Raw genomic sequence first — 65,879 nt, 5'->3', positions numbered from 1 at the left:
CCTTCCAACAGCTAGAACGTGTTTATCTTTCAGTTCATAGAGTTGTATCAGGGCATGTTTTTTTAGCAGGTCGAGCTGTAGTTTTAATCAATACTATTTTGGGGTACCATTCACAACAGATGATGTCACAGCTCACCTCCTCCTCCTGTACAATGACTGATAACACCTCTATATACAGTAGATAACACAGGATCCACCATTCACAATAGGTGATGTCACAGCTCACCTCCTCCACCTGTACAATGACTGATAACACCTCTATATACAGTAGATAACACAGGATCCACCATTCACAACAGATGATGTCACAGCTCACCTCCTCCTCCTGTACAATGACTGATAACACCACTATATACAGTAGATAACACAGGATCCACCATTCACAATAGATGATGTCACAGCTCACCTCCTCCCCCTCCTCCTGTACAATGACTGATAACACCTCTATATTCAGTAGATAACACTGGATCCACCATTCAAAATAGATGATGTCATAGATCACCTCCTCCTCCTCCTTTTTAATATAAACTCTTTAATTATAATTAAAATACCAAGAAGGAAAAGTGGTGGAAGATGGAAATCCCAGGATGGAGACGTTACTGATCTACAAATTATAAGAAAATGGGAACAAGATTTTCAAAACCCCTGGATTTCTTCAGTCTGGAGTATGAGCCATGTGCAGAAATCCCGGCACTTCCAGCCTCGGCTTCTATCACTGAGGTTATTAATGGTCGTCTGTGGAAGGTTCTGCTGCTGAATACACTTGGGCAAATCATCAAGATCCTCTGCTGGCTGCTCCTGTTGTTAGGGCGAACATTTTGGTATGTTCACTAGTTGCCTGCTCCTGGCCTAATGGATATGATCAAGTGCATGCAAGAAAGAATAACATCAGACACACAGTCGAATGTAAGCTCTCCTTGATCAGCTATGGCACAGCTCCAAGTGTCCTTATTCAACTCCAACATAGATTTATATAAACTCTGTATATGGGCTCGGTTAGCCCCAGAATGTGAGTAACCAGATGTATTGATTGGTTAATCCATGGGCAGATCCATGAGGTCATCAGGGTGGGTTGGTCCATGAGGTCATCAGGGGGCGTGATCCATGAGGTCATCAGGGGGCGTGATTCATGAGGTCATCAGGGGGCGTGATCCATGAGGTCATCAGGGGGCGTGATCCATGAGGTCATCAGGGTGGGTTGGTCCATGAGGTCATCAGGGTGGGTGTCTCCAAGCGATGTGTCGCTCTGTGGTTGGTTAGTCCTTCTATAGAATTCAGTTTCCTCTTGGAACTTTCTTGTACGACAGGATGTAGTCATAAATAAAGTCTCCACCTTTGCCACATGTACAACAGGATGTAGTCATAGGTCCACTTGCCATCTTGCATAACAGAGCATGGTGTGATGAAACAGGAAATGGCAGCCATCTTTTGATCTAAACAAGCTTATGTAAGGTGAAATAATACTCTTTATGGGTCTTTTCTCTCAATCTCCTATGTCTTGAAGTTAATTATTTGATCCTATGGCTCTCCTCAACAGTCCCCCCTAAATACTTTATTAACCTTTTGTCCCTACTGTGGTTCCCTCACCCATCAGTGCGTGATCACCCCTCTTGCTTGGGTGATTGAGACCTGTTCTGCTCCTACAAATGAGTATAGAATGGCACAACACACAAAATAGAGGATATGTAACATTTTGTAGAAGGTTCTGATGGAGGCACGAACTTCTTGCAGTGGGAGGCGTGTATCCACGTCGGCCTTCCTTCAAGTTTGACTGAAGTAGGAATGCTCAGGAGCTCTTGGTAGGGACCCTCAAATCTCAACTCCAGGGATGTCTTTCTGGTGAACTTCTTTACCAGCACGTAGTCACCAGGTTGGAAAGTGTGAGTACCTTCATTAAAATTTGGATCTGGAATGGATGACAAAACTTGTGCATGTGTTACTGATAATTCTTAAGTAAGGGCGATGACATAATTTACAAGAGTATCACTTCCTAAGGCTAGCTATTGTGGAAAATATTGACCCAACCTTGGAGGCCCCCCAAAAAGAATCTCATATGGTGTAAGTTTAGTGTGACCCCTTGGAGTTTTCTGACTGAATATAAGGCAATAGGCAAAATGTCTGTCCAAGGAAGTTTGACCTCCTGACTGGCTTTCAGTATTTTGTTTTTCAAGGTGCCATTTAGCCTTTCTACTTTACCACTGCTCTGGGGGTGATACGAACTATGTAAACCCAAATCGGCCCCTACCAATGTCCATAGTTCCTTAGTCAGTGCTGCAATGAATGCGGGTCCTTGGTCACTCTCAATTACCTCTGGGATTCCATATCTGCACACTACCTCAGTCATCAGTCTCTTAACAGTCACTCTTTCAGTCATGTTGGTTACTTCAGGCCATCCCAAGAACATGTCAGTCACTACCAGTACATACTCGTACTTCCCTACTTTTGGCATTTGAATATGATCGATTTTAATTCTTTGAAAGGGATAGAGGGGTTTAGCCAAATGTTTCTGAGTAACTTTCTGAGGCGGTGCTGGATTGCATGTTGCGCACACAAAGCAGGACTTGCAATATTTTTGGGTGACAGTAGAAATTTCAGGTGCCATATAAGTCTTCCAAATCAAGTCATTCATCTGATTCTTGCCTCTATTGGTGATACCGTGTGCCCATTCTGTCACCGAGGGGTACAGATTACGAGGTAGACAGATCTTTTTGTTCTTCCTCTAGACTCCATCTTCATCCTTTTCAGCTCCTGCTTCTTGCCACAACTTCTTTTCATCATCCGGTGTCTTGTCTTGATGTAAATGGATAAATTTCATAAGAGGGCTTTGAGGCCCTCATTCAGTGTCTTGAGACACGTACACCACTACTTTCTCTTTCCTAAATGAATCCACAAGATAAGTTTTTGCTGTTTTGTCAGCAAAGTTCCCTTTTGCTTCTAGAGAATCCAATCTCCCATGAGCTTTGATTTTGATCACCGCAACCTCCAAAGGTAGATCTAGAGCGCCCACAAGTTCTTGTATGGCAGCAGCATGCTTTACAGAAGTTCCACTGGATGTGAGGTATCCTCTGGCTGCCCAGATAACGCCGAAGTCATGAGCCACTCCGAAAGCATATCTTGAATCCGTGTAGATGTTGACCACCTTCTCAGCCGCTTCCTGACAGGTCAGTGTCAAAGCCTTAAGTTCCGCTTCTTGTGTAGACATGTGTGGTGATAGAGATCCAGCTGAGACGACCTGGTCATGTGTAACCACGGCATATCCCGTGTGGAATCTTCCTGTTTCATCTGCAAATCTGGAACCATCGGTGAAGAACGTCAGGTCAGCATGCGGGAGTGGATCTTCTGACACATTTCTCTTGGAGGCAGCTTCTTCCTGCATCTGTTCGAGACAATCATGATCCTCTGAGTGTGTAAAGGCATCTTCACCTAGAGCATCAGTATCATCATCCACATCCCCCCTGGAAAGAGGAAGTAGCGTGGACGGGTTGAGGATGGTGCGGCGGACAAGAGTGACATTATCCGGAATCAAGAGGGAACATTTGAGTCTCATATGATGCTGCAGCGACAGATGTTTAGGTTGAGTTTGGTCAAGAATAGCTTTTATGTCGTGTGGAGCCATTAAGAGAACCGGATGTCCTAAAATGATATCAGAAGTTTTGTCCAGAAGCACATGTGCAGCATGAAGGGCTCTGAGGCAAGTCGGGGAAGCTTGAGACACCGAGTCCAGGCGGGCAGAGTAATAGCCGATGGGTCTTGTTCTTCCCCCATGTTTCTGTGCTAGGACTCTGGAAGTATGTCCTGCTACTTCACTGACAAACAAGTAAAAAGGTAGTTGATAATTTGGGATTCCAAGAGCTGGTGCAGACTGTATGGCCTGTTTAAGAGTGAAGAAGGCTTCCACGGATTTGGGACGTAGTGGAAAAGCTGACGTCTTGAGGTCATCGTACAACGGCTGCATCAGCTTTGAGGCATCTGGAATCCATTGGCGACGATATGTGATAAGTCCTAAGAAAGCTTGTAATTGCTTAAGTCCTTTTGGTAGAGGAACGGTCTCAATAGCAACTTTCCTTTCATTCGTTAGATGTTTCAGGTTTGGAGAGAGACAGTGGCCTAAAAACACAACTTTGGACTGACACCACTTGATTTTGTTGAGGGACACCTTGCAGTTTTGTTGTGCAAGATGAAAGAGAAGACTGAGACTCGACTCTTCAGCTGTCGCCTGATCCGGACAACATAGTAGGAGATCATCCACTTACAGAAGAAGGACAACTTGATGGTTAGTCTCTTTCCACAGCTGTAAACAAGAGGCAAGAGCCTGAGAGAAATGACTTGGTGAGTTCTGTACGCCTTGTGGTAAGACCGTCCAGGTGTATTGTGATCCTCTGTAAGTGAAGGCAAACAGGTACCAATCTTCTGGATGTAGTGGTACGCTGAAAAAACATTGGCCAGATCGATGACAGTGAAACGTTTTGCATCTGAGTGTATTTCTGACAACAATGTATGTGGATTGGGCACAATGGGACTTTCTAGTACGGTTGCCGCGTTAACAGCTCGGAGCTTAAGTTGTTGGCAGAACTGAACACCAGAGTCCCATGTGGTGTCACTGACAAGTGAGGTATCTGTAAGGACCGGAGGTCCGAGAGAGATCCAGTGAGTCACAAACTGAGACAGAGACAGAAATACACAACACTTTCTTTACTAAAACAGGGATTAGACTAAAATTCAGTATTGAATGAATCAGTCTCAGGTTCTGCCTGGGACACAGTCTCTACTAAATACACACAATCAGCAAAAGCTGAAATCAATGTGCCAATCTCAAGGTTTCCAGCTTGTGTGAATTATTCTAGAGATCTGGAACAATTTTACCTAAACACAGCAACAGTCTAGTGAGGGCGGTATATGGGGACCCCCTGAGATGGCACACTGAGTACAATACACTATGAACAATAATAATGCATGAAGCTATATCAATTGCTCTTACTATCAGGATATCCGGATATCTTAAAGTTACGGTACCGTTAACCTTAGAAGCAGTCTATCACAGGCCTGTGAATCACAGTGGCTGCAGCTAGTCCCGGAAAACTTTGGCGCCAAAACAAAAACAAAGTTCACAAAACAGCAAAAATTCCTTGTCTTGTCGGCCGATGCCGAGCCCACACGCCGGGGACTTTAGTCCTGTAGCCTCAGATTAAGGTCTTGGAAGATCTCTTCACAAAGTCTTGTCAATATCCTCTCAGTGGAAATGGCACCAGAAATCTTCTTTCCTCCCGAAGTCTCTCACTGTTATCCAGTACACCAACCGCATGCTCAGTCACAGAAATGGGTTCCTCAGTCTCTTCATCACTCGACATGTGACTCCTTCAGCACAAAGTCTATAATCCACTCAGCATGGACTTCCACAAAACTCCACAGAGCCACACAGCTTCCCCAGCTCAGCACTTGTCCTTAAACAGAGATAGGGGTGAACAAACTCCACACAGAAGAGTGTAAAGACATCGTCTTATTACAGCTCCTTCTCTCAGACTTCCTGTCTCGACTCACACATCAGACGCTCCAAGAATACACACCGTTTCTAGCACTGCCCCTCCTCTGAGCCCAGCCAGGCAAAAGTCACAGAGTCCTAGTGCTCTCCTGCTGTTATCACATTTCACACTCTCACATGCAACCCCACTAGAGGTTGGCGTCCTCGACACACCTCCCCACTCAAAGTCGTCTTGTGCATAGCGTTGTGGAGGTATACCCACCGTAGCTCGAGTAGTTCTCCTGAGACCCACCCCAACAGCATCGGCTCCCGAGGGAGCAGAAGTCTCTTCAACGGGAGCCAATGAGGCTGCTCCCTCCTAAGGTGTGGCGGCCTGTGCCACATCATACGGATCAGGTAACTGACCTGATTCCCCGTTCTCTGAAGGACATTCCACATTCTCAATACTCTCTTCACACGGGGACAGATTGGTCGCAGGGGGCAAGTAAGCAGTGGCTGAGACAGACCCACCATCAAATTCGAGAGTATTAGGGATGCCCACCCCTCGGGACACGGCCTGTGGTTCCGGGGAAACAGGGACGGCATCTTTAAACCAGCACCGTTGTAGCATGTTACGACGAAGATTACGGGATGGTCCCCCTGTCCCCACCGGTTCAACCTCGTAGACTGGAATATCAGGGCTCAGTTGTTTTTTTACCAGGTACGGAGTCGCCTCCCACCGTTCACTCAGCTTTCCGAACTGTCGTTTGATTCTCACCAACACTGTATCCCCCGGGGAGAAAGGCTCGGTTTGCACGGGGCGCATGTCCCTATGGGTCACCTGACTGAGTCGATCACCCACCACCTGATACACCACCCTCAATCGCCGCCGGTGTTCCCGAACCCATTCTGATGCGGTCCGAGGGTCATTGGAGGAGGGATCTGGCATGTTCAAATCCTCAATGTCCTGCCCTGGCCTCCCGAACATCAACATGTGTGGTGAGTAGCCAGTAGTGCTGTGCACTCTATTATTGTAGGCCCACATCAATTCGGGAAGATACTCAGGCCAGCGTACCTGTTGTTTACCCTCCAACGTCCTCAACATCTGCAACAGAGTCCGATTAAAGAGCTCACAAGCTCCGTTACCTTGGGGATGGTAAGGTGTGATTCTCGACTGTGCGACACCATACAGCTGGTACAGCTCCTTCATCAATGCCCCCTGAAAACATGCCCCTTGATCTGAGTGTATTCTTTGTGGACACCCAAACATCTGAATGAAATATCGACACACGGCTTCAGTCGCCGACTCCGCCGTCTGATCTCTTGTTGGCACTGCTACAGCATACTTGGTGAAGTGGTCTGTCATTACCAAGCAATAGGAATACCCAGACGTTGAGTATCCTATCAGGACATAGTCAATCATGAGCAGCTCTAAAGGAGCGGAAGTCTTAATAGATTGCGTGGGCGCCCGCTGCTCAGGGCTCTTACTGAGACCACAGACCCGACACTGCCGACACGCCTCTGTCACCATCTCCTCCAATTCAGGGCAATAGAGGACTCGCTGCAGCCACTGGAGTGTCTTTTCACTCCCAAAGTGGGCCCCCTTCTCATGCGCCTCGCGAGCGACTACCGGACCCATCCCCGTAGGAATTACTAGCTGGTACCGGTGCTGCAGCTCAGATGGCAGGTACACCTTACGGTACAAGAGGCCCTGTTCCACGCACAACTTATCCCACTGTCGCAGTAGTTTCACTCCTTCCACGGACAGCTGGGCCTTTTCCTCTGAACGCGGCCAGACCCCTTTTTGTACCCAACTGCGCACTAATGCAATGTCAGAGCAATCGTTCTGATCCTTCGCCCAATCCGAGAGTGTTTTCCCCAGAACACACAGCATCCCTGACGCCACCCCACTTGAATGTACCACACTTCGGAAGATAGGTACCTGCCCCAAGTCAGGGGTTTCAGTGTCCTCCAGCTGGTCATCAACATTTTCCCCCGAGGACCCAAGGGGCACCCTTGAGAGTGCATCCGCATTTCCGTTTTCCCGCCCAGATCGAAACTTAATTCGATAGTTAAACTTAGCAAGGCGAGCGACCCACCGCTGCTCCAATGCTCCCAGCTTTGCGTTTCCTAGGTGAGCCAGAGGGTTATTATCAGTGTATGAGGAGCAGGAGGAGGTAACAGTCCTGGAATGAGGATCTCTATTTGGGCAGCTCCTATATCATGGGGTGGAGTCCAGGTGATGTAGGCAGTCTTGAAAGCTTTAACAGTCCTGTCCTCATTACTAATTAACCTGATTTTGGAGAGGCTGCAAATGCTTGGGGGGGCTACACTTGTTCATTATAATTCCAACAATCTCCCTTGCACACGCATGAACAGGGAACCCGAAGATGCCAACACCAATGGCAGGAATTGTCAAGGTCTCAATCTGCTCACTAATATTCGCATACTCTAAGATAAGAGTTATTGCCGCGCATAGTTGTCGAGCACTGACATCTGGATGAATAGGGTCAAAAGTATGGATTACAGCGTGTATGATCATTCTACAAGGAAGACTGCCAGATTTAGTCACCGCTATTTCCCCAACAGCTATCTGTCCACGCAACTCAACAATGATTCGACTGTCAGTTTGAATAGTCGCCCCTCCTGCCTCCACTATAGCTCCAGCCACACCTCCGTTGTGCTCTAACCGAGGGTTGGCAGCATTAACAATAGCGTCCGTTTCCATTGTCGTTATGTCACCCTTACCCACCACTAACAAGGGTCCCTCAGGAAGTTCTTTTTCAAAAATGAGTTGACAACATTCCTTCCCCTTTGTGCTTCCTGTGATGTTGGTGTCCCCCCCCCCAGATTGAGCCCCTCCTTGATTCAGTGGCCACCGTTCTATACAGGTGTGCTCTCGGCTGCGAGAGAGACTGTGAGGTACTGGGAATAGAGTTAAGTAGACTGCGTGAGAGTGCTGTTGTAGCGGAAGTGTTGGGAGGAGAGGTCGCTGCTTGATGTAGCTCATGTGGACGTGCGGCTGAGTTGCCAGTGGAAGTGAGAGTGGAAAGGGTCGGTGCTGGGGATGATCCAGGTGGGAGAATAGCTGGGCTCACAATGGGAGTGTTAGGTGAAAGGGTCGATGGCCCACTGGACACTGTTGTGACAGGGAACATGGGTAAAGCCTGTTCACTTCCCGAAGGAGTATAGTACTGGCCATTAGTGGTTATTACTGGGTAAAAAGGATCTGGTCCTGTGGTGTGTAGCATTGGCCTAGTATGTTCACCACCGAAAGTCGTGTGTAATATTCCTGGATTGTGTCTGACTCGATTTAGCCAGATCTATGTCAGTTACATGATGATATGGCTCAGTTTGTATGATCTGGGGCAATGTTCCAAGATGGCCGCCACCGGAGGCAGCACATCTGCCATTCACAAAATGGCTGCCGCCAGAAAGAGCACATTTGCCATCCACAAAATGGCTGCCGCCAGAAGGAGCACATTTGCCATCCACAAAATGGCTGCCGCCAGAAGGAGCACATTTGCCATCCACAAAATGGCTGCCGCCAGAAGGAGCTAATTTGCCATCCACAAAATGGCTGCCGCCAGAAGGAGCACATTTGCCATCCACAAAATGGCTGCCGCCAGAAGGAGCTAATTTGCCATCCACAAAATGGCTGCCGCCAGAAGGAACACATTTGCCATCCACAAAATGGCTGCCGCCAGAAGTAGCACATTTGCCATCCACAAAATGGCTGCCGCCAGAAGGAGCACATTTGCCATCCACAAAATGGTTGCCGCCAGAAGGAGCACATTTGCCATCCACAAAATGGCTGCCGCCAGAAGGCGCACATTTGCCATCCACAAAATAGCTGCCGCCAGAAAGAGCACATTTGCCATCCACAAAATAGGTGCCGCCAGAAAGAGCACATATGCCATCCACAAAATGACTGCCGCCAGAAGGAGCACATTTGCCATCCACAAAATGGCTGCCACCAGAAGGAGCACATGTGCCATCCACAAAATGGCTGCCGCCAGAAGGAGCACATTTGCCATCCACTAAATGGCCACCACCAGAAACAGCATATGGCAATGTGCCACCATCACCACCATTATATGGCGGTGGCCACTCACAGGATACATTTTTGTAATACACATAACTCAAAACTCTGTCCTTCTTCCTTTCCTCTTCTACCCAATTTTCTCTATACAAACTTTCAGAGACTCTTTCCCATGCCCTAGCAGTAGACAACAATCCATTATCTTCTAGAGTACCTTTTCTCTCTTTTAAGACCGTCTTCCGCTCCAGGGGCTGTAACCTCCCCCCTTCTGGCATTCCACACAACTTCATAAGCTTTTTACATTGTTTAACATGACTTTTCCCTTAATGAGTCGCGACTAATGCACACGGGTCCAATTTGTTATCTGAATTTGGCTTCGTGCCAATACAACAAAAGTGCATTAATTTCTCCATCTTTCTCTATATAGACCAAGATAAACACAAAACAAACAATAAGACAGGGGAGAATGACTCAAACCTGAGATTCTAAAGGAAAACTGAGTCTGCAGCATACTTTCTATCCGTCTCCGTCCTGCCACATGGTCCCTGTCTGATTTCCGCATAAAAAAATAAAAATAAATAAATAAAACACCTCTTATTAATCCAGTTACCAGGCCCGGTACCGAGTCACTCACTCTAGGTTACGTGCCGAAACTCAATTTACTATTCCAACTACCAGGCCCCGTACCGAGTCACTCACTCTAGGCTACGTGCCGAAACTCAATTTACTAGGCTCTGGGCCGAGTCACTCACTCCAGGCTCCGTGCCAGTACCAGGCCGAGTCACTCACTCCAGGCCACGCCGAGTCACTCACTCTAGGCTAAGTACCCTTACTTTCTCCACCAGAACTGAAAATCGTATCACAGGCGACAAACGTGAACTGTGCCACAGACAATATCCTTTACTTCTCCAGACACCGCTCAAAACCCCACTTGCTCTCTTTTAATACCAGTCAATCTCCCCTCAACACGACACATAACAGGCAGCAGGCAACTGAGCATGTGACGGTCCGCAATTAAATGGCCAGCAGTGGAGAGACCCTTCTGCAGTCTTACAGATATTTCGAAAACCGAACACAGTCAGGCAATCTGCACAGGATACCCCGAGGAACACAGGAAAAGACTACAGATTATAAAAATCAGCAGACTTACCGTGTTGGGTTAAGGAGGTGATCAGTCTCCTGGCTCGGGGTATTCAGTGCGTCCTGCCGTTCCATTCGCTGGTCCTACGGGTGTAGGGCTCTCCCTCTGCTGGCCCCACGTTGGGCAGCCAAAAATGTTAGGGCGAACATTTTGGTATGTTCACTAGTTGCCTGCTCCTGGCCTAATGGATATGATCAAGTGCATGCAAGAAAGAATAACATCAGACACACACAGTCAGATGTAAGCTCTCCTTGATAAGCTATGGCACAGCTCCAAGTGTCCTTTATTAAACTCCAACATAGATTTATATAAACTCTGTATATGGGCTCGGTTAGCCCCAGAATGTGAGTAACCAGATGTATTGATTGGTTAGTCCATGGGCAGATCCATGAGGTCATCAGGGTGGGTTGGTCCATGAGGTCATCAGGGGGTGTGATCCATGAGGTCATCAGGGGGCATGATCCATGAGGTCATCAGGGGGGGGCGTGATCCATGAGGTCATCAGGGGGCGTGATCCATGAGGTCATCAGGGTGGGTTGGTCCATGAGGTCATCAGGTGGGTGTCTCCAAGCGATGTGTCGCTCTGTGGTTGGTTAATCCTTCTATAGAATTCAGCTTCCTCTTGGAACTTCCTTGTATGACAGGATGTAGTCATAAATAAAGTCTCCACCTTTGCCACATGTACAACAGGATGTAGTCATAGGTCCAGTTGCCATCTTGCATAACAGAGCATGGTGTGATGAAACAGGAAATGGCAGCCATCTTTGATCTAAATAAGCATAAGGTGAAATAATACACTTTATGGGTCTTTTCTCTCAATCTCCTATGTCTTGAGGTTAATTAAATATTTGATCCTATGGCTCTCCTCAACACTGTGTAATCACCAACTAATGACATGCCTGTATTTCAACCCGGCCTTAACTTACAAAAGTACAGTGTGTATAATTCTTACGCTCACGCCCGGACTGACTGGCGTGAGCGTGGTTAGTGATCCCACTGGAGCATGAACCGAGGAGTGCCTGGAGGGGCGTGACTAAGTATCAACTCGGTCCGACCAAGGTCGCACGGCGGCTCAGTCAACTCCGTGAACCAGGGAGGAACCGAGCAGAGGGACCAGGTGCTACTCCAGGTCAGACCCCGGTCACAGCTGTTGACCCACACCGGGGAATGCAGGAACAGGCAGGTTAGGCAGGCACACTGACAGGTGGGTACTGGCAGGCACGGCTGGTATGCAGACAGGTGGGTACTGACAGGCACGGCTGGTATGCAGACAGGTGGATCCTGGCAGTCACGGCTGGTATGCAGACAGGTGGATACTGGCAGGTAAGAACGCAGGCAGGATAGGGACCAGTACAGACAGGAACAGAGCCGCAAATGCGGCAGACAAGCAGAGCAGAGCAAAACCCGCAGGTGCGGTAGGCAAGCAGAGTAGAGCAAAACCCGCAGGTGCGGTTGACAAGCAGAGCAGAGCAAAACCCGCAGGAGCGGTAGACAAGCAGAGTAGAGCAAAACCTGCAGGTGCGGTTGAGAAGCAGAGCAGAGCAAAACCCGCAGGTGCGGTAGACAAGCAGAGCAGAGCAAAACCTGCTGGTGCGGTAGACAAGCAGAGCAGAGCAAAATCCGCAGGTGCGGTAGATAAGCAGAGCAGAGCAAAACCCGCAGGTGCGGTAGACAAGCAGAGCAGAGCAAAACCCGCAGGTGCGGTAGACAAGCAGAGCAGAGCAAAACCCGCAGGTGCGGTAGACAAGCAGAGCAGAGCAAAACCCGCAGGTGCGGTAGACAAGCAGAGCAGAGCAAAACTCGCAGGTGCAGTAGATATGCAAAGCAGAGCAAAGCCCGCAAGTGGGGTAGACAAGCAGAGCAGAGCAAAGCCCGCAAGTGCGGTAGACAAGCAGAGCAGAGCAAAACCTGCAGGTGCGGTAGACAAGCAGAGCAGAGAAAACCGCAGGTGCGGTAGACAAGCAGAGCAGAGCAAATTCTGCAGGTGTGGTAGACAAGCAGAGCAGAGCAAAACCCGCAGGTGCAGTAGACAAGCAGAGCAGAGCAAAACCCGCAGGTGCGGTAGACAAGCAGAGCAGAGCAAAACCCGCAGGTGCGGTAGACAAGCAGAGCAGAGCAAAACCCACAGTTACGGTAGACAAGCAGAGCAGAGAAAAACTCGCAGGTGCGGTAGACAAGCAGAGCAGAGCAAAACCCGCAAGAGCGGTAGACAAGCAGAGCAAAGCAAAACCCGCAGGTGCGGTAGACAAGCAGAGCAGAGCAAAACCCCCAAGTGCGGTAGACAAGCAGAGCAGAGCAAAACCCGCAGGTGCGGTAGAGGAGCAGAGCAAAACCCGCAGGTGCGGTAGACAAGCAGAGCAGAGCAAAACCCGCAGGTGCGGTAGACTAGCAGAGCAGAGCAAAACCCGCAGGTGCGGTAGACTAGCAGAGTAGAGCAAAACCCGCAGGTGCGGTAGACTAGCAGAGCAGAGCAAAACCCGCAGGTGCGGTAGACAAGCAGAGCAGAGCAAAACCCGCAGGTGCGGTAGACAAGCAGATACACACAAGGTACTTACAATGAAGTAGCGAGTGGACACCAAACTCACAAACAGAAGTACAGAGACAACGAGTTGGAGTTAGGTGCAGGTTCAGACACTGCAGGAAAAGGAAAGATACAAACATAGAGACAAACAAGTAACGGGCTAGGACACTGTTCAGACAGGAACTGAACCAGGAACAAGATACAGGAACGAGCCTGGGACCTCAGCCCCCAGGGTGGCGGAAACAGACTAGAAGTCACAGATACAGGCAACAGGCCTGGGTATTCAGCCCCCACGGTGGCGGAACAGACTAGAAGTCACAGATACAGGTAACAGGCCTGGGTACTCAGCCCCCAGGGTGGCAGAAACAGACAAGATACAGAACAGGACCTGGCAACTCAGTTGCACAGAACACACTGAAAGAAAGTGTTGATCAGGCACCTCCTACTGCGTGGAGGGGGTTTAAGTATCCAGTAACTCACAACAATAGGCTGGGGACGCATTAGGAGTGCGCACACAGTAACTATAAGAAAAAACAAAGACAAGAAAAGTACCCAAATAACTGGAAGTAAATGGATAGATCGCACAGTGCAAACATAATAATAAATAATAAAGGGTATTTAGTTAGCATAATTTTGATCAAAATAATGTAAAAGCTATCCCGCCACGTCACGGCAACCCTTATGGGACAGTCCTAACTCTAATATTAAAAACCTTACCATTTGTCAAGTGACATACATATGGACAAGGGCAGAGAGACTGAATCCCTAGTATAAGCATAGACCCGGGGCAGAATGAGCGTCTCAGCTCAGACAAAGGGCGGCCACACCCTTTTATATGCACTAAAGCACACTGAACTACAAAGAAAAACCTGGAGGTCTGAACTGAAACGTAAATTGATGTGCATGCAAAATGTAAATGCATGTTCACACAGGGCGATTAGACAGAGAAAAACCAAAGACAAGAAAAATACCCAAATAACTGGAAGTAAATGGATAGATCGCACAGTGCCAAAATAATAATAAATAATAAAGGGTATTTAGTTAACATAATTTTGATCAAAATAATGTAAAAGCTATCCCGCCACGTCACGGCAACCCTTATGGGACAGTCCTAACTCTAATATTAAAAAACTATAAGAATCAGGCAGTCCTAAGCAATCAGACAAGAGACATGCACACAGCAGGTACTGGAGCAAAGTGTGCAGCCTGGACTGATAGGTAAGATGGCGGTTTTGCATGGTGGGAGGTGGTAAACCATGCCAGCACGCCGCCAGGGATGTTACAGTACCCCCCCCCTTTACGCCCCCTCTTCTTCAAGCCTGCAAGGATTTTCTGCAGAGAATCTGGATGCTGATCCTTCTCTTCAAGAAGATTACCTCTTCTGTCCACTAGAGGGAACGAAACTGGTCTCATCATCTTGGTGACTAGGAAGCTTCCTCCCATCGAGCCATCCTCAGCAACAGATGAAGTGGGTGAAGTACCAGGAACAGGATGTAGGAAAGTCTCTCTCCATTTGTTATCAAGTAGCACCCCGGAGGATTCAGGAGACAACTGGAGGTCCTCTGCCTGGTTGGAGGGGTGCAGAGACTTGGAGGTAGCCACCGCCTTGATGGACTTATTGCCAGATTTATTAGAGATGGAGGATCCTTGCTTTGGGACCAACTTCAGTCTGGTTTCTGAGATGACACGTCTGCGAGGCGGGACGGTACCTGAAGCCAGATCATTGGTACAATCGTCGAGACTGTGTGGGGACATTGTCTCCGCTTCCCTTCCTTCGGAGACTTCAGCGCACAGCGAGTCAGCGACTAGCATATCTGGTGAAGAAGAAGAAGACATTGCTGACTGTCCTGAAGATATGGGGACAGGATACCCCTCGTACCTCAGCAGTCCCCCAGGAAACACCATGCAGGATCTCCAGACTTGAGTGGGCACTAGATCTCTCGGCTCTGGACGACCTGTGGGTAAACCAGACAGCACCTGGAATGTGAACTTCTTCATGTGTAATGCTCCAATCTGGAGCTTAATTTGTACAGACATATTTTGACTGTTTCTGAGTAGGGCTCGTCCTTCCGCTGACAATGCCCAAACCGGATTCTGGAGTTGTCGGATGGGAATCAGACACTGACTCTTCAAGGATTTAAGCCCGAAACTTCCGGTTAATCCGAGGCCTTCACTTGCCACGGAGACAGTCATGGTCATCTGTGGAGAGGAAACACTAACGCCAAGGGCAGCCTCTCCTACAGGCCTAATGTCTTGGGATTCTCCAACCTTCGCTAGACAAAGACCATCAGGGTGTCCCAAACAACAACAGAGGGGCCGCAATCCGATTTTGTGACTAAGTTCTGGCCTCTGCTTTGCTTGACGAATGTGGTCATCCTTCATGGATTCTGTGTGGATAGCTGCCTCTACAGGCTGGGGAACAGGAGGTCTTTGGGAGGACAAAACCTGGCGTGACGATTTACCTCTATGCCTTGCACATCTGGACTGCCTCTTGAGGTTGGGAAGAGAAGTTGTCTGTGGAGCATTGTCATTCTGTGTGGATTCTGTTTGGGCAGCAGCCTCTTCAGGCTGGGGAACTGGTGGGCTACCTACACGCATCAGCCATCGGGACTGCTCCAGGATATTGGGAAGGGAAGCTTTAGCAGAAGCTTCAGGATTAGGGTCATCGAAGACCATTAGAAAGGCCACCAGGAAGGCCTGCAGGTCAGAGACGATAGGATCCCATGCTTCCCATAGGGGGGTGATCCAATTCAAGGCATCACCCGCTAGGTAGGACGTCAGAAATGCTACTTTAACCGGATCAGTGGGAAAATAGTGAGCATAGAATTTGAAATGCAGCATGCATTGCTCCACAAATGTACGGCTTTGTTTTGGATCCCCATAGTACCGTGGTGGATCCGCAGGAACGAGTGCTGATAGTTCCATTTGGGCTGGTGCGTAAATCGCCTGGACCTCAGCTTGAGAAAATTTTTTTCCTTGGTGCACGTATTCGCCAGACAAGGATTCAAATGTCTCCGAGAGCGAAGGGCAGTGGGGCTCAACGGGGACCATGGCATGAGCAAACTGTTACGCTCACGCCCAGACTGACTAGCGTGAGCGTGGTTAGTGATCCCACTGGACCATGAACCGAGGAGTGCCTGGAGGGGCGTGACTAAGTATCAACTCGGTCCGACCAAGGTCGCACGGCGGCTCAGTCGACTCTGTGAACCAGGGAGGATCCGAGCAGAGGGACCAGGTGCTACTCCAGGTCAGACCCCGGTCACAGCTGTTGACCCACACCGGGGAATGCAGGAATAGGCAGGTTAGGCTGGCATACTGACAGGTGGGTACTGGCAGGCACGGCTGGTATGCAGACAGGTGGGTACTGACAGGCACGGCTGGTATGCAGACAGGTGGATACTGACAGGCACGGCTGGTATGCAGACAGGTGGGTACTGGCAGGTAAGAATGTAGGCAGGATAGGGACCAGTACAGACGGGAACAGAGCCGCAAATGCGGCAGACAAGCAAAGCAGAGCAAAACCCGCAGGTGCGGTAGACAAGCAGAACAGAGCAAAACCCGCAGGTGCGGTAGACAAGCAGAGCAGAGCAAAATCCGCAGGTGCAGTAGACAAGCAAAGCAGAGCAAAACCCGCAAGTGCGGTAGACAAGCAGAGCAGAGCAAAATCCGCAGGTGCGGTAGACAAGCAGAGCAGAGCAAAACCCGCAGGTGCGGTAGACAAGCAGAGCAGAGCAAAACCCGCAAGTGCGGTAGACAAGCAGAGCAGAGCAAAACCCACAGGTGCGGTAGACAAGCAGAGCAGAGAAAAACCCGCAGGTGCGGTAGACAAGCAGAGCAGAGCAAAACCCGCAGGTGCGGTAGACAAGCAGAGCAGAGCAAAACCTGCAGGTTTGGTAGACAAGCAGAGCAGAGCAAAACCCGCAAGTGCGGTAGACAAGCAGAGCAGAGCAAAACCCGCAAGTGCGGTAGACAAGCAGAGCAGAGCAAAACCCGCAAGTGTGGTAGACAAGCAGAGCAGAGCAAAACCCGCAAGTGCGGTAGACAAGCAGAGCAGAGCAAAACCCGCAAGTGCGGTAGACAAGCAAAGCAGAGCAAAACCCACAGGTGCGGTAGACAAGCAGAGCAGGGCAAAACCGCAGGTACGGTAGACAAGCAGAGCAGAACAAAACCCGCAGGTGTGGTAGACAAGCAGAGCAGAGCAAAACCTGCAGGTGCGGTAGACAAGCAGAGCAGAGCAAAACCTGCAGGTGCGGTAGACAAGCAGAGCAGAGCAAAACCCGCAGGTGCGGTAGACAACCAGAGCAGAGCAAAACCCGCAGGTGCGGTAGACAAGCAGAGCAAAACCCGCAAGTGCGGTAGACAAGCAGAGCAGAGCAAAACCCACAGGTGCAGTAGACAAGCAGAGCAGAGCAAAACTCGCAAGTGCGGTAGACAAGCAAAGCTGAGCAAAACCCGCAGGTGCGGTAGACAAGCAGAGCAGAGCAAAACCCGCAGGTGCGGTAGACAAGCAAAGCATAGCAAAACGCGCAGGTGTGGTAGACAAGCAGAGCAGAGCAAAACCCGCAGGTGCGGTAGACAAGCAGAGCAGAGCAAAACCTGCTGGTGCGGTAGACAAGCAGAGCAGATACACACAAGGTACTTACAATGAAGTAGCGAGTGGACACCAAACTCACAAACAGAAGTACAGAGATAACGAGTTGGAGTTAGTTGCAGGTTCAGACACTGCAGGAAAAGGAAAGATATGAACATAGAGACAAACAAGTAATGGGCTAGGACACTGTTCAGACAGGAACAAGATACAGGAACGAGCCTGGGAACTCAGCTCCCAGGGTGGCGGAAACAGACTAGAAGTCACAGATACAGGCAACTGGCCTGGGTACTCACTGGACTGATAGGTAAGATGGTGGTCTTGCATGGTGGGAGGTGGTAAACCATGCCAGCACGCCGCCAGGGATGTTACAATTATAACAGCAATAAGATGTTCAAGTTCCCTAATAAAAGACAAAAAAAAAGTTAAACTGTGGAAAAAAAAAAAGAAATCCATCCATTGTGGCTAATGCATGTGTTGTTTCCTGAAACCATAGGAAGTCAACGAATAAAAAAATCTCCTATGTGAAAGTTGTAGGATTTCCATTTATTATATTTTTAATACAGATTGTGATGTGGAAAAAAATATTGAAAAACAAAACATTTAATACAAAAAAACTAATTTAAACAGCAGGTTAGTTTCTGCTGACACCTTCCCTTTAAAAAGAAAAGTCACATACACCCCGAAGTGGTATCAGGAAGGACTGCAGTTCACCCTATAAGACGCCTACAGCCGTCGCCAGGAAAATAACAATAACGTCGGCCTCGGAATGAACCAAAAACAATAAAAAATACATTAAAATATTTTTATTGCGCAAAAGCAGTAAAAGGAAAAATACAACTATATAAATTTGGCATTGCCCGAATCGTACTGACCCGCAGATCACAAGGGGACACCTTAAAACTGAAACCCAAAGAGACAACTGCAGAATTGGTTGTTTGAAATTGACTGCTATACTGGAGAAAAAGTGTGATTTTTACCTCACAGTATCTATATAATTAATGCTATGATGACGTAAGAACTAAATATATTCAGTAACTATTTATTTGTGCAGTGTAAGGAGGAAACCGCCGCCATTATGTTGGTTGGCCTTCCACAAAAGCGTCATATTTGCGACACAATCCGTCAATGAGCAAGCGCTTAGCAGAAAGGCGTTTGATTGGTGAATCTTGCCTATACCACGAGACCCCAAGTAACCAATAGGATGACGCGTTCCCTACTGGCCAATGAGCTTCAATAATCCTCTGGTGGCTGTCATCGGTGGCCATGTGATTATGAGTAGCCAATGAACGGCCGAGGCTGAGCTGCTGTACGCAGGGGTAGTTTGGACTGCCCGAAGCTCCGTAGTTAGAGGTAAAGGAAGGGAAGTAGAAGCGGCGAGCGGGGCCGCCTGGGAGCATGGAGCTGCTGCCTGTGTGCGCCTAACCGGAGCGGTATGTGTCTCCACACTCCCCTACTTGCCGTGTACACACCTAGAGACGCACCGTGTGTACGTGTATCCATAGTGACTGCTGCCTCGTATGTGCTGATACACAGTGACAGCACCAGGTGCTATTACACTGCTGACTGCCTAGAAACCTTTACCTTATATATGGTAATACACAGGCCTCATAGTCCAGGAGCCCTGCCTTCTATATTGTAATACTCCGGCCCCTGTTCCTGATGACAGTGCTGTGTCCTAGTACTGGGGTCTCCACCTCCTCCCCAGCTTATATAACACTGACAGCAATGGCAGGGGGGATCAGAGTGACTGACAGGGCCACATTGTGACAGCTACACCAGTGGGTCATAGTATAATGACGGCTCCTGTGGGGTGTTTCCTGTGTACAGCGAGTTCTATGGAAGTTTCGCGATGTATGGCGGCTCCCGTGGGGAGTTTCCCGATGTATGGTGGCTCCCGTGGGGAGTTTCCCGATGTATAGTGGGAGAGACCTGGACCATGGAGCAATTGTGATGGGTCGATGTCTTGCTGGGAAACCTTGGGTCCTTGAATTATGTGGATGTGACACGTAACGCCTATCTAACATGGCACTGACTAAGTACCTCTGTTGATGGCAACTGGATCCTCAGGTGGTAGTGGCCTCTTTCAGCAGGTTAGTGCCCCCTGCCACATTGCAAAAACTGATCAGGAACATATCGAGGACATCAAGGTGATGACTTCACTAGTCTGATCGGTCATCTGTGGGATGTTCTGCTAAAACAAATCTGATCTGGTGCCAGATCCCACAGGACACCCCCTGAGGTCTGGTGGAGTCCATGCTTCCATGGGTCAGAGACATTTTTGTGGCATTAGGGGGAACCTCCAGAATATTAGGCAGGTGATCAGCCTATATACTGATACACGGTACAGTGCTATGTCCAGTACCCCCAACCTTATACATCCTCATACACCTTCCTCTGCACCCGGTGCCAGCGACGTCCTTCTAGAACCTCCTCATGTGCTCGATGACTCCAACATTTGCAGAATGACGGCTTCTGACTTTATCACTGAAGTAATCCCATCTGTGCTGATACCGGGCGACGCCATCTGCTCTGTGATTGCATCTTCATTTATAGCAGCAGCAATGCCAGCAGGAAAGTGGCAGCTACTATGTGCATCTTATTAGAAAGCCTCCCTTAATTCGCAGGGAAATGCAGCCTATGTTCCCCTTGGCATTTTACAAGTAAGCGCTCATTCACAAGACTACATGTTCTCTCAGTCTTTCACCACGTATTGATATTGTTGGGGTTAACAAATATGTAACCCACCCCCTAGATATGGTCACGTCAAAAGGCGCTCCTAAGATTAGAAACTCTTGTCCCCCTTCCCCATAACAATGTATTTACTAGCGGCAGGTACAATGCATATACTGATCCTTTCTGCATAAGCATCTCCAGCATCGTCACAGTATGCTGGGAGTTGTAGTTCTGCACAGTTTGGGGTTCCCTATATTAGGTGCTGTCGTCCATTACAACCAATCAGGTTTCTGCTTTGCTTTTTTTTGAAGAGCTTTATATGAGTAGCTGAGTGAGGGTTGGAGTCTTTTAATAAACCTCTCCCGATGGCTCTGACCCCTTATTCCCAGAGGATCCCGGCACCTGTCTCTGTGCGCTGTGACATTACTCAGCATTTAGTGCCTATAAGCAGTAAACCCGTTGACTTCATCATTAGTCATTTATTACATTAGTTTAATTACCGGGACTGAACCGCAGCCAAGAAATGGGGCGCGGAGATCAGAATTTATTTCACATATAGATAATGGACTTGCATCTCTCGCTGATGTTCACTGATTAATGCTCTTTACGTTTCCACCTCTGTCCAGTTAGTAAAAACTCAGCTTTTTAGTTAATGGGGTTGTAAATTATTACTGATCCACAGGAAAGTTGATAAGTTGCTTATTGTGGGGTGAACCAGTAACTAGAGGGGGTGTCTGGAGCCCTCCATATGAATGGAGCCTTACACCATGTCCGTCACTTTGGATGGAGCTGCACAGTCCCTTCGTATCAGGGTCTCAGAACTCCCTTCTCCTGATCGCTGAGGGATAGACGCTGATGTAGGTCAATATCTTGGTTTAACCCCTTTAGAGAGGTTACATATTTCAATGTTAGATTTGTGGGGTCTGACGCATTGCTAAAACAGAGAGGGGGACCCCAGACCCGCTTCTCCCAACTAACACATGACCAGCTGCAACTGGAAAAGAAAAGTCTAATGGCTATTGATATACCTGCAATAGGCGACTGGGGCCCCCTATTTTAGCGATCAGTCAGAACCCCACAGATCTGACATGTGGGTAGGTGACACATGTGAAATGGTGGAATACTCTGCTTTCCTTGAGTCATTAAGAGTTAAATGTCCTAGGTATTGAGTGAGTGCCGTCATGACGCAATGAACAGACACAAATGGGCTACTCAGATTCCCTTTTTTCTATTGTCGATATCGTGCACCTGTAGGGTTAACAGATACCATCACTCTCATCATTCTGTCTTCTAATCTCTCCTGCTTCTGTAGTGTTTACAGATACCATCACTCTCATAATTCTTTCCTCTTCCGCTAATCTCCCTCCTGACTCTGTTCTTATCCCCGGTCCTTACTGTGATGTCTCTCATCAGATTATCCCTTCCATGTGTCTCCTGTCCCATTATTGTAACCTTGTGCCCGCAGCGCCCGTGCCGTCTCCACCATGGCTACGTCATCCGAAGAAGTGTTACTGATCGTCAAGAAGGTGCGACAGAAAAAACAAGATGGGGCCCTCTACCTGATGGCCGAAAGGGTCGCCTGGGCCCCCGAAGGGAAGGACCGGTTCACTGTGAGCCACATGTATGGAGACATTAAGTGTGAGTGAGCTCTGAGGGGAGATTTCTTTCAGGCAGACATTTTTACTGATAAACCTGCGGGTTGGAACACAAGGCTGTAGAAGGCTTAAAGGGCTGGTCCAGGTTGAATGTAGTATTGGACTTCATTTCCATTGAAGTGAGTGAGCTGCAATACCACAAACAACCTGTAGACGGGAGAGGAGCTGTTTTTTGATGAAAGCAGCCACAGTTTTCTAATCTCACTGCCATGTATGACTTGCCCCTATTTGCTGCTTCTAGGTCAGAAAATTAGCCCCGATGGCAAAGCAAAAGTCCAGCTTCAGCTCGTTTTGCACACGGGAGAGACCACAAACTTCCATTTCTCCAATGACAGCACAGCAATAAAGGAGAGAGATGCCGTAAAAGAGCTGCTGCAGCAGCTGCTCCCCAAGTTCAAGCGGAAGACTAACAAGGAATTGGAGGAAAAGAACAGGTGAAGACTCTGAAATATCCCCTGCCTGCGCAGCAGTCGGGGCCTCTCATGAGTCTCATGTTCAGGATCTGCAGCCTTCTAATTTATCTTTGCATTTACTGTATATACTTTGTATTTGTTTTCTATATACCTTGCACTCCGCGGTTTGTTTCCGGCCTCCATTCAGAGGCTGCAGACACATCCTTCTCACGCAGCTGCAGTCTGTTACAATGTACCGGTGTAGGTGTCAGTCTGGACATATGAGAGATTGCTTTGCTGCTGTTTTCAGCTCACATTGTAACAAGACTGTTGGCTGGAACAGGTCTCATGTCTGATCTTTCAGGGATTAGCTTTTCTCTTTCCATTGGATTTCGATAGGTTAAAATAATAAGCTCACTCTCCCCTGGTCCGGCCATGTTTCTTTGCTTCCTCTCCGGTCTTTGTTGACTCACTTCAGTAGTTCCTTCACTACTACAGCGCATGTGATCGCTGCAGACAATCATTGGGTTCAGCTGATGATTATTGGCTGCAGTCATTACATGCTCTGTAATCATGATATCTCCATTGCAGCCTGTCGACAAACATCATGTCAGCGGCGGAAAGGCAGTACTGGACCTGGGAAAACGTGGGTGTCTCCTGTGTTTAATATTTTGACCTAACAGAAGCCGATGGGGAGTAAAAAGTTACTCCAGGAAACCTTCATTGCTGCAAACAAGAACATTTCCTTACACTAAGGCTATGTTCACATGTTGCTTCTTTTAATGCTAATTTTGAGCTGTGTTTTACATTACCAGCAAAGGCTGAGATTTCAGAAATCTCATGCACACACATTAGTTTTTTTTCCTGACTGATTTGGCAAACTGCTGCGTTTTGCAAAATGTATCATGTCATTTCTTTCAGCGTTTTTGCAACGTTTTTCACCCATATAAAGCATTGAGTAAGTGCTAAATTTTTTTATGCACTAAACTTTATCACCATGCACAAGAGAGACAAATGGATCCTGACAAAAACGCAGCAAAAAACTCAGCAAAACCTGCTTTTTTGATGCTGCTTCTTTAATGCCAAGAGAGCAGGTTTTGCCTGTGGGAAAAAACACAGCAAAAACGCAACGTGTGAGCATAGCCTTATGGGAATCTTGAAATGGAGAATGTGGAAAAGGTTCACAAAAACGCTTTCTTCTCTTCTCTACTCATAGGATGCTGAAGGATGACCCGGTCTTGTTCCAGCTCTACAAGGATCTTGTGGCCAGTCAGGTGATCAGCGCCGAGGAGTTTTGGGCTAATCGTCTGAGCCTCAACTCCTTGGAGAACAGCCTGTCCAATAACAAGCAAGACGTGGGGATCTCAGCCGCTTTTCTGGTACGCTTTTAGGATGGATTTTATTGTATATGTATCGAGAGTATTTATTGTATAATCGGAGGGAGTCATCATTGGAGATAGCGTAGATATGAGGAGAACATTATACCATTATATTAGACAATACACAATGGGCTCGTGTCTGCTGCCAAATCCAGGAGAAAATAAGCAGATGAGGAAGTCCCTGTCTACAATCTAAATCTATGGCTGATTCCACTAGTTATTAGATATTCCTAAATTTGCCTAACAGCAGGCAATATAATAAAATAAGCATTACTCACCTATTAATCCCCGCCATCAGTTCAGTTGTCCGCACCGGTCTTGCTTTGGTTATGTCACATACATTGTTTATGTGACTTCGGGTGATACTGACACTTAAGCGTTCATTTGATGGGTGAGTTATTGGTATTTTATTACATTACCAACTTTTAGGTAAATTTCACGAATTCCTGAAAAACTCCTGTTAATTTCACACTTCTGTGTAATTAGTAGATGGTGTTTATATTGCTAATCCATCACAATGTATTTTGGAGCTTTAGTAATTTCAAGTACAGACATTAAGATAGAAAAACACTTCTTTTCCATTTGTGGCTGATGAGACGAGGAAGAGAGCTAATAGTAATTAATAGTGATGAGCGAGTATGTTCTGTACCGAGTATGCTCGAGCCGAGCTCCGAGTATTTACAGCTGCTCGGTGACATGGTTGAATCGCTCCCGTGTGCATGATTTGCAACTGTTTGACAGCTTTATTACATGTGAGGAATGTGTAAGGAATAGACATACCTCTCATGTAATAAAACTGTCAAACAGTCGCAAATCATGCACACGGAAGCGATTCAAACACATCACCGAGCAGCTATAAATACTCAGAGCTCGGCCCGAGCATACTCGCTCAACACTAGTAATTAATCATCACTTCCTATAAAATTGTGACCTCTTACCAGTTTTATTTTTTATCCAACCATAGTCAAAATATTTTTTTTACTGTATAAAATGTATCTGGTGCTTTACATAAATTAAGGTCTATTTATTTTTCTTTTTAAGGCTGATGTTCGTCCCCAAACTGATGGATGCAATGGTCTGAGATACAACCTGACTCCGGACATCATAGAGTCTATATTCCGCACATATCCCGCAGGTGAGATTTCCATGGATATTCTGGATTAATCCACGGAATAGATGATGTATGATTGCTGGGAGTGTTACTGCTGAGGCAGAATGTCTCCTGTGTGAATGGAGTTGTAGAGCGCATGTGCAACCACAGCTGTATTGAAGGGGTTTCTACTACTCTGACAACCCCTTCTCAATCCCTATGTTTCCCCTCAGTAAAATAACTCTTATACAAACTTCTGTTGCCTGTAGTATTCCCGCGGTGTCAGCACTAGCTCTCCTGGGGATCCCTGCAGCCAGTCAGCGCTGGCTTCACTCTCCCCTTATTCAGATAAATCAAGACATCCGGAGGAAGTAAGAGAACAGCCACAGTTCTCATTTCCTCCAGTCCATAGGAGAGGAGAATGAAGCTAGCACTGATTGGCTGCAGAGATCGCGTGACGCAATAATGTCACGCAATCCTTGCGAGAGCCAAGTATCAGCGTTATTATTTTACTGGGAGCAAACAAAGGTATTCAGAAGGGGTTGTCCGAGTAGTGGACAACCCCTTTAACTGTCTATAGAAATGGTGGTCGCACATGAAGTTGGACATTTTTTGGACACTCAGTAAGTATCCTGGACAGTCATGAAATCATTATTCCAAGACTGATAACCTCCATTTTCTTTTCTCTTGCAGTGAAGCTGAAATATGATGAAAATGTTCCCCACAGCTTAACAGAAAAAGAGTTCTGGACCCGCTTTTTTCAATCTCATTATTTCCATAGAGACCGACTCAACACTGGATCCAAAGACTTGTTTGCAGAGTGCGCCAAACTCGACGATAAAGGTCATAGTTTAATTTTTGGTTTCCGTTCTTTATACAGCACCAACCTACTCTGCATCTGACACTGATACAAGCCTGGTCAAGTGGGTCACAAGGGAGTAAAAAACATTTTTAACACACTTAGTAATATCAGCGTGGTCCTGGTGACTTGTCGTAGCACAATATCCCGTGGCCATGTTAGACAGTCACCAGGAGGGCAGGGAGGACCCTGGAGACCGGCATCACCGGCACAGCATCAAATTGAAATGGATGCAACTTTGGCATTGGCCGCTCTGTCTATTGGAATATATATTCACAGTTTTTGTAAAGGATAATGGAAACTGACCTCTCCCTCCTGTTATCTGATCTCTCCGACCGGTAAAGAAAACGATTCCTATGTATTAGGGAAGTAAAACATGAGTATTTTAAGTATCTCTCTGGTTAGATGCTCATTTTTATATCAGACTAGGAAAAGTTTTAATAAGTTTATGCAGCCATTTGGAAGCAGATTTTCAAAGCAAGTACACCAGCATCGTCAGGTCTAAGCAGTCTATGAATGCATGCAGGTTATATTGTGAAATCTCATAACAAATCTGCTTTAAACAAGTTATTGTGAGAGAACGTTGTCATTGTTCCAATTATTACACACTTTTCTCTAATATGAGCCTAGGCACATGCGCCCCCCGCTGTCGAGGCCCCCCGCTGTCGAGGCCCCTGTTCAGCTTCTACTTCCACGTAATGAACATGTCTATTGATCTCTTACTAGGTCTGAAATCCTTAGTTTCCCAAGGGGTCAAAAATCCTATGTTAGATTTGATGTCTCTGGAGGACAAGTGTCTCGATGAGGTAAGGCTGTAGATTGCATTCAGTCGTTTTCCTAACTATTTAGCCTTATGTTGCAGCAGAAATCACATAACTATGGAGCTCTGGTTCTGGCTCGTGACCAGCATAGACGGTGACACGCGAATCTGCAGCATTTATGGATTTTGCTGCAGAAAGTCTTCAGCGGATCTGTCCCGTGTAGACGTAACCTTAGGTTAAGTTCCCACAAATGTATTTTTGGTTTTACACATGCACCATTTGTAGCCTATGTGCAGCACGGAGTAATCTGGTCTCTTTTACGACCTAGACTAGTGCAGATAAATAGCAGGCAGCTCCTGCACCCGTCCGCCATGTGGGCAAGTGCACGGAGCGACGCATGTAGCCAGTCACTTCTGCAACTTGTGTATGTGACTTGCCCGATTTTTCACCTCGCCATCTGAGCCCAGCTTTAAAGACACAGATCAACGCTGCTTGTGAAATCCTGTTTACTAGAAACCAGTAAGTGCTCTATAACTTTTGCATAGCGCAGTATTCTCCAAGTAGACGGCAGAAGCTGCCATGCGTTGTTGTTACGGCCAGTTTAGCAATGGTGACTGTGTTCAACATCACTGTAACTTCATCATATTAGAAACTGGAGACCAACTTTTATCATTTCTTCTTCTATCTTAGCATGTTCTGTTTATTGCACATTAAAGGGTTATCATTTTGATGATCTGTCCATATAAAATCAGTGGGTCTCCGACATATTTTACCGCCACCGATTGTCTATTTTTGCTGCTGGAGTTGCAAACATCTGTTCAATGGGGGAGTCGGACTGATCCTATATGACCTATTCTAGGGACAGGTCCTTAGTATCACACATGCAGACAACCCCTCCATTCGTCTTTACCCTTGGTGATCTTGTGCCTTATCAGGTGATTATGATTGATCTTCTTTTTCAGGGATACGGGATTTCATCTGTGCCATCAACTTCAAATGCAAAATCTGTGAAGGAGAATAGCAACGCTGCCATCATCAAACGATTCAACCACCACAATGCCATGGTGCTGGCAGCGGGACTCCGAAAAGAGTGAGGCTTTTCTGCTAGACGCCATACAATACTCAGATCTGATGCTGCCCATAGACATTTTGTTTTTGACAGGACAAGATGTATGATTTATTTGCTATTTGGCTTTATGTAAATTTCATTCTTTTTTGGGGTTCTGGGGAAGCATCAGTACCGCCATTACATCTTGGGTTTAGTTTTTACAATCTGTTAATTTATAACTTTATTCTCGAAGTCGGTGCAAATTTTTTTTCTTTTGTAGTTTGTCATTTAAAACACTTACAACATGTTCTTTTATGTGTCGTTATATTTCTAGAGCCATGACGTGTTTTTTTTTATTTTTCCATTGGCTAAGCTGTATGAATTTACAGCTTTTATTGGTACTATTTTGGGGTACATATAACTTTTTAAACACTTTTACTCCATTTAGCTTCTTGATTACGCAGAGACAAACCTAAATCCTCACAAAGAAATAAGAATCTTTTGCCGTTGGAGCTTCAACTTGGTCTTCCTATGACAGTACTCTTAATTCTGCGACATACAGTACAGACCAAAAGTTTGGACACACCCTCTCATTTAAAGATTTTTCTGTATTTTCACGACTTTGAAAATTATACATTCACACTGAAGGCATCAAACTATGAATTAACACATGTGGAATTATATACTTAACAAAAAAGTGTGAAACAACTGAAAATATATCTTATATTCTAGGTTCTTCAAAGTAGCCACCTTTTGCCTTGATGACTGCTTTGCACACTCTTGGCATTCTCTTGATGAGCTTCAAGAGGTAGTCACCGGAAATGGTTTTCACTTCACAGGTGTGCCCTGTCAGGTTTAATAAGTGGGATTTCTTGCCTTATAAATGGGGTTGGGACCATCAGTTGTGTTGTGCAGAAGTCTGGTGGATACACAGCTGATAGTCCTACTGAATATACTGTTAGAATTTGTATTATGGCAAGAAAAAAGCAGCTAAGTAAAGAAAAACGAGTGGCCATCATTACTTTAAGAAATGAAGGTCAGTCAGTCCGAAAAATTGTGAAAACTTTGACTGTGTCCCCAAGTGCAGTTGCAAAAACCATCAAGCGCTACAAAGAAACTGGCTCACATGAGGACCGCCCCAGGAAAGGAAGACCAAGAGTCACCTCTGCTTCTGAGGATAAGTTTATCCGAGTCACCAGCCTCAGAAATCGCAGGTTAACAGCAGCTCAGATTAGAGACCAGGTCAATTCCACACAGAGTTCTAGCAGCAGACACATCTCTTCAACAACTGTTAAGAGGAGACTTTGTGCAGCAGGCCTTCATGGTAAAATAGCTGCTAGGAAACCACTGCTAAGGACAGGCAACAAGCAGAAGAGACTTGTTTGGGCTAAAGAACACAAGGAACGGACATTAGACCAGTGGAAATCTGTGCTTTGCTCTGATGAGTCCAAATTTGAGATCTTTGGTTCCAACCACCGTGTCTTTGTGAGACGCAGAAAAGATGAACGGATGGACTCTACATGCCTGGTTCCCATCGTGAAGCATGGAGGAGGAGGTGTGATGGTGTGGGGGTGCTTTGCTGGTGACACTGTTGGGGATTTATTCAAAATTGAAGGCATACTGAACCAGCATGGCTACCACAGCATCTTGCAGCGGCATGCTATTCCATCCGGTTTACGTTTAGTTGGACCATCATTTATTTTTCAACCGGACAATGACCCCAAACACACCTCCAGGCTGTGTAAGGGCTATTTGACCAAGAAGGAGAGTGATGGGGTGCTACGCCAGATGACCTGGCCTCCACAGTCACCAGACCTGAACCCAATCGAGATGGTTTGGGGTGAGCTGGACCGCAGAGTGAAGGCAAAAGGGCCAACAAGTGCTAAGCATCTCTGGGAACTCCTTCAAGATTGTTGGAAGACCATTTTCGGTGACTACCTCTTGAAGCTCATCAAGAGAATGCCAAGAGTGTGCAAAGCAGTCATCAAAGCAAAAGGTGGCTACTTTGAAGAACCTAGAATATAAGACATATTTTCAGTTGTTTTCACACTTTTTTGTTAAGTATATAATTCCACATGTGTTAATTCATAGTTTTGAGGTCTTCAGTGTGAATGTACAATTTTCACAGTCGTGAAAATACAGAAAAATATTTAAATGAGAAGGTGTGTCCAAACTTTTGGTCTGTACTGTACATAGTTTTATAATTTTTTGTCTATTTTTTTTTCACTTAAAGGGTTATTCCCAAAATTGTAAGTTAACTGTTTCATATGATGGGGGATAATTTACTGACCACTGGTGGTCCAACTGCTGGGATCCAAAGTGATCCTGAAAACATGGCTCTGGATCCCAGGAACCAGGATCGGTAGGACCCTGACTTGAATGGAGCGGATGTGCGAATATCTTAATTTTTCTCCATTCATTGTCTTTGGGACTGCCGGAGAAAGCTGAGAACAGAGCATCGCTCTTTCCGGCAGTTCCATAGACGATGAGTAGAGGTTGAATGGAGCGGTTGTGTTCATGCTCAAGACTGGGCTCTGCAGAGATCTAAAGCCCTGTTCTCGGGGTCACTGCAGCAGTTGAAAGCTTATTGATCAGTAAGTTATCCTCTATCATATGGAAAAGGGGATGACATACGATTTTTGCAATAACCCTTTAACTTTGCCAGCAGCCACCACTAGAGGGAGCTCACTGTACATGGTTTATACACTGAACTCAAACAAATTGCAGTATATAGTAAGTTCATTGGCTCCCCCTAGTGGTGACTGTTGCTGGTCAGAATTGTATTGTTTAAACTCCTTAACGACCTTTGACGTATATTTACGTCAAAGGTCTTGTCCCTGCCCTGCCTCGCACACTGAGCCCACATCTTTCCCCGCCCATGACTGTTGACCAGTTAAATCCCGCTATTAATCAATGACAGCGGGATTTATCACGCGCTGGCCCAGAAGCGTGTCGTTCATCCTGTCCACCAGTTCACCTGTCACGTGATCCCGGGGTACCGATGGGTTGTTATGACAGCCGAGGGTCTGCAGAAGACCCCCCCTCCCCCCCAAACCCTGTGCCTGTCATTACAATCCTCCTGTGAATGCTGGCTCGAGGCCGGCGTTCATAGGAGATAGTGAATTCTGTTATGTATAGCACAGGCGATCGGTAAACTGCATAATGAGAGAAAAAAAAACGCAGAATTACGTTTTTAGCCGCCGAAACATTGCAATAAGAGGTGATCAAAACATCGTATCTCCCCCAAAAAAGTATCTGTAAAAACATCAGGTTAGGGCGCAAAAAAAAAAAACAACCCTCACTTTAGCGCTATATCCCTAAAAATGAAAACGCTACAGGTCTCGGAAAATTGTGGTATAAGCGAAATTTTTCCTTTTTTCTTACACATTTCCGAATTTTTTTTTCACCACTTAAATAAAAAATAACAACTATAGTATCTGCATACTCGTACTGACCTGGGGAATCCTATTGCCAGGTCCGTTTTATCATATAATGAACAACCCCAAAAAACTATTGTGGCGTTGCATTTTTTTTATACTTTTTTTGCAATTTCACTTGTAATTTTTTTTCCCCGCTTTCCAGTGCATTATAACATGATAAAATGAATGTCACTCAAAAGTACAACTCGTCCCGCGAAAAACAAGCCCTCATACGGCTATGGGGATGGAAAAGGAGAAAAAGTTATGACTCTTTGAATAAGGGGAGGAAAAAACGAACGGGAAAATTGCAAGATCATGAAAGGGTTAAAGGGAACATGTCAGCAGGATTTAAGTGATTAACTTCTCCTTCAGTGGTATCCAGCACATCCATACATCCGCAGTGAAGGAGCATGCACCAGCTTCATGATGCTAGGCCAACAGCGCCACACCTTGGTAGATTACCGTCACCGCAGGTTTACTACTGTACATAATAATTGAGACTTTTTTTTTTTTTCCCCAGAGAAGCACAAAATGACCAAAACAGTGAGACGAGTAGCACAGATGGCAATTCCCGGGATTCTGACTTCTTCCAGCCTCCTGTAAAGAAGGTAAAAAAATAAGGGCTACTCGTCCGCTACCTGGTGCCGGTGAGGGGAGGCTCCTGCATACGTTGTTGAGAGTCAGACCGGTTTCATTTCCTATAAGTTACTGCAGATCTTCCATATGTATCATCGCCATTGTTGATTGTTGCAGGTGAAGTTGCAAGAAGCCATAGACTACGAAGACTTAGAAGAACGAAACGGTATCAAACCAATAGCATTAAACCTCAAGAAATCAGATAGGTAAGATGTAATTTCACAAGTGACATACAGAAAAAAAGGCTGCTTTCTTCTAAAAACAGCGCCACCCCTGTCCATATGTGGTGTGTGTTCCATTCACTTAAATCAGGGATGTCACACTCAAACACAGAGAGAGCCAAAATGAAAAACTTGGACAAAGTCACGGGCCAACCAGTATACAGTATAATGGGCCCCACATAGTCCCCCATACAGAATAATGGCCCCACGTAGTCCTCCATACAGAATAATGGCCCCACGTAGTCCTCCATACAGAATGATAGGCCCCACGTAGTCCTCCATACAGAATGATAGGCCCCACGTAGTCCTCCATACAGAATAATGGCCCCACGTAGTCCTCCATACAGAATAATGGCCCCACGTAGTCCTACATACATAATAATGGCCCCACGTAGTCCTCCACACAGGAGGATAGGCCCCACGTAGTCCTCCATACAGAATAATGGCCCCACGTAGTCCTCCATACAGAATAATGGCCCCACGTAGTCCTCCATACAGAATAATGGCCCCACGTAGTCCTCCACACAGGAGGATAGGCCCCACGTAGTCCTCCACACAGGAGGATAGGCCCCACGTAGTCCTCCACACAGGAGGATAGGCCCCACGTAGTCCTCCACACAGGAGGATAGGCCCCACGTAGTCCTCCACACAGGAGGATAGGCCCCACGTAGTCCTCCACACAGGAGGATAGGCCCCACGTAGTCCTCCACACAGGAGGATAGGCCCCACGTAGTCCTCCACACAGGAGGATAGGCCCCACGTAGTCCTCCACACAGGAGGATAGGCCCCACGTAGTCCTCCACACAGGAGGATAGGCCCCACATAGGGATGGTGGTTCTGGTGTCGCGGGCTAGAGTTTGGCATGCATGACTTAAATGGACCAAAGCGACAATTTCTGACACGACCTGCAGACAGGAGCAGCCCCGTTTCTCAAGGAAAACAACCGTGTCTTTTTCATTATGCTGGACAACCCCTTTAAACAATTAAAACCCATTTTTCTTTGCTGTTTGTGTCTGCGTTTGTCAGTCGTGTTTATTGGTCTGTTCTTGTATTTCTCCAGGTATTACCATGGTCCTACCCCTGTCCAGTCCCAGCAATATACAACCAGTCAGGATATTATTAACTCCTATAATAGTATTAAACAACAAATGGAAAACTATGTACCCAGACTAACTCAGGTGGGTGCAGTGTGTGGCCGTAGTGACTATTAAATTTAAAGCGACAATCATTTTTTTTCCCAGTTAATTTAACAATTGTCCAGCATTTAATTTTTTTCCCTATGGCATGAGCTGGTGTATAGTAAGAGGCATGCGCTCCTCCTGTCACCCCTGTATGCCCACGTGTGTACCCATGTCGGGGCTGTATGCATCTTGCTTTTCTGGGTTTTGCACAGTATCTCTCCTGCACTTTTGGGATTATTTATATTTAGATTATACTGATCCTTTATTACTTCTCACATCCAAACTTGGTGCAAAAATGAAAAAATAAATGACTTCTTTTTATTCTGATTTAGGTTCTATCAAACAGCGCTGCTAGTAGTACAATATCTGCTTTGTCCCCTGGAGGAGCGTTGATGCAAGGAGGGACCCAGCAAGCCATAAACCGTGAGTTCTGATCTCAGTCCCACAGTGCAGTGACCGCAGCGTCTACCTGGCGGCCAAATGATCTTATTACGTATAACTCCGCTTTTTGGTTTACACTGTTTAGCATTACACAGACGCACAGGGTGTGATCCTGCATGAGCTCAGGCTATGTGCCCACATAGCAGATTTGATGCAGAGCGTTTTTGCCTCTGGCAGAAAAAAACACATGCAGATTTACATGCGTTTTTTCTGCCAGAGAGAAGCGTTTTTTTTTAGCGTTTTACATGCATTTTTGCATGCGTTTTTTTCAAGCAATTTTCCAATGATTTTGAGCATCACTTGGAAAAGTGCTTGACAAGTTGATCACACAATATAAATCCATGCAACCGGCATGGATTTATAATGTGTGAACAACTTAGATGCTTTAAATGCAGCATCTGTAGTAAAAAAAAAAAAAAAAAAAAAAAAAAAGAATTAAAACGTTAAAAATAAAAAAAACCTGTATATTCACCTCTCCGGCGGCCCCCCGGTCTCCTCCGGTCTGCTCCCGGCCGCGTCTTCTCTCTTCAGATTCCCGCAGTGTACTGTCAGGACCTGCGGTGACGTCAGTCAGCTGATGGTCACACGACCATCACCTGACCGCCTACGTCAGCGGTCGCGTGACCATCAGGTGACTAAATGACGTCACCGCAGGTCCTGACAGTACACTGCGGGACGCTGAAGAGAGAAGACGCGGCCAGGAGCAGATCGGGGGCCACCGGAGAGGTGAATATACAGGTTTTGTTTTTTTAACTTTATTTCTTTTTTTCACCGCGTGGTAGCCGGGATGAAGAGGAGTTGTAGTCTCCTCTTCATCCCAGGTACCACACGCACCGCGATTACGCTGCGTTTTGCAAAGCAATGCGAATTTGGCGCGCAAATTAGCGCATCATGTGTACAGCACATCCGAATTCACATTGCTTTGCATGGCAGACTGTTTTACAAGCGTTTTCGTGGCCGTAAATACGCCGCAAAAACGCTACGTGGGCACATAGCCTCACAGTCCAATTCAGTTTAGAGTGTAGTGCTTCCTTTTGTCTTATAGGTCCATATATATCCCATAGATAGGGTATCCATGTGTGATCGCTGATGACCGCCCCCCCTCCCCCTACTGTTTACCGCAATGGACACTGGTTCTAGTCCGATTTATCTGTTTTTATGCCAAGTGCCGAAGCCGAGGGACAGGGGCACTTTAGCAGACGTCTTGGCGGGCAGTGGCACTTTAGCAGACGTCTTGGCGGGCAGTGGCACTTTAGCAGACGTCTCGTCAGCTGTACTAAGGGAACTGACCCTCACCATCACGTTTCAAAGACCACCCTAAGAAGACGTTAGACGGAAAATATTCCAAGATTCCATAAATCTTCATTTAAAGGAGTTGGTCAAATTATAATAAAACCCATAGGAACTTGCCTACTCTCCAGACGATCTAGTGCCAACTTTCCAGCAGTGCTCTGTGTTTACTTGCCTGTGATCATCTGCTGTACTACTGGCCTCATTGCTGAATGATGGGAGTCATGATTTCAGTAATAAGGCCCAGGACATAGGGGACAAAGCTGCTTATTAAGAGCCTATCTGCACCATATTATTTTTATGCACCATTTCTTTAATGAGCCCATAGTGTCAGGAGAACATGCAGCCTCTATAGGCGGTGAATAAAGTCTCGCTGTCCTTTTTAGAGATGGTGCCAAACGACGTTCAGTCTGAGCTGAAGCACTTGTATGTGGCAGTGGGGGAGCTGTTACGCCATTTCTGGTCCTGTTTCCCTGTGAATTCTCCCTTCTTAGAAGAAAAGGTAAGTGTCGCTGTGTAGCCCTCCATGTTTTAAAGGTCCCCACTCTTAATAGATAAGAGGAACACCAGGATTGGGTCTACCCAAGCCAGAACTTTCCTCTCGAGCCTTAGTCACTGGTTATTAACCACTGCATAGATTTTAGTAGCCATGTGTGGTTCTCTGAATTTCTATTATTTGTCAAATTTGCAAAAATTTATTTTGTTATTTTTCAGCTTATTAAGATGAGAAGTAACTTGGAAAGATTCCAAGTGACTAAACTGTGTCCATTCCAGGAGAAGGTGAAGAAACTCTACCTTAGCACAAATGTAAGTCAGGCATGAGGGTTGGTTATTTGTCCAGCACGTGAGAGGCAGCCATGCTGTGCCCTGTACGCCACAAGGACCTGGTAGGATTAGAGTTGGTGCAAATCGATTGGTAGGACCTGGACCATCGGTGCGAGCCCAGAGGACCACCTCTCACCTGACTGCGTCCGCGGGAGCCCAAAGGACTGCCTCTCACCTGAAGGCGTCCGCGGGAGCTCAGAGGACCACCTCTTGCCAGACGGCGTCCACGGCTCTTCTTTTGATTTGCCGATATGGCAAAAGTTGGCTAATCAAGAGAAGAGCCGCGGATGCCGCCTGGTAAGAGGTGGTCCTCCGGACTCCCGTCCAGCGATCAGACTACTGCCGTGACCGATGTACTGGGGTCCTGACAGTCTATGCACACCAATTATAAACCCCTGTGGAGTCCATTATTACTTAGTGTATTTCCAGTTAAGAGTGTGGATGAGTCTCCATCTTTTATGATTCATGGGGGATTCCTCCTTTTGAGATCAATGGCATATGTTAGGTATAATCTGTCATATACTAAGCTTGTACAGTCACTTAATGTAGCTGCACCCTACTTCATTTCAATGAGGGCCAAAGGCTGCAGCCATCCCCGCTGTGCACATTACATACACACCTTTAATGCCTGTATTGGAAACATTCATTAAGTGTACAAAGCATGGTGTACAGAAAACAAGTTCCAGAACGCAAATCACCGGCACAAGCTTGGTGAACACCTTGAGCAAGCAGGAAATGTTGGGAAAATTTAGCTCTGAAGTCAGCAGAACCATGAGTGCTGCTCTGTAGTATTATATGGGATCGGTACTTTATAATTCATGTAATATATGTACACAGTGAGTGCGGCTCTGGAGTATAATACAGGATGTAACTCAGGATCAGTACAGGATAAATAATGTACAGTGGGGAAAATAAGTATTTGATACACTGACTATTTTGCACTTTTTCCCACCTACAAAGAATGGAGTTGTCTGTAATTTTTATAGCAGGTCACTTCACCTATGAGAGGCAGAATCTTTAAGAAAAATTCCAGAAATCACATTTGTATGATTTTTACATAATTCATTTGCATTTAATTGCATGAAATACGTATTTGATACAATAGAAAACCAGAACTTAATATTTGGTCCAGAAACCTTTGTTTGCATTTACAGAGATTGCAATTCCTGTAGCTCTTGACCAGGTTTGCACGCACTACAGCAGGGATTTTGGCCCACTCCTCCATACAGATCTTCTCCGGATCTTTCAGGTTTCAGGGCTGTCGCTGGGCATCATCGAGTTTCAGCTTCCTCCAATGATTTTCTATTGGGTTCTGGTCTGGAGACTGGCTAGGCCACTCCAGGACCATGAAATGCTTCTTACGGAGCCACTCCTTAGTTGCCTGGCTGTGTGTTTCGGGTCGTTGTTATGCTGGAAGACCCAGCCACGACCCATCTTCAATGCTCTTTCTTGAGGAAGGAGGTTATTGTCCAAAATCTCGAGATACATGACCTCGTCGTATTGACCTCTGGTCAATACGGTGCGGTCGTCCTGTCCCTTTTGCAGAAAAGCACCCCCTAAGTATGATGTTTCCCCCACCATGCTTCACGGTTGTGTTGGTGTTCTTGGGGTTGTACTCACCCTTCTTCTTCAAACACGGCAAGTGGGGTTGATACCAAAAAGTTCTATTTTGGTCTCATCTGACCACATGACCTTCATCGAGATGGTCATTGGCGAACTTCAAACGTGCCAAGACATGTGCTGGCGTGAGCAGGGGGGACCTTACGTGCCCTGCAGGATTTTACTCCATTGAGGTGTAGTGTGTTACTACCGGTCATGTTTGAGACTGCAGTCCCAGATCTGTTCAGGTCATTGACCAAGTTCTCCCGTGTAGTTCTGGGCTGATTCCTGAACTTTCTCAGAATCATCCTTACCCCACGAGGCGAGATCTTGCATGGAGCCCCAGACCGAGGAAGATTGACAGTCATCTTGTGTTTCTTCCATTTTCTAATAATTGTGCCAACAGTTGTTGCCTTCTCACCAAGCTGCTTGCCTGTTGTCCTGTAGCCGATCCCAGCCTTGTGCAGGTCTACAATTTTGTCCCTGGTGGCCTTACACAGCTTTTTGGTCTTGACCATGGTGGAAAGGTTGGAGTGTGATTGATTGAGTGTGTGGAGAAGTGTCTTTTATACTAATGAGTGCAGAGCAGGCTTCTTAAAGAAAAACTAACAGGTCTGTGAGCCAGAATTCTTGCTGGTTGGTAGGTGATCAAATAATTATTTCATCTAATAAAATGCAATTTTCTGTTTTTTATTTTTAGATTCTGTCTCTCACAGGTGAAGTGACCTACAATAAAAATTACAGACCTCTCCATTCTTTGTAGGTGGGAAAACTTGCAGTGTATGAAATACTTATTTTCCCCACTGTAATGTATGTACACAGTGACTGCACCAGCAGAATAGTGAGTGCAGCTCTGGAGTATAATACAGGATGTAACTCAGGATCAGTACAGGATCAGTAATGTAATGTATGTACACAGTGACTGCACCAGCAGAATAGTGAGTGCAGCTCTGGAGTATAATACAGGAGGTAACTCAGGATCAGTAATGTAATGTATGTACACAGTGATTGCACCAGCAGAATAGTGAGTGCAGCTCTGACTTATAAGCTGTAGCAGCTCAGATACTGGACAATTTATTCTGCACATTGTTGTTTTTCTGTTCCACACTTGTAGTTTGTTTCTGGTGCTCAGGTCTGTAATATAATATAAGGTGTGTGTTTTTCTTGCAGCTCACAAGTCACTTAGAAGAAATGCTTCAAACAGCCTACAACAAGTTTCAGATGTGGCAATCCCGCCGGATGTTAAAGAAAACGTGATGTTTTCTCTCTAGGACTTTAAAAAGAAATTAAAAACAAAAAAAACATACGTCTCGCAAATTGCGACTGGTAAGCCCATATAGAAAAAAATCGAAATCGTAACACCTGGCAGACGTTGCGCGGCGCGTGGTGTTGTGCTGCTGAGGAGCCTCACACGGTCTGCGGCGCTGATCCGAAGCAGCAGGAGAAACCAAGACAAAATAGAATCTTAAAGGAACCAAAAGTTTTCTATTCAAGCGGCCAAAAACAAAAAGGAGGCGCGGACGTCACATGAACCTGTTCTGTGCGGTCACTCAGGAAGACGCGATCCGAATCCTCTCCATAAGAAGCTGCTCTGGAAAAGTCTCTTATTTTTTTTTCTTATTCCTGAATATTCTACTTACAAATCGACACAATTCTGGTTCTTTGCAGTTCCCAATTACAGCTAAACGGGACAGGGTGCGGGATCCGACTCTCGGTTCTACGTAGGTTTTGCTTCACGTTTGTACCTGTTAATACTTTTAGTAATTTTTCTTTTTCAAAAGTTTAAAAACTTTACAAAAGTTATAAAACTTTCACCCCTTCCTCCCCAAAACAGGAGCATTACTTGCACTGCCGCTTTAGTCCCGTGTTGTAAATTACCCAAATTCTGCAATTCATATATGCAAATTATTATGTACACCATCCTTACTGGTCAGAATGACCGAAGGGAGAGGAAAAATTTAAGAATTTTGATATTATTCACACCATTCCCGGGAGATTGGGGAGGCTCATCCTCTCCTCATGACTGTTGCGGTACAGTCGGCGACTGATAATCATTGGCCACTGGGGAACGTGACCGAAATCGCCAAGCCTGTGCCATAAAACGTCATTTCATTTTTGGAATTTGCTCATCCTCGGACGACGTGTTGTATCATAGGAGAAGTTTATAAATGGGAAGCAGTTTCTATGTCGTATTCTCCTCCCTGGCAACTTTATTATCTATGCAGATGGGACGATCACTTGGGAGGTTGAACTTTTTTTTTTGTTTGTTTGTTTCCCCATTTTGCTTTAGAGCAAGGTGTATTCAGTTCTTGGCATGTGGTTTCTTTCCACCTCTTCCCCAGATATTGAACCTACCATGATGATAACTATAGTTTTTTTTTTTTTTTTTCTTAAACTGTGGGTGCGTATGAAATGAGCATTGTGTCACTGGACTTTTTTGAGCCAGGATCTGTCACTTGAAGTGTTGCAAATGGATTCCTTGTTCTGCAGCCAATGTTAAACAGATCTCCCGACTTTTTTTTTTTTCTTTTTATAAATAAAAAAATAATAAAAATTCCTAATTTCCTGTTGTGTGGTAATCTGTCTGAAAGGGTAACGGAACCCAAAAACTGTATGTTCAAAATTGTGCACTGGTTAATTTCATAATCAGAAAAATTGAGTGCAGCTCTGGAGTATAATACAGGATGTAACTCAGGATCAGTACAGGATCAGTAATGTAATGTATGTACACAGTGACTGCACCAGCAGAATAGTGAGTGCAGCTCTGGAGTATAATACAGGATGTAACTCAGGATCAGTACAGGATCAGTAATGTAATGTATGTACACAGTGACTGCACCAGCAGAATAGGGAGTGCAGCTCCGGAGTATAATACAGGATGTAACTCAGGATCAGTACAGGATCAGTAATGTAATGTATGTACACAGTGACTGCACCAGCAGAATAGGGAGTGCAGCTCCGGAGTATAATACAGGATGTAACTCAGGATCAGTACAGGATCAGTAATGTAATGTATGTACACAGTGACTCCACCAGCAGAATAGGGAGTGCAGCTCCGGAGTATAATACAGGATGTAACTCAGGATCAGTAATGTAATGTATGTACACAGTGACTCCACCAGCAGAATAGGGAGTGCAGCTCCGGAGTATAATACAGGATATAACTCTGGATCAGTAATGTATGTACACAGTGACTGCACCAGCAGAATAGTGAGTGCAGCTCTGGAGTATAATACAGGATGTAACTCAGGATCAGTAATGTAATGTATGCACACAGTGACTGCACCAGCAGCATAGTGAGTGCAGCTCTGGAGTATAATACAGGATATAACTCAGGATCAGTAAAGTAATGTATATACACAGTGACTGCACCAGCAGAATAGTGAGTGCAGCTCTGTAGTATACTACAGGATATAACTCAGGATCAGTACAGGATCAGTAAAGTAATGTATATACACAGTGACTGCACCAGCAGAATAGTGAGTGCAGCTCTGGAGTATAATACAGGATGTAACTCAGGATCAGTAATGTAATGTATATACACAGTGACTGCACCAGCAGAATAGTGAGTGCAGCTCTGGAGTATAATACAGGATGTAACTCAGGATCAGTAATGTATGTACACAGTGACTGCACCAGCAGAATAGTGAGTGCAGCTCTGGAGTATAATACAGGATATAACTCTGGATCAGTAATGTAATGTATGTACACAGTGACTGCACCAGCAGAATAGTGAGTGCAGCTCTGGAGTATAATACAGGAGGTAACTCAGGATCAGTAATGTATGTACACAGTGACTGCACCAGCAGAATAGCGAGTGCAGCTCTACAGTATAATACAGGATGTAACTCAGGATCAGTAATGTATGTACACAGTGACTGCACCAGCAGAATAGTGAGTGCAGCTCTGGAGTATAATACAGGATGTAACTCGGGATCAGTAATGTATGTACACAGTGACTGCACCAGCAGAATAGTGAGTACAGCTCTGGAGTATAGTACAAGTCAATTGTACGTGGCAACAAGGTGGAGATGAGTTTTAAACCAGATTTGACACCAAATTACTATGAAACATTTGGTTGATGCCGCACAGTAAAATGGAGATTGAAGGAACGTCCCCAGAAAACACTAGAAGCTATCATTTTTTTTTCACACTAGAAGCTATCATTTTTTTTTATATTTCTTGCTAAGTAAATACAGTTACAATACTTGAAAAATGTCTAATTTCATTGATTTGTTGATTTTTTTTTTTCTTGATAGGCCTGCTCACACATCTAAGGGTCTATTACACAGTATTAGTTTATGCATGAGCCTGGGGCCCTGAATGGAGAATATATATGTGAGCAGATTTGAGTCTCAGTAGGTTTTAGTATAAATTATTTTTATTGAAATAGAGATGAACAGATATACAATACAATAACAAATGGACATTTTGGTTGTGTTAATCAAAAGATACCATCTCCATAACTTTTCTGATACCTCAGCAGGTTTTACCTCCTGAATGTACAGAGTACCTAATATCTTGTACAATCACAAGATTGAAGCACGGTGGCTCAGTGGTTAGCACTGTACAGAGGGCAGCACGGTGGCTCAGTGGTTAGCACTGTACAGTGGGCAGCACGGTGGCTCAGTGGTTAGCACTGTACTGCATGGCGGCTCAGTGGTTAGCACTGTACTGCACGGCGGCTCAGTGGTTAGCACTGTACTGCACGGCGGCTCAGTGGTTAGCACTGTACTGCACGGCGGCTCAGTGGTTAGCACTGTACTGCACGGCGGCTCAGTGGTTAGCACTGTACTGCACGGCGGCTCAGTGGTTAGCACTCTTGCTTTTTACCATTAGGGCGCTGGGTTGAAATCCCACTGAGGACAACATCTGCAAGGAGTTTGTATGTTCTCCCCATGTTTGCGTGGGTTTCCTCCGGGTTCTCCGGTTTCCACCCACACTCCAAATACATACTGATAGGGAATGTAGATTGTGAGCCCCGATGGGGACAGTGCCGATAATGTCTGTAAAGCGTCTGTAATGTCTGTAAAATGAGAACAAAAATGTTACGGGCTGTTGATGTGAAGCAATCGCAAAGTAGAAAAATCATAATACATCAGCATATTCATATGCTGGGAATGTGAGTTTTTTTTAATGCATGTTTGGAGTAAAAAAAATAAATAAACTAGCAAAATAATAGCAGATCAGGCCAAGTGAATCCTCACTACAATGATGTTCGCTCCTAATAAAAAACACAGTGCAGCCAGTTTGGCCACTAGAGGTCACACCCCATCAGCGCGTTGTGATCATTCTTTTTTTTTTTACATTTTTAATTATAAAAAAAGGCAAAAAAGTAAAATTTGTGTCCCCATGAGCCAGGATGGTAAGAGCGCTGCAAGACTAATTTCAAAGAAGTCAATGTGCATATTTTTGGCTGCAGATAATTTCTAATTTTGGAAAATCTTCTGCTGGACTGCCATTGTTTTCTGCAGATTGTTACCTTATGGTGAAATACACACCATTTCTGACCCCTGCGGATGGTCTTGCACATTATAGTATACTAGAAAGTAAAAAAAAAAAAAAAAAAAAATCCATATACGGTTTTTCCTGCCGCTTAGATGTTTCCCCAGATAATGCAAATATTGGGACACATCCAGCATGGCTTCAATTGCTGCTCCTGCAGGAGCCTTTCTAGGTTCCTAAAACAATAGTGAGTGCGCTACTGAATAAACAGGAGCTTGTGCCCCCTCCCCTATCTGTTAGCCAGAAAGCCCCCATAGCAAATGCTTCTGCTACCCTAAGGCTATGTTCACACATTGTGTTTTTGCTGCTGCCTGCTCTTGGCAGTAAAGAAGCAGCTTCAAAAAAGCAGGTTTTGCTGTGTTTTATCGTCTCTTGTGCATGCTGATAATGTTTAGTGCCCCCCACCGCCCAAAAAAAAGATGATGCAACTGTCTTAGGTTTTTGCTCCGAAAACGCAGCAAAACCTGATACCTGCATTTTTTGCACTACCCATTGCTTTCTATGGGTGAAAAAATGCTGCAAAAAATGCTGAAAGTGACATGCTGCAGTTTACAAAAACACAGCTCTTAAATCAAGTCCGTAAAAAAAAACAATGCGTGTGCATGAGATTTCTGAAATCTCGTAGCTTTTGCTGTTACTGTAAAACGCAGCTTAAAATTTGCATAAAAAAGCAGCCGAAACGCAATGTGTGAACATAGCCTAAAAAGCAATAGGTGCAACAAAAAATGTTGCCATCAATTTTCGCAGCGTTTTAGTGGAAAAGCAGGGACAGTAGGATGTGAAACCCATCTATTTTTGTGATTTTTTTTTTTTTTTTCCTAAGTTTAAAACAAAATGTCTTTGTGTCCTCACATGAGCATGAATGATAGCCTTATACTAAGTGCCCACGATGCAGAAATACTGCTGATTTTTTCCGCATCTCCCTGGCAGGAAAAACGCATGCAGATTTTACATGCGTTTTTCCTGCCAGGTAGAAGCGTTTGTCAAGCGTTTTTGCATGCATTTCCGCATGCAGCCGGCATGGATTTATATAGTGTGGCCTAACACCTTGAATTGTTCATGTTAGTATGGTGGAAGCAAAGCTAAAGTTTGGGATCCTGAAAAACAGCAAAAAAAAAAAACCAGCAAAACCTGCTTTTTGTTTGCAGCTTTTACTGCCAAGTGATCAGATTTTGCCTGCAGAAAAAAAGCAGCATAAAAGCAAAGTGTAAACACAGCAGGAGAGGGATGAGGTAGAAAAAGCAGCACAAGTATACAGATTACTGAAAGAGCAATGGGCCCATCAGTCAATAATCATTATATAAAGCACCAAATGTGATGAAAGGTCAATTATTAATATAAAGGCAAGAATGTGCACAAACCTGGATTCCTCTCCTGCTGGAATGGTCCTGACGCGCGTTGGGCGTTTGTGCCATTCCATCAGGAGGAACTGAACTTTGGGATCCTGAAACAAGCAGCAAAAAGCCATCAAACCATGCTTTTTTACTGCCAATAGATCAGGTTTTGGCTGCAGATAAAAAAAAATAAAAAAATTCTTTGATGTGGATGTTACTTTTTTTCTCTCTAGATCATAAAAACTGCACTTTGTGCACTACAGGCTTAAGAATCAAATGAAGCCAAGTAAAAGCACCCCAGAAGTGAAAACTTTTCCTCAACTTTTTTTTAAGGCAGAAAAATCCCCATAAAAAAACAAACTATATGAATTGTAGGTTCAGAGCATGTTTTCTAATGTGGATTTTAAAGTGGACCCATTCTGAAACCTGCTTCAACAATCATTGTGTCACAGGTGTGTCAGAAGTGACAGACAGTCGCCCTGCAGTTGGTTGCAGGAGATATCTTTATTTGGTATTAGAGACAACGTCTTAGAAGCTGTATATCTCTAGGACCCAGCAGTTACCTTCCTCTGACTAATTAACACCCTGGCCTGGGTGAATAAATACCTGCTATGTGCCAGAGGGAGGTGTAGGTGATATTCATTACTCCTTGTGAAGGCTTGAGCAAGAGCAGTACTTCTACCTCTCTGGTGCTAGAGGACACGTGTGCATTTGTCTGGAGTCAACTAAAGCTAAGCAATTTCCCCTTGTTTGTTCCCCCTTGTTGTCTTTAGTGTTCAGTGGGGATCAACTAGTGCTCTTCCCCTCCCTTCCCGAGCCTTACACCAGGGAAAGACAGGGTCAGGAATGTGTGCGGCGATTGGTGAAGAACCAATATAGGGATGTTAGTGGAGACAGGGTGACACTAGATCAGCCTAGGAAATTTCCACTCCCCCCTTTGCCTCTTCCCTTTGTGTTGCACTTAATCTTTCCCACACCTTGCGTGACATTATGTGAACATATGCGCCGCTTATTTTATTTTTTTTTGCCGCGATCGCAGAAAATCTACAGCTTTATCTACGCCAAATCCAAGTGACACTACTATGTCCTCCTCCTCCTGGACCTATCATCTGCCTTTGACACAGCGGACCATTCCTTATTACTACAGACTCTCTCCTCTCTCGGCATCACAGACTTGTCCCTATCTTGGATCTCCTCCTACCTTACAGACCGGACATTCAGTATCTCCCACTCACACACCACCTCCTCATCTCACCCCCTATCTGTCAGTGTCTCCCAAGGTTCAGTCCTAGGATCCCTGCTCTTCTCCATCTACACCTTCGGCCTGGGACAGCTCATAGTCCCATGGTTTTCAGGATCACCTCTATGCCGACGACACACGGATCTACCTCTCTGGACCCGATATCACCTCCTTACTAACCAGAATCCCACAATGTCTGTCCGCTATTTCATCCTTCTTTGCTAGATTTCTAAAACTTAACATTGATAAAACAATATTCATTATATTTCCAACTTCTCAATCAGCCACCCTATCTGACCTATCTATCAACGTCCATGGCTGTTCACTCTCCTCAGTCCCACAAGCTCGCTGCCTCGGGGTAACCCTGGACTCTGATCTCTCCTCCAGACCACATATCCAAGCCCTTTCCACTTCCTGCCGACTCCAACTCAAAAATATCTCCCGGATCCGCACGTTCCTCAACCACGAATCTGTAAAAACACTAGTGCCCGCCCTCATCATCTCCCGCCTTGACTACTGCAACCTCCTGCTCCGTGGCCTCCTTCCAACACTCTTGCGCCCCTCCAATCTATCCTAACCTCTGCTGCCCGACTAATCCCCCTATTCCCCGGCCTCTCCTCTCTGTCAATCTCTTCACTGGCTCCCCATTGCCCAGAGACTCTAGTTCAAAACCCTAACCATGACATACAAAGCCATTCACAACCTGTCTCCTCCATACATCTGTGACCTAGTCTCCTGTTACATACCCGCACGCAACCTCCGATCCTCACAAGATCTCCTTCTCTACTCCCCTCTTATCTCCTCCTCCCACAATCACAAGATTTCTCCCGTGCTTCCCCCCTACTCTGGAACTCTCTACCCCAACACATCAGACTCTCGCCTACTGTGGAAACCTTCAAAAGGAACCTGAAGACCCACCTCTTCCGACAAGCCTACAACCTGCAGTAACCACCGCTCCACCATACCGCTGCACGACCAGCTCTACCCTCACCTAATGTATCCTCACCCATCCCTCGTAGATTGTGAGCCCTCGCGGGCAGGGTCCTCGCTCCTCCTGTACCAGTTGCCGTCACGTTTTGTTAAAGATTATAGTAATTCTTCTTGTATGTATACCCCTTCTTCACATGTAAAGTGCCATGGAATAAATGGCGCTATAATAATAATAATAAGAGCTTATTGCTACAATTTTCAAAACAAAACCTGTTGTGCCCATCACCCTGGGGTTCATACTGATATTTTTTTGAGGGCGGCTGTAAAATCCACAGCACAAAAAAAAAATAATAATTTGGAGCGGTTTTTAGTACAAACCCCTTCAAGATTTGACATTTCCTTCTTTTTTTTTCCCTGTGGGGAAAAAACGCGCAGGGGGCTGGTTTACTCCTTGAAATTGCGGCTTTAGGCTATGTGCCCACGTAGCATTTTTCAAGCGTATATGCTGCGGAATTTCCGCAGCGTAAACGCTTGAAAAACGCATGTATATCCGCACCCCATGGTCCCTAATGGGATTCCGCAAGTTCTATGCACATGCTGCGGATTTTTCCGCAGCGTTTATGCCGCGTTCAAAAATCCGCAGCATGTCATTTAATTTTGCGTTTCCGCAAGTGGAATTGCCTTAGTCCAATGCATAAAAAACGCAAGGCAATTCCGCATGTGGAAAACGCGTGATAAACGCGCGAAAAATGCGCGATAAACGCGTGCGGAATTCCGCATGCGTTTTTCCGGGAGAGGACTTGCATTTATGCAGCAGAAATTTTCTGCTTCATAAATGCAACGTGGGCACATAGCCTAGTGTTTTGAAGTGTTTTTTTCATGTGGATGTTTGGAGCAGAATCTGTTCCAAAATCCACCTAAAAAAACTGTGTGTGAACAGTTTCTTATACACAAATTATTGTGTCTTTATCTGCTAGAAAGCCCTTTCACTCCAGTTCTGACTTGTGGAGTTGCCATTTCAGCACTTTTCCTTAGTGGCCCAGGACTCCACATTCCGGAGCAGTCACCGCCGCACAGGAGACGCCGCTCACTAATGAGAGGCATGTGACACAGCGGTGAGACCCCGCTCAGTGACTCCACCCTGTTCCAAACACAGCCAATCACAGGCCTCCTTACAGAAGCAGCTGTTACAGGCGGCCAATCACCAAGTCAATCTCATCCCTCTTCAGACTAGCCCCTCCCCTCTGGTCAGTCCGTGGTTCTCACAAGACTTCATCAGTTCCTGGAAGAAGCTGCTCAGTGACCGGCAGCTCCGCGGACACCGGGGAAGGCAGAGAGGACGGTGCCCGCCGGAGACGGTGTGTATATCCGAGTATTACCCTCATTCTCATACATTGTTGCCCTTAGTTGTACATTTTTAGACAACTTTACGTTTTACTTAGTTTTTTTTCTATTTTGCCCAATTATTGGTGGTTAATTTCAGAAAAAAGTGCATAAAGGGGTTAATTTTCGCCTGACCCGACCGTCCTTTCTGAATGGAGCTGGACGCCGTGAGGCTGAGGTGATTATTGGAATTTCCGCAGCGAAAACGCTTAAAAGCCGCTTGGTAATACCTGCCCCATGGTCCCCAATGATAATCCGCCTCTGTTGTGCACATGCTGCGGAAATTTCCACTGCGGATTATCATTGCAGAAAAATACGCAGCATGTCCATTAATTTTGCGGACACGCAGCGTAATTGCCGCCATTGACTTGCATTGAATCTCATAATATCCGCATCACTACATGTGCACATGCGGATATTATGCGATTCTATGTGCGGATGGTGCCCGGGTGTGGAGGACAGAAGACTCTCCTCCAAACCCGGGTATCATAGTACCTGTAAAAAAAAAAAACCTTAAAATAAAAAATAAAGATTATACTTACCTTCTGATGGCCGCCGGTCTGTTGTTTGGGTCGCGGTGGTGTGAGGACCTACAGTGATGTCATTGAGTCATGTGACAGGTCACGCGACCGCTGACGCCGGCGTCACGTGACCTGTCACATGACTTAATGATGTCACCGCAGGTCCTTTCACACCACCGGGGGACATCAGAAGGTAAGTATAATCTTTATAATCTTTATTTTTTACCATTTTTATTATTTTTTTTAACTATTACTTGGTCACACTATATAAATCCATGCCGGTTGCATGGATTTATATAGTGTGACCAAGTTGTCAAGCACTTTGCAAGTGATGCTAAAATTGCTTGGAAAAGCGCTTGTTAACCCGCATGCGGAAATGCATGTGAAGAACGCTTCACATCCGCATGTCCCTGGCAGGAAAAACGCATGTACAATCCACATGTACAATCCACATGTACAATCCGCATGCGTTTTTCCTGCCAGGGAGAAGCGGAAAAAATATGCAGCATTTCTGCATTGTGGGCACTTGGCCTAAAAGGAAACAAAATGTCTTTGTTGCCCATAGCAACCAATCACAGTGCAGCTTTCATTTCAGATAGCGCTCTTCAAAAATGAAAGCTGAGCGCTGATTGGTTACTACTGGGGAAAAAAAAAGACTATTTTGATTAATCTGCCCAATTTGGATGTAAGGCGGTTCACCATAGATGTTAATATTATCTTGTCTGCAGCTGTTTAAAAAGAAAAGTTTATTGTAGGTGAAAAGGAAAGAAAGACGGGCCGGGGGGAGGGCCCGGCCGTGGCTGAAAGACGGGCCGGGGGGAGGGCCCGGCCGTGGCTGAAAGACGGGCCGGGGGGAGGGCCCGGCCGTGGCTGAAAGACGGGCCGGGGGGAGGGCCCGGCCGTGGCTGAAAGACGGGCCGGGGGGAGGGCCCGGCCGTGGCTGAAAGACGGGCCGGGGGGAGGGCCCGGCCGTGGCTGAAAGACGGGCCGGGGGGAGGGCCCGGCCGTGGCTGAAAGACGGGCCGGGGGGAGGGCCCGGCCGTGGCTGAAAGACGGGCCGGGGGGAGGGCCCGGCCGTGGCTGAAAGACGGGCCGGGGGGAGGGCCTGTTGCAACCAGGTGGCCGCTGCTTTTGGGGAAATAGCAAAACACAGCACCATTTTTCGATCACCTGTGAACGCTGCAGCGTCAAATTGTCCCCCTGATGTATGAGCATCTCTCTTCTGCCCAGTGGTTGATTGACATCTCTGCTCTTTGCATTTCCTCCCAACACAATGAAGATATTAGTCTTTTAACCCATTCCTCACTAAGATCTACCCCCATCATCCATCTACAGATCCTGCAATACTTCACTCCTTCTGTGAATTATAATAGGTCACTGAATGCAGCGAGGGCGTTCGTGTCACAGGACCGGACTGATCTCTGCTCATCTTCCCCCATTCAGGGTCCGCAGCTGCCGGATAAAAAGGAATCTCGTGACTTGCATTAACCATTTCATCTCTTGATTGAATAATCGGTCGGGCTGGGGGAGGAGTGGGTATTGTGGAAAACACTGAAGCATTAAGTAACCCACTAGTTCTGATAGTCTGGTATAGGGTGCCAAGATAACATTAAATTTCTCAAAACAATCCAAAAATCCAGATTATCTGATAATTTAGCACCTCTCACGTCCTATTACTTTTGTGCCAGAATTTCACAAATTTTTAAAAATGTAGCAGCTTCAATGTGCAAAAATTGCAGCAAGAAACGGAACATGACAGAAATTTCTGAATATTTTGTAAAGGCACAGATTGGTGGTCTGAGGTCTCCGCTGGATAGCAATGTGTCCTGTAGTCTTCAGTATACCTCGTATCATAGGACCCTTTATCACTAAAGATCGGGATAACTGATGAGATCAGCGGCGCCACGTTCCATCACTTCTATAATGACCTTCAGAGGAGGACGAGGACCTGAAACATGATCAATACTGGGCAGGAAGTGGCCGGGAACACAAGTCTTACTGTAAGATCAACCCAGATTTTATGTCCTTGATGCTTCTTCCAGAGACCTATGATGTGACAGGAGGTGAGAGAAGAGGAGCAAAACCACAGGCACGAAGCAGAGTACTGTAACCAGAGAGAAAAGTCACGTAGATACTGCAGGGAGGAATCCCTCAAGGGCAGCATTATAGCAGTCATATTCTTGTACATAGGGGCAGTATTATAGTAGTTATGTTCTTGTACATAGGAGGCAGTATTATAGTAGTTATATTCTTGTACATAGGGGGCAGTATTATAGTAGTTATATTCTTGTACATAGGGGGCAGTATTATAGTAGCTATATTCTTGTACACAGAGGGCAGTATTATAGTAGTTCTATTCTTGTACATGGGGGCAGTGTTATAGCAGTTATATTCTTGTACATAGGGGGGCTGTATTATAGTAGTTATATTCTTGTACACAGGGGGGCAGTATTATAGTAGTTATATTCTTGTACATAGGGGGGCAGTATTATAGTGGTTGTATTCTTGTACATAGGGGGGCAGTATTGTGGTGGTTGTATGCGTGTACACAGGGGGGGCAGTATTATAGTAGTTCTATTCTTGTATATAGGAGCAGTATTATAGTAGTTATATTCTTGTACATAGGGGGCAATATTATAGTAGTTATATTCTTGTACATAGGGGCAGTATTATAGTAGTTATATTCTTGTACATAGGAGCAGTATTATAGTAGTTATATTCTTGTACATAGGGGGGCAGTATTATAGTAGTTATATTCTTGTACATAGGAGGGCAGTATTATAGTATATTCTTGTACATAGGGGGGCAGTATTATAGTGGTTGTATTCTTGTACATGGGGGGCAGTATTGTGGTGGTTGTATTCTTGTACATGGGGGGCAGTATTGTGGTGGTTGTATTCTTGTACATGGGGGGCAGTATTGTAGTGGTTGTATGCGTGTACACAGGGGGGGCAGTATTGTAGTGGTTGTATGCGTGTACACAGGGGGGGGCAGTATTGTAGTGGTTGTATGCGTGTACACAGGGGGGGGCAGTATTGTAGTGGTTGTATGCGTGTACACAGGGGGGGGCAGTATTGTAGTGGTTGTATGCGTGTACACAGGGGGGGGCAGTATTGTAGTGGTTGTATGCGTGTACACAGGGGGGGGCAGTATTGTAGTGGTTGTATGCGTGTACACAGGGGGGGGCAGTATTGTAGTGGTTGTATGCGTGTACACAGGGGGGGGGCAGTATTGTAGTGGTTGTATGCGTGTACACAGGGGGGGGGCAGTATTGTAGTGGTTGTATGCGTGTACACAGGGGGGGGCAGTATTGTAGTGGTTGTATGCGTGTACACAGGGGGGGGGGGGCAGTATTGTAGTGGTTGTATGCGTGTACACAGGGGGGGGGCAGTATTGTAGTGGTTGTATGCGTGTACACAGTGGGGGGGGCAGTATTGTAGTGGTTGTATGCGTGTACACAGGGGGGGGCAGTATTGTAGTGGTTGTATGCGTGTACACAGGGGGGGGCAGTATTGTAGTGGTTGTATGCGTGTACACAGGGGGGGGCAGTATTGTAGTGGTTGTATGCGTGTATGTGGCACCCCAGGGGTCTGGTTTCCACAGTAATGGCAATGTTATGTCTGAGAGCAGGTGGGAGGTCTCTTGGTCAGGAATCCTATGCATGCCACACCTCCTGCCCAGTCCTGGGAGGGGAAGAACTTCACCTGTATAAACCTGGGGCTGAGGCAGGGTTAGAGAGTTGAGAGGGAGAGTTCAGCCAGGAGGGCTGACAGGAAGCTGTGGCTCCGGCTGGGCCCAGCTCCTGGGCCATGCCAGAAGTAGAGAAGAGAAGCAGCATAGGAAGAAACAACAGGAGCTCTGTGGGAGCAGTGTTACAAAGAGTCAGGGGCTGGCAGCTGCAGAGCTCGCCCTGACTGAGAAGATTTCTTACCGGACCCGGAGTCCGAGGCTGTGGGGACTAACTCCTACCCAGCAGCAGAATCCGTCAGGCAGGGGATTTCAGGTCCTCTGGCCAAGAAACCCGAAGGCACGGTCACACGCATGGGACCAGCACCGCCGTCGTGGAGCGGAAGCTACTAGAAGGCCCCGAGTCACCGGCCATACGGGTGAGCACCACACGGTACACTCAGGGACGTGGGCTACTTATACTCGCTTCTAGCAAGGTAGCCAGAAGAGTATCGTTAGTTTGGGAGGCCTACAACTCCGCCTGGCCAGGGGAGATCCCATCTGCTCAAGGACTGACCAGGCCCCAACCGCTAGCCAGTACTCCGGGAGGGTCTATCTTTGTCACCAGTAAAGACCCTGAACTACACCGCATCGTCTCTGAGTGGTTCCTGCTACCCCCATCATCCACGTCTGCTGCCCTGAGGCCATACCCCTCCCGTTGGGGGTTATACCATCCACGCTGCACCATCCTTCCACCGGCCTCAGTGGTCTGCCCTGCAGCGGCAGCTCCATAGCTGCAAATCAACGGGTGGCGTAGTCGACACTCAAATAACATCTATCAAGACTGCCACACACTGAGTTTGACTCCCTGGGCACGGACCGGGTCCCCGCCACTCGGAGACTACAACCCTCATTTGATCCGGTTCCGGGTAAGCCCCCGTGCGCGAGACGCTGCGCGACACAGCAGGCCCAGGGGCGCGTCATGTACACAGGGGGGGCAGTATTGTAGTGGTTGTATGCGTGTACATAGGAATATAACTATAATTGTATTCAGTCTAGAGATGATTGTTCTTTCAGTGAAACCAGATACATATAAGAAACAGAAACTGGAAACCACCTGGAGGTTAATATTAATCTTTGGAATCTCCCTGATGGATATCACCTTTTCTCCCCATCCCCCGTCTCTTAGAGAAGTCGTGTAACTCTTGTGCCTGTGGAGTATTTCATAATCTGGAGTGGGTAACCATCTGTGCTCTCCTGTTCCTCTTCTGAAGCCGTAAAAGTTGTTTATTATTTCCTAATAACAGGGAAGTCGCCAGACTGATGACTGGATACGTGGGTAACGTTTCGGGGTGACAAACTGATGCAATACAAGTCTTCCTCACAGATGTTGACAATAGGACTTGGCTGCAAATATTCAATACAAATTTGTATAGGGAGCGTTGTGTATAGAATGTGCTGTGTAGTATATAACATTGATGTGCTGTGTAGTCTACAATCTATTGTTTGTGGATTTTACCCCTCTGGTGGTCATAAATGGTTCTACAATTAATATATCTTCATTTGTTTCAAGGAATGTGATGTGCAGTAAAGGACTGTCTTTTCTCCATGAGTGTCCCTGTGCCAGAAGCCCCCAGCCATATTCTGGCAGAATTTGACTCCCTCGACCCTTTGTTGTCAATCCTGCGCTTAGATTCCAGCAGATTAAAGGTATCAAAACATTTCGATTTTTGATTTATTTTTTTTACAAGGTATGTGTATCTAGAAAATTGCATTCATGATAGAAGAGGCTAGACTTGACGTATATCTCATTCATTATATAATCTCTGCTTAATGTCAGTGAATAAAAACATTCTTTGCTGAAAATTTGACTTTATACTGATACATTGTAGCAAACCAGCGGGTTTTAGCTTTGCTGTATTTTAGCTCTGGGTAAGCTGGATGCAATTGTAACAAACCCCTCAGCTGTGGAAGTATTAGACCTGGACAAAAGTGCTTGTTACAATGTATCAGGATTCACACTCTGGGTGTGAACAAGAAAGCGTTCGGTCACTGACAACCAGCAGAGATCTTGAAAATGGCGAGAAAAAAGCAAAAACTGTAAGAAAGTTGCAATATATCTCATACATGGGCAGGAAAACCCTATAAATTGCGTTTTTAATGTTTAGTGCAGCTGCCACCTTCACTATGTTGCTGTATCAGTGCTTTACCTGCATTTCTTGTACTTGTAGTGCACGTGTTTGGCCGTGTCCAGGAGATGGCTGGTTCTTGGCAGTTCAGGGGGAGGTCTGAGCCTCATCCAGAAGGATGGCTGGAAGCAGAGACTTTTCCTTACCCACAAGGTACATGGCGTCTTTATTTTGGGATATCCTCTTTCGTCATACCAAGGCGCCATCAATAACCTCTCCATTGTTGTGGTTTTAGGAGGGCGCCATCTCCAGGGCCGCCTGCTGCCCCCATGATGACGACTTTGTGGCTGTTGCAACCAGGTATTGACTTTGTTATAACTTCTCCCGTAAGAAGGAAAAAAGTTTTATACAAATTGAAAGTTTTTTGCTATTTTCCAATAATACTTTTTGTCTTTCCACTTTTCTGCTTGCAGTCAGTGAATAGAACATTTCAGGTTGTCGGCCGGAGCCGGAAGACCTGTTTAGATATAATAATTCTGACAATTGAGCATTTGATACAAACCACATTCATTGACAGCAATCAGAGATTTATGGCCTGAAGTCTTAAGAATATGAAATCCACATCGGTCATTCTATTGTTCACTTTTCCCTTATGTGGCTGATAACAGAGAACAATATTGTATAAGATAAAACTGATGTTGGGTTTTGAGGACCACGTCTCATCGCTCCACTCTGACACTGTTCCCACAGTCAGGGAATTGTGGTCGTCTGGGAATTAAACCAGGAACGTCGCGGGAAACCAGAGAGGATCTACGTGTCCTCCGAGCACAAGGGTCGCAAGGTGACTGCCCTCTGCTGGGACTCTACAGCACTGCGAGTGTTTGTCGGCGACCACATGGGCAAAGTGTCTGCCATCAAATTAAACTCTTCTAAGCAAGGAAAGGTGAGCACAAGCTGTCTGATAATACGCCACTAATTTGGTATATATGATATGTACTGCACTTAAGGGATTAATAGCAGCAACATGAGCTCAGCCCCGATCGCTGCTGTTACCGGCAGATGAAGGGGTCTATGGACATTTAATCTATGCTTTACTTTGCTCTATCACTTTCTACCTTTGAGAATGATGGCGCTCTCTTGGCCCAATATATATGTAAGTGACAAACTTCTTACTTTACTTTTTCTTCAGTGACGATACTTTTTCAGCTCTGCTCCATCATGCCACAGTTATGATCCGTGCCTCTGGCTCACCTTTGTTGCTTGTTGGAGTCTGTGGTAGTCATAAATCCATCTTCTAGCTCCTTAGAGGCTCCAGCTGTTCTTTTTCCATTAGGGTCCTCCATGCTTTACACTGCAGCTCTATTTATTTATTTTTTTTAAACTGTCTTAACAGAAAGTAATTGCATAGAGAGATGATTTATTTTCCGGCAAAGACTGGAAATATGCATTGAGCGCCTTTGATGCTAAGTGCTACCTTAACTCTTTCCTGCCCAGGCGGCTGCTGCTTTCGTGATGTTCCCGGTTCAGATAATCACCAGCGTTGACTCCAGGGTGGTGCAGCTGGATTACATGGATGGTCGCCTGCTCATCTCCTCCCTGAGCCGCTCCTATTTGTGTGACACCGAGAGGTGAGCTGCAATACTTGTATACACTGGGGCGCCCCCTTATGGATGGGCTGGGTAGTGGCAGACACAGGTTTGTGTGTGAAGACCTTGGTGTGGCTGTTGATTCAGAGAAAAGTTCTCAGAAACTGTCAAGCAATAGTCCTACTTATCTGTCATCATCCAGAGAGAAGTTCTGGAAGATCGGCAACAAGGAGAGAGATGGGGAGTACGGGGCTTGCTTTTTCCCTGGAGGTCGTAGCTCGGGGGCTCAGCAGCCGCTGATATACTGCGCCCGGCCTGGATCCAGGATGTGGGAGGTGAGCTTTGAAGGAGAAGTGCTGAGCACTCACCAGTTCAAGCAGCTCCTCTCCTCAGCCCCTCTGCCCATCATTAACACCAGGTATGTAATGACTGCTGTGACGGAAGACCGTGTTTCCTAAAGCCATAGTCCTAGAAAAACTGCTGCTATCCACCACTAGGTGGCTCGTAATGCTAATGTGTATGTATTGCATCTATTCAGTCTATTGGAACTTTATCAATAAGTGTATGCAGACACCTCCCCCTTGTGGTAGCTGGCAGAATTCAGTATTTTTCCCATTTAACGCTATATCTGTAAAAAGAAGTTTTAGGCTGAAACCAGAGGCTAAAATGTGATATACCTCAAGATAACTAAAGTATGCATACAGTGGCCCCACTAGCAGAATAGTGAGTGCAGCTCTGGAGTATACAGGATGTAACTCGGGATCAGTACAGGATCAGTAATGTATGTGCACAGTGACTGCACCAGCAGAATAGTGAGTGCTGCTCTGGAGTATACAGGATGTAACTCGGGATCAGTACAGGATCAGTAATGTATGTGCACAGTGACTGCACCAGCAGAATAGTGAGTGCAGCTCTGGAGTATAATACAGGATGTAACTCAGGATCAGTAATGTAATGTATGTACACAGTGACTGCACCAGCAGAATAGTGAATGCTGCTCTGGAGTATAATACAGGATGTAACTCAGGATCAGTACAGGATCAATGATGTTTGTACACAGTGACTTCTCTCTTTCGGAACATTCTACCTACTATAAGATTTTCTTTGTGGCATTTTCTCCAGGTCGGACCCCCAGTATGATGCCTCCCCTGGTCCTCCTCAGTCTTTAGCTTTTGCCAAGCTCCTGTTTGTCGGGTAAGATGTGAGATGACTTTCTTTTTTTCCTCTAGAGCGGATTATGATGTATCTGAACTAGTGTCTTTTTCTTAATTGCAGTGATCATAGCGTTGTGACGTGGACGGAGCGGGGGATTTATGTTTTCATCCCTCAGAACGTTCAGGTTTTGCTGTGGAGTCAGCTGAAAGGCAAGTTGCTGAACATTTACCATTTCTGGCGTTTTTTTTTTTTTTTTTTAATAGAAAGTGCTTGACCCTATCCCAAACTTCTGAATAGACCTCTCTGTCAAACATTTACCAGACCAGTGTGAAAATAAGGCCTAGATTTCGGATCCCAGACTCAACTGTGACCTACTCTCCCCTGTATAGATATTTATGAACGATGGGGGATGGCCTGTTATGCACCTTTCCCCCCAAAAAAGCTGATTTGTAACCATACGCCTCCCTCCGCAGGTATCCAGGACGTATCTGTGTACAAGAACGAACTCTTCTGCCTCCACATAGATGGGAAGATCTCCCACCTCTCGCTGCTCCCTGTGGACAGATGTGTGGAGCGACTGATCAAGCGGAACCTTTGGGGTGCGGCGGCCCGAGTCTGCCATATATTCCAAAATGCCATTATTACCAGCAAAGTGAGCGAGAGGCGACGTCCATTCGTGCCCTGGTTTCTGTATATGGGGGGGGTAACACGCTGCCGTGTTTTATTATCTAGGCCCGGAAGGTGCTATCTATTGAAAAACTGGAACACTTAAAGGCTCAGCTCGACCTGGTGATCCAGCAAGACCTGATCGCTCAGATGGAGGACGTCCTGTCCAGAGCGGAGCCCATGGACTCCGCCTGCAGCAGCAGAAGGAGCAGCATCTCGTCTCATGTAAGCAGCAGAGTCGCATCATCAGATGGTTGCTGAGGTGGACATGGCCTTTATTAATGCTTTGGGTGACAGGTAATGATCTTTTTTTTTGCTTTACAGGAAAGTTTTAACGTGTTGGACTGTGGAATCTATCGGGTGATCAGCCGCAGGAACAGTCAGTCCGATGAAGACTCGGGATCTCTGCACAGTCAGACGCTGTCGGAGGACGAGAGGCTGCGGGAGCTTTCTCTGCAGCCGGATGAAGAACAGGCTGAGCTCGGTAAATTGTGCTGTGATGTATAATATATCCTCCCGTTTCCATTAACAATCAGCAGAACTTTGAATGCAGCTCTGGATGTGACTTGAGTATCGTTTGAAAAAAAAAACAAAGTCTATTGTGCCTTCTACTCTACCCCTGATTAATAAGAGTGCCACTGTCATCAGATCTCCGGTACATCAGATTTTGACTTTCGCTCACATTTATTTTGCCATGCACGTTCTGCTCATCAGATACCGTTTCTCATGCCTCAGTGAATGCGGACGGCGATCGGACCGAGTCCCACCTACCATTTAACATCTCATTACCATTCCGCTCCACTTCACCCCTTGTGTCTCTTCAAGCAGTGAAAGAAAGGTAACCTCTTGACAATGACAGTTCACGCACAATATCAAATCTGTAAAAAATAAATAAATTAAAAATGAAAAATGCATTACCACTTACCACCACTGGGGGGGGTACCTATTTACCACTGCAGGAATTTAATTTGTACCCGATACTGAATATTTGGGGGGGTGCATCTAATTTAATGGCGCTTTGGTGCAAAATTATCAGTGCTTGATATTATAAACCTAAAATTCCACTTCAATCTTTTTTTTTTTTTTTTTGTCGTCTCGTGACACTTCCTGTCGCCATCTAAATCAATGTCCACCCACTATTGAAGCGTATTTCAGATGTGGATGGTGGCCCACGCAAATATATATGCAGGAAGTTTTGTCTTGGTCATTCATTTTAATTGGGATTATACAGAGATGTTTCCTGTATGGATTTTACTTGTACAGTGGGGGGAAAAAGTATTTAGTCAGTCACCAATTGTGCAAGTTCTCCCACTTAAAAAGATGAGAGCGGCCTGTAATTGACATCATAGGTAGACCTCAACTATGAGAGATAATGAGAAAACAAATCCTGAGAATCACATTGTCTGAAATTTTGGTGGAAAATAAGTATTTGGTCAATTACAAACCAGCAAGATTTCTGGCTCTCACAGACCTGTAACTTCTTCTTTAAGAGGCTCCTCTGTCCTCCACTCATTACCTGTAGTACTGGCACCTGTTTGAACTTGTTATCAGTATAAAAGACACCTGTCCGCAACCTCAAACAGTCACACTCCAAACTCCACTATGGTGAAGACCAAAGAGCTGTCGAAGGACACCAGAAACAAAATTGTAGCCCTGCACCAGGCTAGGAAGACTGAATCTGCAATAGGCAAGCAGCTTGGTGTGAAGAAATCAACTGAGGGGGCAATAATTAGAAAATGGAAAACCTACAAGACCACTGATAATCTCCCTCGATCTGGGGCTCCACACAAGATCTCACCCAGTGGGGTCAAAATGATCTCAAGAACAGTGAGCAAAAATCCCAGAACCACACAGGGGGACCTAGTGAATGAACTGCACAGAGCTAGGACCAACTTTACACAGGCTACCATCAGTAACACACTACGCCGCCAGGGACTCAGATCCAGCAGTGCCAGACATGTCCCCCTGCTTAAGCCATTACATGTCTGGGCCCATCTGAAGTTTGCTAGAGAGCATTTGGATGATCCAGAAGAGTATTATGAGAATGTCATATGGTCAGATGAAACAAAAGTAGAACTGTTTTTAGTAGAAACACAACTCGTCATGTTTGGAGGAGAAAGAATGCTGAGTTGCATCCAAAGAACACCATACCTACTGTGAAGCATGGGGGTGGCAACATAATGCTTTGGGGCTGTTTCTCTGCCAAAGGACCAGGACGACTGATCCATGTACATGAAAGAATGAATGGGGCCATGTATCATGAGATTTTTGAGTGCAAACCTCCTTCCATCAGCAAGAGCATTGAAGATGAAACATGGCTGGGTCTTTCAGCATGACAATGATCCCAAGCACACCACCAGGGCAGCGAAGGAGTGGCTTCGTAAGAAGCATTTCAAGGTCCTGGAGTGGCCTAGCCAGTCTCCAGATCTAAACCCTATAGAAAACCTTTGGAGGGAGATGAAAGTCCATGTTGCCCAGCGACAGCCCCCAAACATCACTGCTCTAGAGGAGATCTGCATGGAGGAATGGGTCAACATACCAGCAACAGTGTGTGCCAACCTTGTGAAGACTTACAGAAAACGCTTGACCTCTGTCATTGCCAACAAAGGATATATAACAAAGTATTGAGATGAACTTTTGTAATTGACCAAATACTTATTTTCCACCAAAATTAGAAAAAAAAATTCTTTCCAAATCAGACAATGTGATTTTCAGGATTTGTTTACTCATTGTGTCTCTCATAGTTGAGGTCGACCTATGATGTCAATTACAGGCCTCTCTCATCTTTTTAAGTGGGAGAACTTGCACAATTGGTGGCTGACTAAATACTTTATTTCCCCCACTGTACATTTAAAAAAAAAAGTAAATCTGCATTCTGAGTTTCCTTTCTAACTTATCCCCCCCCTTAATTGCATTGTTTTTGGTCCCAGTGTTTCCAGTTTTGTTCGAAAAACCACAGAGAAAATTGGAACCCTCCATATGAGTCCTGAAATAAGGAGGAAGCAGGAGCCGACAGAAGAGCGACCCCTGGAGGTGTCTGTAAATGGGGTGTCCCAGCCAGAGGAGGAGAGGACTGAGTGAGTCCATTATGTCTGAGGAGGGAGAGTGGATTGTAGCGGGAGGAAGGGTTTGGGGTATTTTATGCTAATGTTTTTGAGGGTGATGAGTTTTTAGGATTATGCTGTAGTTACCAAATTCTGCCATTAGGTGGAACTCTCTTGGTCCATTGACGTTTATTCAGCCTCTGTCATTATTAAAGACTAGAGAGGAGAGAATAAATTCACAGGACCCAGCTCCAGGGGCCACATCAGTAGTCCATGGCTGCCAATTAGGAGCCCTGTGAAGCACCGGCTACCTACCGCCATTCCTAAGGTCCTCTTGTCATTAGCTGGTCGCTGGGTAGGAAGCGGCTCCTGACCGGTAGCCACGGACTGTGGCCCCTGGACCTGGGTCCTGTGAATTTATTTGCTCATCTCTGTTCACGACCTTTTTTATTTTTTTGCAAATCTTTCACTCTTGCATTACAGATTGGATCACGTGCAGCCTCCTGAGCCCTCGGTAGAAGGAATTCTAGTAGATGAGCTGAAAGCTGCTACTTCAGAAACCCTGTAAGTAATGAGTGTGAGCGCTTACAGCTGGGAGAGAAAACAGGCAATTGTATTATACAAGATCTGTTGTATTTTGTGGAATAAGATGCAGATGGATTCATAGGACATGGTCTGTAACAGTAATAATAGGAAGCAGCTGGGACAGATGAGGGTTACTTATTAGTGCTTTCTGCTTAGTTTTTCCATATTGAATGACTCCACATAAAATTGGAGTGACTGTGTAAATAAATTACATATCCCGCACCGATTCTGTATTATACTCCAGAGCTGCACTCCCTATTCTGCTGGTGCAGTCACTGTGTACATACATTACTTATCCTGCACTAATCCTGTGTCGTAACCTGCATTATACCCCAGAGCTGCAGTCACTGTGTGTATACATTACATTACTGATCCTGAGTTACATCCTGTATTATACTCCAGAGCTGCACTCACTTTTCTAGACTAACTTAACTTCCAGTGACAACTATTGTCTAATGAACTTGATCCGCACAGTCCTTGGGAATTTTAAAGTTCTTATTTCTGCTTTATTTCGTAGACCTAAAATCCAGGAGCCTCAGGTCTTGTTAGATTTGGAAGTTATGAGCAAGATCTTAAGCATCTGGCTCGGGTATCTTGATAAAGCTCTCTGGCCCCAAGATCAACCCAACCGCAGCCCAACTGCGTTTTCTCAAGGCACCCTACAGTCTTCTGGAGAAGAAAACGACCTCCACATAGACCCCACAAATGAACCAGAGAGGCTGGAGGAGAAGACAGTGGTTCATCTTCAGTCAGGGGAGCATCTCCGCTTCCAGGTTGAAGCCCCGTTTCTTTTAGAAGATTCCTTATACCGAGACGTGTCTCAGCTCGCCATGATGTGCCTGGAGTTCAGAGTGTTCAGTACGGAGGCTACTCCAGATCCGGACGCCAGTGCTCATCACTTCATACACAAGTACTTTTTCCTTCTTGACCTTAAAAGGTTAAAACGCTGCATTGTCCTAAATTATGGAGATGCCCCGGAGGTCTGGACCACCTACATAGAGGGGCTAAAAGGTAATGGATTTAATATTAACTAATTAGTGGCATCCTCCATACATATACACACACAAAAAAAAAAAAAAAAAATGTGCGTATTGCTTTGCTCAGGAGCTGCGCTCTCTCCATACAACATGAGTGCTCTCTGTATTACACCTGACAGTAACTGATGTGATTAGAGTTACCTCGGCGACAGTTTAACCCCCTCAATGCCACTGTGTGAAGCATGACTGAGGCATTTAAAAAAAACTTTAATATGGTGCGTGTCCATTCTGATGGCCATCAGACCCCCGCACTAGGGGTTTGCAGGTGTACAGATAGGTCTCCAGGGGCTTGTTGTTGAAGGCCGTGTGTCTGCAATGTTAGAAGTCCTATTGCAGTCCAGCGAGATCAGCAATGCAAAGTAAAGTTATGGCCCTTGAAAGAAGAGTAGGAAAAACAAAAGTGCAAGAAATAACATCCCTTGGTCTTTAAGGGTTTAAAGGCTTGTCTTTAAGAGATGCGTATTAGACAGACGTAATGGGTAGCGGAATAAGATGCACCTGCTGGGCCATCCCAGATTTTGAAGCTACAGAGCTCCAAGTTCTGTTTGGCTTCTAGGTACCATATTACTTTTTGGTATGAGGTTCTGTCTCCTAAAATGTAGCCTCATTCAACTACATGGCGTGCAGATTCAGACTAGTGACAGCAAGTTGTATCTGCTGTACAGTGCACTGCCTCTCCATGCTACACAGGATGGAGGATTTCTATAAACCCTGACTACTTGCGTTCTGTTTTCAGAGCTGTCCAGTTCAGGACCCGAGGTCCAGGCCATCAAAAATGGTGACTTGGTGAGAGTGATCCAAGTGTTGGCTAATATGGAGCCGTGGGATAGCCCTCTACTACTGGCACATGTCTCCAGGTATCTCCTAATATTTCCAGATGCCACATTACAGACTTTACACCACACACATCTGTATAAACACATTTGTGATCCCGGCTCTTCTCATTTTTGCTTCTTTCAGGATTTATGAAAAGTTTGGTGAAGCAGCAGCGAGAGCTCTCGTCAAGTTTTATCCGTCTGTCTTACCCGCGGATGTCGTGCGGATCTGCAGGGACAATCCGGGACACTTTCTAGCTTATCTGGATAATCTCATCAAGTCTAAACCCGAGGAGCAGAGGTAGAATGCAAATAATCGTAGTTGGGTGGAGGAAAAGAAGAAATATCTTCTGAGAACGGGGCTCTGAAATTCCCTGCCGGAATAAAGCAGTCGCCGCACATGTGTTCAACCGCGCCATTCATTGTCTGTGACGGACATGGATAACCAAGTGCTTTACTCGGCAGTCCCATAGACCATGATTGGAGCGGTGCTCATGCATTGCCTCCACTCTGTTCTGATGGGGCATTTCAGAGCTGGGACCCCCAGTAATTTCCCACCAATCATGTGGATACGTTTTAATTTTCCAAGCCCATTTTTAAGAAGTTACTTTTTGCCTTATTGTAGTGATGATATTATCATGCACGATATTCTGGTATTGTAGATTATCTCTACTGCAGTCCCTTGCTCAGCCTGAGGCTCTAAAGCTGGACTGGCTTCTTCTGTCCGTCTGCCATGATGCACCTCTCCCCAGCAACACCATAGACCCCAATGGAAACCCAAGGTGAGCAGTTCTGGTCTTGTGTTCCTTACAATACATATTGTCTGTTTTATTCCTCGCTCATGTCTGGCTTTTCTTCACAATGCCAGGTGGACTGCTCCAAAGGCATGCCCTGTGTCTGGGATTGTTCCTTGCTCTTTGTATTGATTTATTTGCCACATGTGCCATTTACCTGCAAGATGCAATGGGCATTTCCCTGCCAAGTACCACTCTGTCATTTTTTTGCTTCTTTCTTGCATGGTACCATGCCTACTGTTTGCTGGTGCCAAAACGTGCAATTGTGTCGTAAACTCATTTATTTATTTTTTTTTTGGGCTCCACGGACCCCAAAACCACCAAATGTTAATTCTAGTCCTTTTTCGAAAATAGGAGGAAATATATATTTCCTTCTGATGGCGATCAATCTATTCTGTGTTATATAGGGCCCTATTGTAGTTTGCAATGTGCATTTATGTACCTTTTGACCCTCTCAGCCCGCGGTCTCATCTGTACACGTGGGGATATGGGCAGCTTATGTCGCTTCTTATCAAGCTGCCGTCAGACTTTGCAACCAAAGAGAAAATGTTGGAGATTTGCAAAACATTTGGGTAAGAACGTGACGATCTGTCTATGTCTTTGGGTGTTTCTAGATGTAACGTCGCTCCTTTACCTTTTAGCTATTGGCCGGGTTACATCGAACTTTGTTTGCAGCTGGAGAAAAGACTTGAAGCCCTGACTGCCATAGTCCATCTTGATGACCTGCAACTAATCAATGAGAAAAATGGTTAGTAAATCAATAATTATTAAAATAGCTGACTTTTCATCCATCAGGCTATCAGCAATTACTTGATCTGTTTTTGCTGAAGAGCAGCAGTATAAAGTATGGTGAAGGGAAAGAGAATCAGTTTGCCTATGTGTTTGTCATTTTGTATTTTCTTTTTTTCTTATATTTTGTATAATATTTATATATAATTAGGTTTATTACCGGAGACTATGGACGAATGGAAATATATAGTATACCTAGCACAAAACCAGCACCAGCAACACAGGGCCGTGAATGGAGACTCCTCAACTGCTGATTATTCTGACTGGACAAACTGCATCAGTGTGGAAAACGTGGCGCTGCTCTTAGCAAAAGCGATTGGTCCAGATCGTACAATGCCATATTTACAAGACTGGGGTGTGACGGAGGCATTATCTGACCGATATTCCAAGATATGTGATATTATGAAGGTGTCAGAGAAAAGGCAAAGGTACAGTGTCAGATTACATTATATTAGTTGCTATAACTACTATAATACTCACCCCCCCCCCTGTGTACAAGAATAAAACTACTATAATACTGCCCCTATGTACAAGAATAGAACTACTGTAATACTGCTCCTATATACAAGAATATAACTACTATAATACTGCCCCCTATGTACAAGAATATAACTACTATAATACTGCCCCTATGTACAAGAATATAACTACTATAATACTGCCCCTATGTACAAGAATATAACTACTATAATACTGCTCCTATGTACAAGAATATAACTACTATAATACTGCCCCTATGTACAAGAATAGAACTACTATAATACTGCTCCTATATACAAGAATATAACTACTATAATACTGCCCCCTATGTACAAGAATATAACTACTATAATACTGCCCCTATGTACAAGAATATAACTACTATAATACTGCTCCTATGTACAAGAATATAACTACTATAATACTGCCCCTATGTACAAGAATAGAACTACTATAATACTGCCCCTATGTACAAGAATATAGCTACTATAATGCTGCTCCTATGTACAAGAATATAGCTACTATAATACTGCTCCTATGCACAAGAATAGAACTACTATAATACTGCTCCTATGTACAAGAATATAACTACTATAATACTGCTCCTATGCACAAGAATATAACTACTATAATACTGCCCCTATGTACAAGAATATAATTACTATAATACTGCTCCTTTTTCCAAAATATAGCTACTATAATACTGCCCCTATGTACAAGAATATAGCTACTATAATACTGCTCCTATGTACAAGAATATAACTACTATAATACTGCCCCTATGTACAAGAATATAACTACTATAATACTGCCCCCTATGTACAAGAATATATCTACTATAATACTGCCTCCTATGTACAAGAATAGAACTACTATAATACTGCCCCCTATGTACAAGAATATAACTACTATAATACTGCCTCTATGTACAAGAATATAACTACTATAATACTGCCCCTATGTACAAGAATATAACTACTATAATACTGCCCCTATGT

The 65,879-nt window shown here is 45.6% G+C and overlaps 2 protein-coding genes across 4 annotated transcripts in view; both read left to right on the top strand.

Moving 5' to 3' along the window:
- The first annotated feature begins 19,022 nt into the window (after positions 1 to 19,022).
- Positions 19,023 to 39,726, top strand: GTF2H1 (general transcription factor IIH subunit 1). The gene is made up of 15 exons (XM_073658208.1): positions 19,023 to 19,183; positions 21,892 to 22,064; positions 22,323 to 22,515; positions 23,690 to 23,852; positions 24,894 to 24,987; positions 25,636 to 25,785; positions 26,528 to 26,607; positions 27,525 to 27,652; positions 31,550 to 31,637; positions 31,783 to 31,871; positions 32,947 to 33,064; positions 33,400 to 33,490; positions 35,185 to 35,300; positions 35,513 to 35,605; positions 38,393 to 39,726. Exons 2-15 carry the CDS (start codon positions 21,911 to 21,913, stop codon positions 38,477 to 38,479), a joined length of 1,644 nt encoding a protein of 547 aa, XP_073514309.1. The 5' UTR covers positions 19,023 to 19,183; positions 21,892 to 21,910; the 3' UTR covers positions 38,480 to 39,726.
- A 7,730-nt stretch (positions 39,727 to 47,456) lies between these two features.
- Positions 47,457 to 65,879, top strand: part of HPS5 (HPS5 biogenesis of lysosomal organelles complex 2 subunit 2) — a 21,299-nt gene continuing 2,876 nt past the window's right edge. Inside the window, exons 1-22 of one of the 3 annotated variants that reach the window (XM_073658205.1) lie at positions 47,457 to 47,589; positions 53,375 to 53,511; positions 54,033 to 54,143; positions 54,226 to 54,290; positions 54,681 to 54,873; positions 55,425 to 55,558; positions 55,719 to 55,934; positions 56,639 to 56,710; positions 56,792 to 56,880; positions 57,145 to 57,323; positions 57,404 to 57,562; positions 57,662 to 57,821; positions 58,052 to 58,175; positions 60,268 to 60,414; positions 60,865 to 60,945; positions 61,484 to 61,977; positions 62,740 to 62,860; positions 62,964 to 63,119; positions 63,481 to 63,600; positions 64,071 to 64,184; positions 64,254 to 64,360; positions 64,553 to 64,829. In XM_073658205.1, coding sequence (XP_073514306.1) covers positions 53,410 to 53,511; positions 54,033 to 54,143; positions 54,226 to 54,290; positions 54,681 to 54,873; positions 55,425 to 55,558; positions 55,719 to 55,934; positions 56,639 to 56,710; positions 56,792 to 56,880; positions 57,145 to 57,323; positions 57,404 to 57,562; positions 57,662 to 57,821; positions 58,052 to 58,175; positions 60,268 to 60,414; positions 60,865 to 60,945; positions 61,484 to 61,977; positions 62,740 to 62,860; positions 62,964 to 63,119; positions 63,481 to 63,600; positions 64,071 to 64,184; positions 64,254 to 64,360; positions 64,553 to 64,829 — 3,221 coding nt within the window. In that variant the 5' untranslated portion in view covers positions 47,457 to 47,589; positions 53,375 to 53,409. Of the gene's footprint in view, positions 47,590 to 52,710; positions 52,731 to 53,036; positions 53,141 to 53,374; positions 53,512 to 54,032; positions 54,144 to 54,225; positions 54,291 to 54,680; positions 54,874 to 55,424; positions 55,559 to 55,718; positions 55,935 to 56,638; positions 56,711 to 56,791; positions 56,881 to 57,144; positions 57,324 to 57,403; positions 57,563 to 57,661; positions 57,822 to 58,051; positions 58,176 to 60,267; positions 60,415 to 60,864; positions 60,946 to 61,483; positions 61,978 to 62,739; positions 62,861 to 62,963; positions 63,120 to 63,480; positions 63,601 to 64,070; positions 64,185 to 64,253; positions 64,361 to 64,552; positions 64,830 to 65,879 lie in introns of those variants that run through there. The other 2 variants (XM_073658207.1, XM_073658206.1) reach the window with 2 other exon arrangements.

This window comes from Phyllobates terribilis, unplaced genomic scaffold (genome assembly GCF_046119375.1).
Source record: "Phyllobates terribilis strain yellow unplaced genomic scaffold, ASM4611937v1 Scaffold_13__5_contigs__length_258822181, whole genome shotgun sequence".
NCBI classification, from domain to species: Eukaryota; Metazoa; Chordata; class Amphibia; order Anura; family Dendrobatidae; genus Phyllobates; species Phyllobates terribilis.
This window is presented reverse-complemented; position numbering and strand designations above follow the sequence as displayed.

Bases quoted from the DNA above. Each gene is read 5' to 3' on its own strand.
- GTF2H1 (XM_073658208.1), top strand. From the start codon at position 21,911: ATGGCTACGTCATCCGAAGAAGTGTTACTGATCGTCAAGAAGGTGCGA. The intron at 24,988-25,635 runs GTGAGATTTCCA...TTTCTCTTGCAG, and splicing joins ATTCCGCACATATCCCGCAG to TGAAGCTGAAATATGATGAA. The intron at 35,606-38,392 runs GTAAGTCAGGCA...TTTTTCTTGCAG, and splicing joins AACTCTACCTTAGCACAAAT to CTCACAAGTCACTTAGAAGA.